At 53.4% G+C, this 70839-nt stretch overlaps 1 protein-coding gene across 8 annotated transcripts; it reads right to left on the minus strand.

Annotated features, from left to right (window-relative positions):
* Positions 1-28246: 28246 nt before the first annotated feature.
* PCBP3 (poly(rC) binding protein 3) lies at positions 28247-55192 on the minus strand. Of its 8 annotated transcripts, none has more exons than XM_082839628.1 (13): positions 55043-55192; positions 52867-52890; positions 51692-51724; positions 51215-51331; positions 50254-50385; positions 49331-49459; positions 46227-46301; positions 43276-43317; positions 33831-33906; positions 33336-33395; positions 30480-30532; positions 29514-29683; positions 28247-28384 (listed from the first exon to the last, which is right to left on the minus strand). In XM_082839628.1, exons 1-13 carry the CDS (start codon positions 55109-55111, stop codon positions 28348-28350), a joined length of 1017 nt encoding a protein of 338 aa, XP_082695754.1. In that variant the 5' UTR covers positions 55112-55192; the 3' UTR covers positions 28247-28347. The 8 variants fall into 8 exon arrangements, with proteins under 8 accessions (XP_082695754.1, XP_082695753.1, XP_082695751.1 ...); XM_082839627.1 differs by having other exon boundaries at positions 33831-33909; XM_082839625.1 differs by having other exon boundaries at positions 33831-33909; positions 46158-46301.
* Between the last annotated feature and the right edge of the window lie 15647 nt (positions 55193-70839).

Below are 70839 nucleotides of genomic sequence, written 5' to 3' on the forward strand. Positions count from 1 at the left end.
CAGCTCACCGTTTCTGATGAGAAGTCAGCTGTCGCTGTGATTGCGGGGCAAGTCATTCTTCTCTCACTGCTTTCAAAGCTTTCTCTTTGTCTTTGGGCTTCCTGCCCACTTCCAGCCTCTGCAGAACGTGACTCCTGCACCTGGACAGCCTCCTCTTTCCTAGAATCTGCTTATATTGTCATCTTGTAACACTCCAGCCCCCCTCTGGGGACTGAGGGCCCTGTCCTGCGGGGTGGCACCAGGGACAGAGCCTCTGCTCGAAGAATCAGGTTTCTGGCTCCTGGACATAGCCCATCCCTCCCTTCCCTCCAGCTAGTTTTACAATTAAAACATTTTTTAAAAAAACTGAAGCCCCAAATACTGGACTTCAGTATTTTGACTGTGGTGTGTCCAGATGTGCGTCTCTGTGTTTCTCCTCTAGGGACCGGGAAGCTTCCTGGATACGGGGATTATTGCTTCTCATCGAATTTGAGAAGTCTTCAGCCATTATTCCTTGGGATATGTTTTCTGCTCTCTCTCCTCTCCTTCTGGATGACGTTCACTGGCTGCCCAGAACCTGGGGACTCAGGCGCTGCCACCAGAGTGGCTTCTCCGCGCCCCAGAGCTGGGCGGCTGTACCCTGACCGCGAAGGCCAGGGCCTCTGCTGTCTCTGAGTTTCCACAGGTTTTGTGGAACAAATGCTTCCTTTAGTGGCCCCTTTGCTAATTCTGACCAATGTGCTGGGTGTTTCTTTGGGGGAGAGGTTCTGCAGGGCTCTTCACATTTGACTTTTAAAACGAACATGTGCTTAAATAACAGAAAATAAACAATAACATCTCACTTGTAAATGTGGGAGCACGTGACGCGGAACCGCCCTGGACCACCCTCCGCGCGTGTAACCTGCTGGCAGAGGGTCCTCCTCCTGACGGCTGCTCCCCTCTGGCCCCGCTGACTGGGAGACGAGGGACCTCTGCTTGTGATTCTTACCCTCCAAGCTCCTGTGTCTCCTGGGGGACCCAGGCATCAGAAGGCGGGTCTCTGGACGCCCTCCTCCTCCCTGCTCGACCTGAGGCCAGGCTGAGCATCTCTGCAGCTCGAGGCCGTGGCTGTACGGGTGTTTTCAGCTGCGTGGCTGGTGTTCGGATGCAGGGCCCCTGCAGGGGGCTCCCCACCTTCCGGACTCCGCCGAGGCGGCGGCAGGGCCCCCCGGCCCCCCTGGGGGGGCTCTCAGACCGGAGCGTCGGCCTCTCTGACCACGTGTGCGGACATGCCTGGCGGGCCCAGATGTTCCCTCTGTAGACGCCTCCTCTCCCTCCAGGAGAACAAAGGGGCCTCCGGGTCCTCGGTTAACAGGCTGCCTGGCTTGGAGCCGCCGGAAATAGGACTCCGCCCCCATGGGAGGAAGCTGCCGGCTCAGGCCCGGTCCCCCACCCTGTGGCCGGTGGGGGTCCCAGCCGTCCGAGGAGAGGCTCTCATCTGTCTTCAGTCCGCCTCTCACTGGGTTATTTGCAAAGCGATGATTTCCTTCCCTGTCCTCCCCACGCGCCCCTCAGACCTTGTTTGTCGGAAGCCCGCGCGGGAGACGGGCTGGGAGCGTCCTTCCTGGTGTCGGCTGACACCCACCCCTGCGAGCTACGCAGCTGAAAGGGGGCGGCGGGGTTTCGCCGCATTTTCCGACAAAGTCAGGCCCAGTTTCACAAGCTGGCTTGATCTCGTTTTGAATGGTCCTTAGGGCATAAATAGAAACTAACAGAGCCGGGAAAGCTGTGAAAAAGGAACATAGGTGATCCTGGAATGAAACAACTTGTAAAATTCTTTGTTCGTGACCTCTGTGAATTAACCAGAAGCACACGGGCAGGAGCTTTACAGCCAGGAGCCTGACAGCACCTTCCGGCGCCGCGACCAAGCTGGAAACCAGAAGCAGGCTGGACCCTGGAGGGGCCCCGCGGTCTGCACGTTCTGCGTCTGGGGAGCTGGCCCTGCCCACGGCCAGGAGCAGATTTCCCGGGGGAGCGGCCACCCTGGGCTGACCCCGAAGCAGAGAACATTCCACTCACGTGAGCAGCAGGAGACCACGCCCACCCACCCACCCAGCTGCCCTCCCTCGTGGGGGGTCCCTGCCCCTGCTGGGTCACCACTGGGGTCCCTGTGTTCCTCCCAGCAGCTGACAGAGGGCGGAACCTTGACGGGACACGGCGTGACACTATGTGGTAGCCGCTGAGTCAGCCTGAGCCCACGGCAGGAGCCGCAGATGCCACGAGGCAGGTCCCCACCCCACCGAATAGCAAAGCCCCCCTGTGCCCGGTGCTCCTGGTGGGCAGCTGGGGGCCCCGGTGGTAAAGTGGGTCAGTGGGCTCTCATCCCCTGGCTTCTCTGGCCTCAATGTATGGCTTGTTTTTGTCTGAAAGGGGGTCGGCGCGAGCTGGGGGGACGCAAGGTCCACTCGGAGGCCCAGCCAGCAGCAGGCCCAGCACACGGCCTGGGGCCGACGGAGCAGAGGCCAGCCAGCGCCCCGCCCCCTCGTGCAGCCGGAGGAGCCCCGCAGGTGACAGAGACCAGGCGCCCGAACCACAGGGGAGCAGGCAGCAGCTGCCCGCCCAGGAGCCGCACTGGGGCCGGCACGGCGGCCGGAGGAGGCAGGACCGCGGCCTCGGCCTGCCTCCGCGGGTTTGCAGAATCCCCGCCCCTCCACCTGCCCCAGATTTCCCATCAGATCCCCCAAGCTGGGCCTCACCCTGAGCAGTTGGGTGGCTTGGCCAGGCTTGGGCACCTGCTGGCGAGGGCCACATCCCTGCGCCTCTGCCCACCTGGGCTGGGCTCCCCTGCCTCGGCGCCAGCCCCCCCCGCCGCTGCTCTCCGGGAGAGCCGGGCCTCCTCGGCGGCCCTGTGTCCTCTCCCCGTCCCTCCCTGGGAGCCCCGGCCGCGCTGCCCGGCTGCTCATTTCTGGTGTCAGGCTTGGGCTGGACCCCGGTTCTTCTCCAGAGGCCCTGCCAGGTGGAGGTGCTCACGGGCACCTCTGGGGGCAAAGCCCCGTCACAGCCACCCTCGGGGACACCGTGGCCTCCAGCCACACGCTGCCCCTTCCCGCCCACCTCACTCACCCCGCCTCCCGGGAGAGCCTGCGGGGACGTGGGCCCGGCCTCACCTCACACGGAGGGGCCACCTCTACGCTTTCAGGTGAGCCCCTGGGGGCCCGGCGCACCTCAGGCTCCTGTCTCGAGTGGGCACGTGGAGCCTTTAGGACAGACGTAGCCCACAGGTGGCCCAGCCTGGTGGTAAAAATATTCAGTTAGGAGCCAGTGTGAGTTTTCACATAAAGTCCAGTCTCCAAGAAGAGGCGCTGCATGGCCTCTGCCCTGTGAAATGCGGGTGTCCCTGACACCCACACCTGAGCCTCCCCTGGGCCAGGATGTCCCAGTCAGCCTCACACCCCCCGCATGGGCTCTCTTCAGTAGCCTTTGTCCCTGAGTGTGTGCAGCCTGAGGGTCCCCCCTACAGGACCCCGGGCCCCTCCGGAGGTACAGGGCCCTCCAGGAAAGCCTCCCGGGGTCTGCCTGCTGGGCACCCTCGCTCCCCGGGGGGGATGAGCTGCTTTCGGGTGGGTCTGTGTGTGGGGTCGATGAAAATAATCCAACAGTCTGCAATAGGAATAGAAAAGAGCTTTATTAGAGCCAAACTGAGGAGTAGCCTGGAAGACAGCCTCTCAGATAACTGAGGAACTTCTCCAGAGAAGCAGGGTTTGCAGCAAAGTTTTATGTCTTCTCAGAACAAAGAACATCGAACAAGTCAGGGATACCTTCCTTCAAGGTGTGCAGAAAACCGGGCCAGCACGTACACAGCGCGTCAGCGCGGCCTTGACACCTGGGAGGGAGGCTTACCGTCAAAGGACCAGCATCGGCGTCCCAGGAAGGGAGGCATTTCAGCTTTATGTGTAACATGGACATTCTTCACTTCTGGACAACGTGCCCTTTTGTTTAATAATTAGAGCAGATGGACAGTCTAGGTTTGATAGGTCATAAACAGGCTGTTTTAAGTTAGCACAGAATTCAAGTTAACTCGTGTATAAGCCAGAGAGACCTCCCCAGACCTCAGTGTGTGAGGTTTCCTTTCCTGAGTGGCCTCAGGCAGAGGCTGAGTGTCCAGGGCCCTGGGGACCAGCCTCTGGCTGAGCCACCTGGCCACGTATGCAGGGATGGGAGGCCAGGGCGCCTGCAGAGGGGCCACTGTGGGGGGCTGGGCAGACAGAGCAGAGACGTCACGGGGCTGGGAAAGGGCCCAAGCCGGCTCCGTGGACCCAGGCCACCCACCTACCGCCCTGCACTGTCCAGCCCAGCAGCTTCAGAACCACGGACGCTGAGTGCGTCCAGGCAGCGTGGCTATGACCAGGCTGCGGCTTCAGATCCGGGGTGTGTGCTCTGGTGACCGTCACTGGGACGCGGATGGTGCCCATCCGACCCAAGCTGGAGCCGGTGACCCCACTGGGGTGCGGGGGACAGGCGATGCCAAGCAAACTGGTCCATGCATGGTGAGTTCCTGCTGAAGACACTGGGGGTGAGACAGAGAGAAGGCCCCTCCCGCGGGACATGGAGTGGCTTGGGAGGCGTGAATTCCACGATAATTCAGCTTGGTTTTCCCAAAGAGGGCCGGCGCCAGGGTGGGGTGCCCAAAAGGGAGGGTGTGCCAGGAGGGGGCAGGGCCCTCCCACGAAGCCTCACGCGGCGGGGGGCCGGCGAAGGCCGGAGGGCAGAGGCAGAGAGTGGAGGGCCTGGGGGTGACACGACCACTGGCGGCCACACCGACAGAGGCTCAGCCCTGGCCTGGGTCCTCAGCCAGGACCCTGCCTGGCTGTGTTAGGGGGGCTCCTGTCACATACCCCGAGGCTCCCAGTTTATTCCATAAAGACTCACTAGCCACACCCTCCCATCGCTGGGCCCCTGAGCCGAGCTGTGAGGACGGGTGTGGTGAAAGGACCCAGGCTGCCCCTCCGGCCACTTGAGCTGGGCTGGCGTGGCCCCTCTCCCTGCTGTGGACACAGGAGGACAGGACAAACTGGAAGGGAAGTAGTGGCTCCTCTGAGCTCACAGGGCGTCCCAGCTGGGCGGCCCTGACTGCTTCCTCAGCGAGGACCCCCAGGCCCACCCGGCCAATGCCTCCTGGGCTGCAGGGCGGGGGTGACCTCCCAGGCCTCCCAGGCCTCCCAGGCTCTGCTAAGGGCCTGTGTCCGAGGGGCTCAGCAAGACACTGGCTGAGAGGGGGCACTCAGGAAGCTTTATCCAGGTGGTCAAGCAGGGATGACGGCCCAGCTCCCACCCGCTGCTCGCCGTCTGCACGTCCTGGGGTCTGAGGACACGCCTGAAGCCTCAGATGCCCTGGTGTAAGGAAGAGGTACCCCGACCCCACCCCCTGTGCTCCATGCCCTGTACCCCCTCCCCTCTTGGGCCTGGGAGGTAGGACAGGACAAGATGGTGAACAAGTTTGAGGCCAAAGGGACGTGTGTGGGTCTTGTCTGCGGGCTGTCCTCGGCAGTTCAAGGGCTGCCTGGAACCTTGGTCCTGGAGGAGTGCCCACCCCACCCCACACTGCCCCGCACTAACATCGAGGGGACAGAACACAGGTCGGACAAAGCCAAGAGAGGACCAACATGCTGAATTTCTCTTGTCCTCTGTGCAGGGACAACAGCCAGGTTTGGGCATTTGTCCACAACCAAGAGCTACTGGCACTGAAACCCTCATGACCAACAGTACGAGATAGAACTTGTGAGGACACCCTGGCTGGGGCATCACTGGGAGAACAAGGCATCCATAGTCCTCCCCGAGCAGGAAGCTGGAGCTGGGAGGGTGGGAGAGCTGGCTCAGCGGATGTCACTGGTCTGCAGCAGGGGGTTGTAGGGACGGGTGGGCACAGGCCTGGGGCTGGTGGGGGCCAGGTGGGAACAGGTGAGGCCAGGTAAGACTAGATGAGGCCAGGTGGGGTCAAGTGGGGTCAGGTGGAAACAGGTGGGGTCAGGTGGGGCCAGGTGGGAACAGGTGGGGCCAGGTAAGAATAGGTGAGGCCAGGTGGGGTCAGGTGGGGTCAGGTGGAGATAGGTGGGGTCAGGTGGGAACAGGTGAGACCAGGTGGGAATAAGTGGGGTCAGGTGGGGGCCAGGTGGGGTCAGGTTAGAATTGGTGGGGCCAGGTGAGGTCCGGTGATGCCAGGTGGGGTCAGGTGGGGTCATGTGGAAATAGGTGGGGCCAGGTCGGGTCAGGTGGGGGCCAGGCCCAGTAGTGACTATAATTCTCATGTGGTTGGGGACCCCCCAGGACTCCTTTCAGACACTGGGGATTGAAAGGATGGGGATTGAGGGTGTCCTGGTCTGATGGGGATTGAGGGTGTCCTGGTCTGGACACTAGGGTGTGCCCAGTCCAGTGGGACTGAGGCCCTGTGGTGAGGTCTGGGTTCTAGATGCCTCATCCATCCCTCCGGGTCCTTCTCAGGCTGTGAGGTCCCCACCTCGCTGGTATCCCTCTTCCTGTTCACCACTCGATAGAGAAAAAAATTCCTCAGGGTGTACGGAGAAGCACGTGCTTCTATAGGAAGCATGGCTCCGAGGAGGTAACAGGTGGAAGTTGGACATGACAGGACAGCACACACAGGAGGAGAGAACAGGTCACAGCAGCCGGGTCCTGTCGAGGAGCCACCTACCTGGTCAGGGAGCAGCCTCGGTGGAAACAGCCCCAGAACAGCAGTGCCCCAGGGAACAGTGTCAAAACGCACGAAACAAGAGCAGAGTGAAGAGGAGACAGAAACACAGAAGCAACAACAGACCCTATCCTCTCCTCTTAGTCCAGAGCAAGTGCAGGTGAAAAACAAGGCACAGTTCTAAGCTGTGACCTGGTGGATCTTTCTGGGTAGTGGTGTCCTTACCAAGAGCAACGGAACCTTGTGCTCCTATGCTAATGGCTCCATCAGACCTTTGTGATTAATGGTTTCATCCGAGAATTCCTCACTCTGAGAAAAAGGGTACATTTTCCGCTGGAGTGTTCGAGGAGACAAAGAAAACCTCCGTAAATTTAGAGAACGTATTCTCTAGTTGAAGTGCAAAATTTCTTAAAAGCATTCATAATGAAAGTAGAGAAACAAATTCTATCAGGAAAAAAATCCCCAAACTCTCCAAGAGTTACTGCTTCTAAAATGAAACAAAGCCTCAAAGATAGGCTATTTAGAAAATAATATATAATAAAAACACTAGAGCCTATGGGATATGGTTAAAATATAAAATTTGGTTAAAAATAAAATATATATTTAAAAAGCACATTTTAAAATATCTACATGACTAAATGTGACAAAAAATGGACATAAACACAACTGGCTTTTAACGTGATATGTAAGAAAACAAATTTTAAAACAGAAAAAAAGAATTAATAAAGGTAAACATGGAGTAATTGAAATAGAAAAGTAATAGAATAATAAATAAATCCACCAGCAGGTCTTTGGGGAAAAAAACAATAAAATAGATAAGAACACTAGATGACTCCATTAAGAAAAATAGAAAGAGGAAGGAAACACAGAATTTTACAAAGAGAAGAGGAAATAAGCCCAGAAGTAGAAGAAATGAAAGGACTTGCTCAATCCAAAACAAATAAACGGGTGAAGTGGATAATCTTCCAGGAAAACACAAATGGCCAAAACTGGCCCAGAGAGTAGCATCTAAATGGCAGCATCCACAGGAGGCCCAGGCCCTGTGCCTCTAACCCCTCCCCACACCCAGCTTCCCTCTGCAGTGGCCAAGGTCCTGAGTCTTCTGTCCGTGGAGGTGCCAGCATTCACCGCAGGGTCAGGGTTGAACGTGGCAACACAAGGACCAGGACATGAACCCTGGTGAGTCTGGCAAGAGATGCTGACCAGGTCTTTAGAATGAAGGAGAGGAGCTGGGAGGGTCAGGGGTCCATGTAGAGGGAAGACTGTCTTTCATTCGATGTCCTTTTGTTTTACCTAAATGTTTAAAAATCTAAGTACATGTATTACTTTATCAAGAAAAGATAGTAGAGGGCAGACACCAGAAGGAAGAAGAACTACATTCTGCAGCCTGTGGAAGGAAAACCACATTCATAGAAAGACAGACAAAATGAAAAGGCAGAGGACTTTGTACCAGATGAAGGAACAAGATAAAACCCCAGAAAAACAACTAAACGAAGTGGAGATAGGCAACCTTCCCGAAAAAGAATTCAGAATAATGATAGTGAAGATGATCCAGGACCTCGGAAAAAGAATGGAGGCAAAGATTGAGAAGTTGCAAGAAATGTTTAACAGAGACCTAGAAGAATTAAAGAACAAAAAACCAGAGATGAACAGTACAATAACTGAAATGAAAAATACACTAGAAGGAATCAATAGAAGAATAACTGAGGCAGAAGAATGGATAAGTGACCTAGAAGACAGAATGGTGGAATTCACTGCTACAGAACAGAATAAAGAAAAAGACTGAAAAGAAACGAAGACAGCCTAAGAGGCCTCTGGGACAACATTAAACGCAACAACATTTGCATTATAGGGGTCCCAGAAGGAGAAGAGAGAGACAAAGGACCCGAGAAAATATTTGAAGAGATTATAGTTGAAAACTTCCCTAACATGGGAAAAGAAATAGCCACCCAAGTCCAGGAAGCACAGAGAGTCCCAGGCAGGATAAAACCAAGGAGAAACATTCCGAGACACACAGTAATCAAACTGACAAAAATTAAAGACAAAGAAAAATTATTGAAAGCAACAAGGGAAAAACGACAAATAACATACAAGGGAGCTCCCATAAGGTAAACAGCTGATTTCCCAGCAGAAACTGTACAAGCCAGGAGGAAGTGGCATGATATATTTAAAGTGATGAAAGGGAAGAACCTACAGTCAAGATTACGCTACCCAGCAAGGATCTCATTCAGATTCGATGGAGAAATCAAAAGCTTTATGGACAAGCAAAAGCTAAGAGAATTCAGCACCACCAAACCAGCTCTACAACAAATGCTAAAGGAACTTCTCTAAGTGGGAAACACAAGAGAAGAAAAGGACCTACAAAAAGAAACCCAAAACAATTAAGAAAATGGTAGTAGGAATATACATATCGATAATTACCTTAAACATGAATGGATTAAATGCTCCAACCAAAAGACACAGGCTTGCTGAATGGATACAAAAACAAGACCCATCTATATGCTGTCTATCAGACGCACTTCAGACCTAGGGACACATACAGACTGAAAGTGAGGGGATGGAAAAAGATATTCCATGCAAATGGAAATCAAAAGAAAGCTGGAGTAGCAACACTTATATCAGATAAAATAGACTTTAAAATAAAGAATATTACAAGAGACAAGGAAGGCCACTACATAATGATCAAGGGATCAATCCAAGAAGAAGATATAACAATTATACATATTTATTCACCCACCATAGGAGCACCTCAATACATAAGGCAACTGCTAACAGATATAAAAGAGGAAATGAACAGTGACCCAATAATAGTGGGGGACTTTAACACCTCACTTACACCAATGGACAGATCATCCAGACAGAAAATTAATAAGGAAACACAAGCTTTAAATGACACATTAGACCAGATAGATTTAACTGATATTTATAGGACATTCCAGCCAAAAACAGCAGATTACACCTTCTTCTCAAGTGCACATGGAACATTCTCCAGGATAGATCACATCTTGGGTCACTAATCAGGCTTGGTAAATTTAAGAAAATTGAAATCATATCAAGCATCTTTTCCGACCACAACACTATGAGATTAGAAATCAATTACAGGAGAAAAAATGTAAAAAAACACAAACACATGGAGGCTATACAATACGTTACTAAATAACCAAGAGATCATTGAAGAAATCAAAGAGGAAATCAAAAAGTACCTAGAGACAAATGACAATGAAAACATGACAATCCAAAACCTATGGGATGCAGTAAAAGCAGTTCTAAGAGGGAATTTTATAGCAATACAAGCCTACCTCAAGAAACAAGAAAAATCTCAAATAAACAATGTAACCTTACACCTAAAAGAACTAGAGAAAGAAGAACAAACAAAACCCAAATTTAGTAGAAGGAAAGAAATCATAAAGATCAGAGCAAAGACCAATAAAACTAAAAGCTGGTTCTTTGAGAAGATAAACAAAATTGATAAAACTTTAGCCAGACTCATAAAGAAAAAGAGGGAGAGGACTGAAATCAATAAAATTAGAAATGAAAAAGGAGAAGTTACAATGGACACCACAGAAATACAAAGCATCCTAAGAGACTACTACAAGAAACTCTATGCCAATAAAATGGACAACCTGGAAGAAATGGACAAATTCTTAGAAAGGTATAACCTTCCAAGACTGAACCAGGAAGAAATAGAAAATATGAACAGACCAATCACAAGTAATGAAATTGAAACTGTGATTAAACATCTTCCAACAAACAAAAGTCCGGGACCAGATGGCTTCACAGGTGAATTCTATCAAACATTTAGAGAAGAGCTAATACCCATCCTTCTCAAACTCTTCCAAAAAATTGCAGAGGAAGAAACACTCCCAAACTCACTCTATGAGGCCACCATCACCCTGATACCAAAGCCACGTAAAGATACTACAAAAAAAGAAAATTACAGACCAATATCACTGATGAATATAGATGCAAAAATCTATATTCAAACTCATTCTATGAGGCCATGATCACCCTGATACCAAAGCCAGACAAAGATACTACAATAAAAGAAAATTCAGACCAATATCACTGATGAATAGAGATGCAAAAATTTATATTCCAACTCATTCTATGAGGCCACCATCACCCTGATACCAAAGCCAGACAAAGATACTACAAAAAAAGAAAATTACAGACCAATATCACTGATGAATATAGATGCAAAAATCTATATTCAGACTCATTCTATGAGGCCATGATCACCCTGATACCAAAGCCAGACAAAGATACTACAATAAAAGAAAATTCAGACCAATATCACTGATGAATATAGATGCAAAAATTTATATTCCAACTCATTCTATGAGGCCACCATCACCCTGATAACAAAGCCAGACAAAGATACTACAAAAAAAAGAAAATTACAGACCAATATCACTGATGAATATAGATACAAAAATCCTCAACAAATTACTAGCAAACAGAATCCAACAACACATTAAAAGGATCATACACCATGATCAAGTGGGATTTATCCCAGGGATGCAAGAATTCTTCAACATACGCAAATCAATCAATGCAATACACCATATTAACAAATTGAAGGAGAAAAACCACATGATCATCTCAATAGATGCAGAAAAAGCTTTTGACAAAATTCAACACCCATTTATATAAAAACTCTCCAGAAAGTGGGCATAGAGGGAACCTACCTCAACATAATAAAGGCCGTATACAACAAACCCACAGCAAACATCATTCTCAATGGTGAAAAACTGAAAACGTTTCCTCTAAGATCAGGAATAAGACAAGGATGTCCACTCTTGCCACTCTTATTCAACATATTTTGGAAGTCCTAGCCACAGCAATCAGAGAAGAAAAAGAAATAAAAGGAATACAAATCGGAAAAGAAGAAGTAAAGTTGTCACTGTTTGCAGATGACATGGTAGTATACCTAGAGAATCCTAGAGATGCCACCAGAAAACTACTAGAGCTAATCAATGAATTTCGTAGAGTTGCAGGATACAAAATCAATGCACAGAAATCTCTTGCACTTCTATGCACTAACAATGAAAGATTAGAAAGAGAAGTTAAGGAAACAATCCCATTCACCACTGCAACAACAACAAAAAAATACCTAGGAATAAACCTACCTAAGGACCTAAAAGACCTGTACTCAGAAAACTATAAGACACTGATAAAGAAATCAAGGATGACACAAACAGATGGAGAGATATACCATGTTCTTAGATTGGAAGAGTCAATATTGTGAAAATGACTATACTACCAAAAGCAATCTACAGATTGAATGCAATCCTTATCAAATTACCAATGGCATTTTTTACAGAACTAGAACAAAATATCTTAAAATTTGTGTGGAGACACAAAAGACCCCGAATAGCTAAAGCAGTCTTGAGAGAAAAAAGCGGAACTGGAGGAATCAGATCCCCTGACTTCAGACTATACTACAAAGCTACAGTAATCAAGACAGTATGGTACTGGCACAAAAACAGAAATATAGATTAATGGAACAGGATAGAAAGCCCAGAGATAAACCCACGCACCTATGGTCAACTAATCTATGACAAAGGAGGCAAGGAAATACAATGGAGAAAAGACAGTCTCTTCAATAAGTGGTGCTGGGAAAACTAGACAGCTACATGTAAAAGAATGAAATTAGAAGACTCCCTAACACCATACACGAAAATAAATTCAAAGTGGATTTGAGACCTAAATGTAAGACCGGACACTATAAAACTCTTAGAGGAAAACATACAAAGAACACACTTTGACATAAATCACAGCAAGATCTTTTTTTGATCCACCCCCTAGAGTAATGGAAATGAAACCAAAAATAAACAAATGGGACCTAATGAAACTTAAGAGCTTTTGCAAAGCAAAGGAAACTACAAACAAGACAAAAAGACAACCCTCAGAATGGGAGAAAATATTTGCAAACAAATCAACGGACAAAGAATTAATCTCCAAAATATATAAACAGCTCATGCAGCTCAATATTAAAAAACAAACAATCCAATCAAAAAATGGGCAGAAGCCCTAAATAGACATTTCTCCAAAGAAGATATACAGACGGCCAAGAAGCACATGAAAAGCTGCTCAACATCACTAATTATGAGAGAAATGCAAATCAAAACTACAATGAGGTATCACCTCACATCACTTAGAATGGGCATCATCAGAAAATCTACAAACAACAAATGCTGGAAAGGTGGTGGAGAAAGGGGAAGCCTCTTGCACTGTTGGTGGGAATGTAAACTGATACAGCCACTATGGAGAACAGTATGGAGGTTCCTTAAAAAACTAAAAATAGAACTACCATACGACCCAGCAATCCCACTACTGGGCATATACCCAGAGAAAACCATAATTCAAAAAGACACACGCACCCCAATGTTCATTGCAGCACTATTTACAATAGCCAGGACATGGAAGCAACCGAAATGCCCATCGACAGACGAATGGATAAAGAAGATGTGGTACATATATACAATGGGATATTACTCAGCCATAAAAAGCAACAAAATTGGGTCATTTGTAGAGATGTGGATGGATCTAGAGACTCTCATACAGAGTGAAGTAGGTCAGAAAGAGAAAAACAAATATCGTATATTAAGGCATGTATGTGGAACCCAGAAAAATGGTACAGATGAACCAGTTTGCAGGGCAGAAATTGAGACACAGATGTAGAGAACAAACGTATGGACACCAAGGGGGGAAAGTGGGGAGTGGTGGTGGTGGTGGGATGAACTGGGAGATTGGGATTGACATGTATACACAAATATGTATAAAATAGATGACTAATAAGAACCTGCTGTATAAAAAATAAATAAAATAAGAAAAAAAGAAAAGATAGTATAACGTTAATTGACAGGTGTTCATTGATGGGCGATGGATAAACAAAACATGGTCCACCCACACAGTGGAACATTATTTAGCCTCAACAAGGAAGGGCATTCTGACAGGTGCTACCACATGGATGAATCTTGAGGACATTATGCTCAGTGACATACGCCAGTCACCAAAGGACACACACTGTGTGATTCCATTTACACGAGGTCCCTGGAGGGGTCAGATTCATAGAGACAGAAAGCAGGCTGGTGGGGGCTAGGGGCTGGGGGGATGGGAGTGAGTGTTCCATGGGGGCGGAGTTTCAGTTCCAGAGATGAAAAGGGTCTGGAAGTGGTGGTGACGTCTGCACAGCAGTGTGAATGTGCTCACGCCACTGAGCTGTGCTCTCAAAATTGGTTACGATGGTCCATTTTATGCTATACTACGCGTATTTACCATAAAAAGATCACTTATAAGCTTTTGTAATGAAAAATAAACTGAATGCCAGTGCAGCTGGGACAGTGACTCTCCCAGGAGCAGTGCTGGGGCCCTCTGGTGGCCACGGCACTGTGGTCTGGCCACCTCTCCTGGCGTGACTGGACCCCCATGGCGAGGGTCCGCATGGCCTGGGGGACATTCACACCGGTGGTACACTGGTCACTGCTTGGAAACCGGCTCTCTGGGGGACAAGCCCCGATGCGGAGTATTTCCCAGTTTCTGGGATGTAAATGCCCCCTGGGAGGGTGTCAAGCTAATCACGCGAGTTCGCCGGGCATGGGGCTGGGGGAGAGTCGCTGAGCTGGACTCACCAGCCCGGCTGCCCAGTGCTCACATGCGACTGGCTGCGTCCTTCACCCTTTGCCCAGCAAGCAGTGATGGAGACGCCACCATCCACACCGGAAGCAGCTCCCCACCCAGCTTGCCACCATCCCCAGGGAGCGAAGCCACTCTTTCCACTGCGTTAGGGACCAAAACACACAAATACAACATTTTTGAATATGAATTCTTTTATCATCTTTTTGGCTTCAATGTCTGCATTTTAACAGTATGGAGACAATCAGATAGTGAAAGGAAAAGAAAAATGGAGTCAGTGATGCTCAGAGGGTCTCTCAAATGGAGCCAGGAGGCCACTGAAGATGGGACTTTTGCTTGTCCCAGCCTGGACGGACTCTGACCCTGTGACCTGATGAGGTCAGTCTACTTACCAGACCCCTGCCCTAAAGCAACTCGTGGTCCCTTAAGAACGAGTGTTTTCCAGCTCCCGTCGGGACCAATCAGTTCTCACCAGGCAACTTTTAACAAAACGGCCTCTTGGCTTTTTGTCTTCAGAAGCCCCTGACTCTTTCTCTTCCTTGAACACTCTTTCAGGGTTACCCGAGTCTGGGTCTCCTGAATTGCAGTTTTTACTTGCAGTCCGCAAGTAAACTCTTTTCTTATGTGCAGCCACTTGCGTTATTGTTTTGGTTGATAAGACCTGGGATATGGGATATTCCACAAGATACTTGTCCTGGAGTCAAAGTTACAGAATTCCACACGAACCACCAAAAAGAACAGAATTCTGCATGAACCACTACCCCAGCCCGAGACCAACCCTGGAGCTGCACCTTTGCTGGGGAAACTCAAACAGCAGAGCAAAGTCTTTGAAAACTGGGCCGACGTTGGATCGACCACACACAGCAGATAAGACGGAACTTCATCAGGTCACAGGGTCAGAGTCCGTCCAGGCTGGGAGGAACCTAAAACCCGTCCTTGGTGGCCGCCCAGCTCCATCTGAGAGACTCTCTGAACCGACTCCATTTTTCTTCTCCTTTCCATCAGGTAAAAGTGAACACTTGAAATGAATGGAAAGACAGAAGTTCTCAGCAGAGAAAAATAAATTATAAAAAGAACCTAATGGAAATTTTAGAATTCAAAAATACGATGTTTGAAAAAGATTTGCAAATCACCTATCTGACAAAGGACTTGTACCCAGAATGTATAAAGAACTCTTCACACTCAACAATAAGAAAACCACTCAATGAAAAATGGGCAAATTAATTCTAACAATCCCCAAAGAAGATGCATGCATGGCAAATGCGCACGTGAAGAGCTGCTCACCAGCAGTCATGACGGATTTGCAAATTAAAGTTTAAGCTACGCTAGGAATCCTCTAGAATGACTACACACAAGGGCTGTAGCTGCCGACTGGGGTGCTGGGTGCCCCCCTGCAGTGTCGTGGGAACAGGCACAGCCACTCTGGAAATCTGCCTGTAATTTCTTTAAAAATTGAAACTATACCTACCATAAACCTGAAAGTTATGCCCTGGGCATTTACCCTAAAGAACTGAAAACTTACCTACACACAAAACCTGCACATGGGTGTTCGTAACACCTTTACCTGTACCACCAAAGGCTAGAAACAACCCAGTGTCCAGTGTATGTTTGAACAGACGGGTCCACACAGGCCCAGAATGGAAAGAACAAACTGTGAACAGGCGCAGTGGCTCAGCTGGGTCTCGGTGGTTTCACGCCAAGGAGCCCTTCTGCGGCCACGTGTTGTCTGGTTCCACACCTCCCCTAACTGCCCTTGGCTTCACTGAGCTTCCCAGATACTGCGTATTTTACAGATTGAAGGTTTACGGCAGCCCCGCGCCGTCAGACGACGGTTAGCTTTTTTAGCAATAAAGTATTTGTTAGTTAAGGTATGTAGGTTGTTTTTTAGACATCATGTTACTGAACCAAACTCAGGTCTCCTGGCCCGACCTGCAGCAGACCCATCTACTGACCCGGGTTGAGGTGAAGGAAAGGGCGGTGTTTACTGCAAGGGGCCCAGCGTGGGGCTGAGCAAGGAGGACGGGAACTCATGCTCTAAAGACCCAAACTCCCCGATGGCTTTCGGGGAAAAGTTTTTAAAGGCAGTGTGAGGAGAGGGTCGCAGGGCGTGGTCAGCTCCTGGGAGTTCTTATGATTGGCTGGTGGTGATGTAATTGGGAGTCAACATCATCAACCTTCGGGCTCCAACCGGTCTGGGGTCTCCCGTGCTTGAGGGCAGCATACAGTTAACTTCTCCACCTGGTGGGAGTTTCCGTATCTGCAAAAGAGCTCAAAGGACATGACTCAGAATATCATCTACAGTCCGTGAGGGGGAACTGAAGGCCCTTGGCTTAGTTTTATGGCTAAACTAGTATTTTTATGTCTTGCTTGGCTGTTTTCCTTTGTTTCTGCATTTGCTCTCTTCTCTGATTAAACGCGCTCTTTGGAAGTCAGGAGGCTAAGGCTTTTCCACAAACAAGAGGTGGGGAAACGCGGGGGCGGTGGGGGGTCCCCGGGAAGGCCCCGTAGAGTCCTGCTGGGTTTCAGTAAAGCCCCTGCACCATTCATAGACTACAGTATGGTATAAACATGGCTTTACATGCACCGGGAAACCGAAAAGTTCCTGCCTCACTTTACTGTGATTTTTGCTTCATTGCTCTGGTATGGAACCAAACCCACAGTATCTCCTAGGTCTGCCTATAGGTGACTTTCTGGCAAAGACAGGACCATAAAGATGGATCACAGATTCGTGGTTTCCGTGCACTGAGAGCAGGGGACGGGCTGGACTGAAGGGGCAGTGGGAGGGAGTTTGTGAGGGTGATGATCTGGTTTGAATCTTGCGTGACGGTGAATTTGTCCAAACTCACAGAACTGAACATCACAAAGGGTGGATTTTAGAGTATTAAACTAAATATAAAAATCTAGAGAGTCACTGTTCTTGAGGAACCGTCGGGAGAGCTGCTGCAGACTGAAGGAGACCAGGGAACATGAGACCATGTGGTGGGTGGACCCAGAAACACAGCTACATGTGACACCCTCGGGGTGACCCGGGAAGGGGAACGTGGACTAGGGGCGCTGTGGGCTACACGCTTCTGGGCCATGATGACCGTCCTGTGGTTTTGTATGAGGTCACCCTTGTTATTAGGAGAAAAGGAGATTCAGGCTGACACAGTTGGGGAGCAAATCCTCTCAGATACTGGGAGAGAGAGAGATTCAGAGACAGAGACAGAGGCTGGCAGGATGGTACATGGGTTTTCACTGCATATTTTTTCAAATTTTCTGTGCATTTTAAATTTTATAATAGAAAGTGTATATTTTTAATGCCATGGGGAAAATAACTCTAGACACGCCTTATCATCTGGGACTAAAGTTAAATTCTGAATTCTTAGGCCAAAATAGTTCAACAGCATTTTCCAATCACGCGCTCCAAGCTGGAGGGACATGTTTCTTGTTAATAGGCTCAGCATCGGTTTGGAAAGTTCTAGAAACCAAACCCAGAATGCATTTTGCTCACAGACTTGCTTTTGTCCTTTGTTAGGAAGGCTGCAAGGCTTCAAGGCTGCAAGGCTCTGAGCAGGAAGCTTCTGCAGGTGCAGATGTGATCTGGGCGGCTCCTGGTCCCAGGGGGAGGGCTGGGGGGCAGTCCCAGAGGCAGGGCCTACCGAGGTCAGTGCCCCCAACCACAAGGCAGGCATGTCACCCTCTCCCCTGCAGAGGGGAACCCGGGGGCTCACGGGAAGTAAGCAAGTAGGAGCTGTTGGTTTCCCCCACTGAGTTGACCTCCAGACACCAGCCTCCCACTTGGCTTCACCTTCACTTCTTTTTTTTTCTTTTTTTTTTTGCTGTACGCGGGCCTCTCACTCTTGTGGCCTCTTCCGTTGCGGAGCACAGGCTCCGGACGCGCAGGCTCAGCGACCATGGCTCACGGGCCCAGCCACTCTGCGGCATGTGGGATCTTCCCGGACTGGGGCACGAACCCGTGTCCCCTGCATCGGCAGGCGGACTCTCAACCACTGCGCCACCAGGGAAGCCCCACCTTCACTTTTGAATGCCCTGGAAAGATCAATGATTTTACTGTTTGATTTAAATTTCACCAGTGATTCCAAAACCATGAACATTTAAACTCCTATGGTCATCTCAAGTGTGCAATTTGGAAGATTTCTTTTTCTTGCAAATCACAATTATCCATAAGAAAATACGGTGCCTTTTCTTTAAATGACCTCCTTTAAATCTCCCATGCACACAGGACTCTTGGAGGCATGTTTATCAATAAACGGACACTAGCCATCTGAGCATCACGGTTTGTATAATTGGAGCTGCACACTTATGGTCCTGGAGGCTCTGCCCAGATGGCCGAGAACTTGCTTTCTGGGCTGACTAGACTCTCGAAGCCCAGACACATCTTAACTTGGCTCCCAGAGTAAACTCCATGGGGTGAAATAAGGTCACTTTCACTGACTCTCTTCTTTGGATTCTATGTCGCTCTTTTTGTTTCTGGTTCTTGGCCAAGTTTGGCTGGTGAGGGTGCCAGCTGGGCTCAGCTGAAACATGGTGCAGCACCTAGGACCCTTAGGTGGCCGGGGGGAGGCGGTGGGGTGCCCACGGGAAAAGGGTGAGAGAAAATTTTAAGCAAATGAGTGAGGAATGGAACGCAGCAGGCACCATGCTGACCCGAGAGGTCCTGTCCCTCTGACCAGCCCAGGCCTTTCCAGCGCTTGGCTGGCGGCCCGTGGCCCCTTCTCAGGTTGTGCTCTGGGAGAGAAACTGATGGAGGACCCCTCCCTGCTGCTGCTGCACAAGGGGGTGGCCAGGGCGTGACCTCCCTCCTCCAGGGTGGCCCCACAAATCCCTTGGGAGTAGCAGTTCCCGCCAAGGCTGTTGTGCATTGTCTGCCCAGGTCGCTGTCCCTGGAGCACTGTGGGCGGGTCACCAGCAAGACCAGAACATCGGACACCCTCCCTTCCTCCACTGGCTCAGCCCCACGGTGCACCCAGCAGTGCTGCCAGGCCATTCTATCCAGCTGTGAGGACATGAGGTCATTTGTCCAGCTGTGAGGACGTGAGGCCATTCCATCCAGCTGTGAGGACATGAGGTCATTTGTCCAGCTGCGAGGACGTGAGGCCATTCCGTCCAGCTGCGAGGACGTGAGGTCATTTGTCCAGCTGCGAGGACGTGTGGTCATTTGTCCAGCTGTGAGGACGTGAGGTCATTTGTCCAGCTGTGAGGACGTGTGCTCATTTGTCCAGCTGTGAGGACGTGAGGCCATTCCATCCAGCTGTGAGGACATGAGGTCATTTGTCCAGCTGTGAGGACGTGAGGTCATTTGTCCAGCTGTGAGGACGTGAGGTCATTTGTCCAGCTGTGAGGCCTCATGGTCATTTGTCCGGCTGTGAGGATGTGTGGTCATTTGTCCAGCTGTGAGGACGTGAGGCCATTCCATCCAGCTGCGTGGACACGTCCCTCCCGGGGCCTCACCTAGCACCAGGTGCCACCCTCTCCCCTGGGGAACCTGCCCACCCCCTCGGAGAGTCTCCTGCTCCGCTAACTTGTCCCGTGAGGGGCGCGAGGTTCCTCAGCCTGGGGGCAGGCGAGACACTGGTCGCATTCAGCATAAATCTGGGCAATTCTGGAAATTCACAAGGAACAGGGCTGCTCTACAGCAAAGTGTAATTGGAGTGATAAGCGCATTAACACGTTTTTCAGTTTGATATGGAATTATTTTCTCTGATAAGTAACGATTAAAAGGCCGACTGGAGCAGGACCCCGTTGGTCGCAGACCTGGTTCTGTTTTTTTTTTTTTTTTACATCTTTATTGGAGTATAATTGCTTTACAATGGTGTGTTAGTTTCTGCTTTATAACAAAGTGAATCAGTTATACATATACATTATGTTCCCATTTCTCTTCCCTCTTGTGTCTCCCTCCCTCCCACCCTCCCTATCCCACCCCTCCAGGCGGTCACAAAGCACCAAGCTGATCTCCCTGTGCTATGCGGCTGCTTCCCACTAGCTATCTACCTTACGTTTGGTAGTGTATATATGTCCATGCCACTCTCTCACTTTGTCACAGCTCACCCTTCCCCCTCCCCATGTCCTCAAGTCCATTCTCTAGTAGGTCTGTGTCTTTATTCCCTTCTTACCCCTAGGTTCTTCATGACCTTTTTTTTTCTTAAATTCCATATATATGTGTCAGCATACGGTATTTGTCTTTCTCTTTCTGACTTACTTCACTCTGTATGACAGACTCTAGGTCCATCCACCTCACTAGAAATAACTCAGTTTCGTCTACTGGGCACATACCCTGAGAAAACCATAATTCAAAAAGAGACATGTACCAAAGTGTTCATTGCAGCTGTATTTACAATAGCCCGGAGATGGAAGCAACCTAAGCGTCCATCATCGGATGAATGGATAAAGAAGATGTGGCACATGTATACAGTGGAATATTACTCAGCCATAAACAGACCTGGTTCTTACACCGCTTACAAAGACGCTTGCTTTCCTTTAACTTTCCACAGCGCCTCCTGTGTCCAAATTCATTTACTTTCGCAGGAAACCGAGCAGGCGCTGTGTCACGAGCAATACATTTTTGGGGAGTGCCTCATGATTTGTTCTCATGTAGTTCAAAACACAGCTAGATTCACTCCACAAAGTTCTAGAAAGCCCCAGAAACTGATGCAGCGTGAAGATCGGGGCAGGCCTGTAATTACAAGCATATTCACGGGAAGATTCATTCATCCCTTACACAATTGACGCAGCAGCCCGTGATCTCCTAGCTGGGCTTCTTCTGCTTTCTCAATTCTTCTGATGCAACAGAAAGTCTGGACCGGGGCTCTGCTCTGGCCAGGAATGGATCTCGCCCTGTGAGAGGGACGGGCTGCGGCCATGGGGGACACACAGCCTCACACAGGTTGACACGCTGTGTCCTGAAGCTCTGACCCTGCAGACACACCTGCACCTCCTGACAAGCATTTGCTGGGTGTCCGCCAGGATGGGGGCGGGGTGGGGGGGCGCGTGGGCGGCGGCTGCCAAGGCCCCCATGCCGTTGGCAGTGCCCCCCGGAGTTGCTGCTCCTGGGGTCACAGCCCTTCAGAGCCTCCAGCTTTCCTGCAAACATTCTTCCTGCCCACTCTTTCCTTAGCAGTAACAGAACAAAGTGAATCCCCTCGTGATGCGGGGAACGGAGCCCCGGGCTAGGGCCAAGTCACCCACCGGGGTTCTTCTGGAAGGGCTGGCCCGGGGCCCAGCCCTGCGACACTAATGCCCCTTTCCTCTTCTGCCCGCCCGTCTTCGGGGGACACCCAGTAGAGGAGTTTGCCCCCCACACTGACCATGATGCTGGAAGAGGTCAGGGCGGCTGAAGCTGAGTCATCCTGGCAGGGGCCTGCTTTTGCTCCCGGACTTATTTCCTGATCTATGATGGGCGGGACTGGACCCTTCTGGGATCTCGAGGTCCTATAAGTGTGAGAAAAGAAATACACCTAAAACTTAAGGGGGTTCCTTAACGACGTGAAATAAGGGCAAGAAACCATGACAAGCGGCTGCATATTAGCCATCCCGAGTGTGATAGCTGAAGAGCGGACAGACAGGACCCAGAATAGGGCGGTGCAGGCTGAAGAACTGACCAGAGCGCCGGAGGGTCGGATGCAGGCCCTGGAGACAGAACGCTGGGGAAGAGGTAGAAGGAGAAGAAAAAGCCACTGAGAGGGGTGCCGAGTGGAGGTGACAACCAATTCCAGAAGACAGAAGTTACAGCATGAGAGAAACACACAGACAGAGGAATTATCTAATGAAACAGTGAAAATACATCTTCTAGGGCTACAGAAAGGTGAACGCCCCGCCCTGAACAGGGCACGTAGAGGTGCCAGTGGCATGTAGAATGGAGGAGTGGCATGTGGGGCGCTTGGGCCTGGATATTTTAGGGTGAAGTATGGACATTCCAGGTGGAGAGCGCAGATCCTCCAAAGAAACAAGAACCAGGTTCACACAACTGACACACAGCACAGTCAGGTTCAGGGGGTGCAGCACAGTGATCTGACGTCCACGCACCACGAAATGATCACCAAGGTAAGTTTAGTGAACAGCATCACGTCATATAGACACGACATTAAAGAAAGAGAATGTTCCTTGTGATGAGAACTCTTAACAACTCTCACAGCAGCACACAGCAGTGTTAATTATGCTTATCATGTACATTACAACCCTAGGACTTATTTATCTTATAACTGGAAGTTTGTACCTTTCGACCACCTTCATCCAATCCCTCCTCCTCCCACCCCCACCTTTGGTAACCACGAACTTCATCTCTTTTTCTATGAGTTTGTTTCTGAGGTATAGTTGACCTAAAACACTATGTTAGTTCCTGTTACACAGCAGTGATTCACGATTTCTATACATTTCAAAATGATCACCACACTGCGTCTAATTCTGATCTGTCCCCACACAAAGGTGTTCCGTAGGAATTGACTGTATTCCCCACACTGCGCATCTCACACCTGTGACTCCTTTGTTTTGCAACTGGAAGTCTGTACCTCTTAATCTCCCTCACTATTTCTCTCCTCTGCCCACCTCCCTCCCCTCTGACAACCATCTGTTTGTTCTCTGTGTCTGTAACTCTGTTTCTGTTTTGTTATGTTTGTTCATTTGTTTTGTTTTTTAGATTCCACATATAAGCAAAATTATACAGTATTTGTCTTTGTCTGACTTATTTCACTTAGCAAAATATCCTTTTGGCAAATGGCAAGATTTCATTCTTTTTTATGGCTGAGTAATATTCCATTATATATATACACACACCCCCTCACCCACACACCACATCTTATTTATCCATTCATCTATTGATGACCACGTGGGTTTCTTCCATAACTTGACTATTGTAAATAATGCTGCGATAAACATAGGGGTGCATATATCTTCTCTAATTAGTGTTCTTTTTCTTTAGATAAATACCCAGGAGTTGAATTCCTGGATCACGTGGATATTTAATTTTTAAAGGAATCTCCATACTGTTTTCCATCGTGGCTGTACCAATTTACATCCCTACCAACAGTGCAGGAGGGTTCCCTTTTCTTCACATTCTCACCCACACTTGATAGTTGTTGTATTTTTGATAACAGCCATTCTGACAGGTGTGAGGTGACATCTCATTGTGGCTTTTTAGAAAAAATCTCATTCTGGTTTTGATTTGCATTTCTCTGATGATTAGTGACGTTGAGCATCTTTTCACGTGTCTCCTGACCATCTACATGTCTTCTTTGGGAAAGTGTCTATTCAGATCCCCTGCCCGTTTTTCAATTGGGTTGTTTGTTTTTTTGCTATTGAGTTGTATAAGTTCTTTGTATATTTTGGATATCAACCCCTTATTGGATATTTTGTTTGCTAATATCTTCTCCCCGTCAGTAGGCAGTCTTTTCCTTTTGTTGACAGTTTTCTTTGTTGTGCACAAGCTTTTTAGTTTGCTGTGGCCCCAATCCGTCTCTTTTTGCTTTCATTTCTCTTGCCTGAGCAGACATATCCAAAAAAAAATTACTAAGACCGATATCAAGGCGCATACTGCCTATGTTTTCTCTTAGAATTTTTATGTTTTTAAGTCTTACACTTAAATCTTTAATCCATTTTGAGTTTATTTTTGTATATGGTGTAAGAAAGTGCTCCAATTTGATTCTTTTCCATGTGCTGAATAGCTGTCCAGTTTTCCCAAGACCATTTATTGAAGAGGTTATCTTTTCTCCATTGTATATTCTTGCCTCCTTGTCAAAGACTGATTGCCCATATAGGGTTTATTTCTGGGCTCTGTACTCTGTTCCATTGATCTATGTCTCTTTTTGTGCCAGTACCATGCTGTTTTGATTACTGTAGCTTTGTCGTATAGTTTGAAATCAGGGCGTGTGATACCTCCAGCTTTGTTCTTCTTTCTCAAGATTGTTTTGGCTATTTGGGGTATTTCATGTTTCCATAGAGATTTTAGAATTATTTGTTCTAGTTCTGTGAAAAATGTCATTGGTATTTTCATAGGGATTGCACTGAATCTGTAGATATCCTTGGGTAGAATGGACATTTTAATAATGTTAATTCTTCCAATCCATGAACACAGTGTACCTTTCCATCTGTTTGTGTTGTCTTCTGAAATTCTTTTATTAGTGTCTTCTAGTTTTCCAAGTACACGTGTTGTTATCTCCTTAGTTAGATTTATTCCTAGGTATTTTATTCTTTTTGATGTAATTGGAAATAGGATCGTTTCCTTAATTTCTCTTTCTGATAGTCTGTTGTTAGAATATAGAAATGCAACAGATTTCTGTATATGAATTTTGTGTTCTGCAACATCACTGAATTTATTGATGAGCTCTGCTAGTCTTTTGGTGGCGTCTTTAGGATTTTCTATGTATAGTATCATGTCATCTGCAAGCAGTGATAGTTTTACTTCTTCCTTTCCAATCTGGATGGCTCTTCTTTCTTTTTCTCATCTGATTGCTCTGGCTAGGACTTCCAATACCATGTTGAATGAAAGTGGTGAGATTGGGCATCCTTGAATTGTTCCTGATATTAGAGGAAATGCTTCCATTTGAGTATGATGGTAGCTGTGGGTTTGTCATATACGGCTTTTATTATGTTGAGATATGTCCCCTCTATACCCACTTTGGTGAGGGTAATGAGGTTTCACGTTGCACTGGTCAGAATGGTCATTATCAAAAAATTTAGAAACAATAAATGCTGGAAAGGGTGTGGTGAAAAGGGAACCCTCTTGCACTGTTGGTAGGAATGAAAATTGATACAGCCACTACAGAGAACAGTATGGAGGTTCCTTAAAAAACTAAAAATAGAGCTACCATATGACCTAGCAATCCCACTACTGGGCATATACCCTGAGAAAACCATAATTCAAAAAGAGTCATGTACCACAATGTACCACTGCAGCACTATTTACAATAGCCAGGACATGGAAGCAACCTAAGTGTCCATAGACAGATGAATGGATAAAGAAGATGTGGCACATATATACAATGGAATATTACTCAGCCATAAAAAGAAAAGAAATTGAGTTATTTGTAGTGAGGTGGGTGGACCTAGAGTCTGTCATGCAGAGTGAAGCAAGTCAGAAAGAGAAAAACAAATACCATATGCTGACACATATATATGGAGTCTTAAAAAAAAAAATGGTACTGATGAACCTAGTTGCAGGGCAGGAATAAAGAGGTAGATGTAGAGAATGGACTTGAGGACATGGGGAGGGGGAAGGGTAAGCTGGGATGAAGTGAGAGAGTGGCATTGACATATATACACTACCAAATGTAAAATAGACAGCTAGTGGGAAGCAGCTGCATAGCACAGGGAGATCGGCTCGGTGCTTTGTGACCACCTAGAGGGGTGGGATAGGGAGGGTGGGATAGGGAGGGTGGGAGGGAGGCTCAAGAGGGAGGGGATATGGGGATATATGTATATGTATGGCTGATTCACTTTGTTGTACAACAGAAACTAACACAGCATTGTGAAGCAATTATACTCCAATAAAGATGTGTTAAAACAAATGCCCATGGACTCTCAAAAAATGAATAAATAAAACTCAATAATAAGAGAACCAAATTAAGAGACGGGCAAAAGGTTTGAATAAATACCTCAGCAGAGAAGGACAGAGGGCAAATGAGCACATGAAAAGATGCTCAACATCATGTTATAAGGGAAATGATAATCAAAACCACAGTGAGTTGCCACTGCATACCCACTTGAACGGCTAATGTTAAAAAGACTGAGCACACCACATGCCGCTGCGGATGTGGAGCGACTGGAACTCCGCTGCAATGTGGAGAGAACATAAAATGGCATAGCCACTGTAGAAACCAGGTTAGCAGATTCTTAAAAGTTAAAGATACACCGTCATGTGCCCCAGTCACTTCCCTCCTAGGTATTCACCTCCAACAGAGACTTGTACATGCAGCTCACAGCAGTTGTATCTGTGGACACGGAAGGGCGGGCAGCTCCGTAGGGGCCCCGCTCCTCCGGGTGCCGGGCATCAGCCAGGGCTGGGGATGTGCCTGGCACACGATCATCTCCTCTGGGCCCTACGCCGGGCCCCACGCCAGGTGGCACGAGTGAGGCCCCTCTTCCTGACTCTGGGGGCATCCCCCGTGGCGCCCTCGGGGCTCCTCCAGTGGCACCTGGCCTGCTGTTTCCCGGCCTCTCCCGCCCGGACCGTGGGGCTGGCATATCTCCACTGACACGTCCAGAACCGAGCGCCTGTCTCCCCAGCCCTCGTCCGCAGCCTCCCCGTTCACAGAGGGCAAACCGCCTTTCCAGGGCTCAGAGCGAGAGCCTTCGTTCGCGTGGCCTGGACCCTCTTTCTTCCACAGCACACTTCGGTTCCCAAGGGAATCCTGCTCATTCTTCCTTTGGATGCCTCCAGAACCAGTGCACCTGGCTGAGCCGCACGCTCTGTTAGCCCCGCAGCCTCCAGGGCTCCCCTGGCCCCCGGCACTCCTGTGCCCCCCCCCGCCCCCCGCTGCAGCTGCTCCGCCCCGGCCGCCCCTCCGCCTGCTCTTCTCCTGCGGACGCGTGCGCCGCAGGCCACACCTCCCGGGCCCCACGCTAACGCTGCACTTCCCACGTCTTCCTCACGCCTGGCTCTGCCCACGGCCACTCTGGCTCTCTGAGGCACTTCCTCACCCTGCCTACCGGCCACCCGCCGCCCCAAAGCTGACCGAGGGGCCCAGAGGGAGGCCCGTGTCCACCTCGGCCCCGCCACCTCCCAGGCCCTGAGCGAGGCCGGCACGTGGCTGGTGGGTGCGTGAGTGAACCGCAGCCCCGAGCCCTGGGCTTGTGGTGTGGCGGGGACCGCTATGCTGCGCACCCAACCTCGACCAGGGGACTCCTGGGAGGGCGGCGGAGTGTGCATGGGCGGCCCGAGCACCGGAGGCCTGGCCGGAGCCCGGGGAGCGGGGCAGACAAGGAGGGGCTCCTGCCAAGGGGCGGGCACCAGGGCAGGCCCCTCAGGCCACGCGGACTCCCAGCGATGCGGGGAGGGCAGTGCCCCCGCGGGGCTGGCCCTGCCTCACCTCCCGGCCGCCCACCTGCTCGGGGCCGTGAGCCCACCTCTGACGCGAGCAGGCAGAGCTGTCTGCCCCGGGCCTGGGCCCTCCAGGGCCTCAGCGCCGAGAGGGGCGCAGCGGGCTCCTCAGGTGAGCACAGGCGAGCTCAGCCGGGAGGAGGGTGCGTGCGGGCTCCCGCTGGGAAGCGCAGGGGCCACCGTGCCCGGGGTGCGGCGGGGCAGCAGCCTTACTTCCTGACACTGGGCTGGGGTTTGCCCCCCATGCAGTTTTGCAAAAGTAAAACCAGAAGACTCGTGGAGTCAGACAATGACTTGTTTAAAGGTGGGAGAGGGTGGGAGGGCGATTTCGGTGAGGACCTGCTCCTTGGGCGGCAGGCGGCCGCACGAGCGTGGGGGGGGGGGGCGTCTGAGCGCGGGGGGCACAGAGAGGGGCCAGAACCGAGGGGCAGCGCACACGTTTATTGAGCCGGGACGCGGTGCGGAGACGCCTCCGGCCGGTCCCCACTCTCAGCCCCGAAGACGCCCGGGGCCCAGCATCCCCGCTTCGCCCCGCACCCCGGGTCAGGACCCCGAGCCTTCCTTTCTCCCGCCCTCGGACAAAGGGAGACGTGCACCCTGCCCGGCGCTGACCCGTGTGGCCACGGGAGCCGAGGCCGAGGGACCGGGGAGGGGCATTTCCCTGCGGCCACAGCTCCTGGGGCTTGGAGGGGACGGCTGCTGGAAGCACCGTCCAAATGTCAAACCAAGTCTTAAAACAACAGTTACACGGACACTAAGGAACAACGTTTCTAAAACGTCACAGATGGGAGTGGCCCCAAAGCATTTAAAATAATGAACACGGCATGCCAACGCGTGAGGAGACGGGCGTAAGTGAAGTTGGAGCAGCGTCGGGGCGGAGCCGGGGGCTCACAGACACAGATGGAGCGCTGTGGGTGCATCTCTAGGGCACAGACACCTTCCATAGTAAAGAAACCTCTATATCTGCAAGGGGGTGGGCGGTCTGCACAGGCGAGTGGTGGGGACGCCGGCGGGGTTAGAGCGCGCCCATCCCGGTGACCTCGGACGTCAGCCTGGAAGAGACAAGGGCACAGGGCACAGGTCACCACGTCCTCACAGACGGAGGAGCCCTTAGAGGCGTGCGCCTCCCTCTTCATTGCCACGGACGGTCCTGGCTCACAGCGCAGTGGCCACTAGCTGAGGACCGGGGACCAGAGCCACGGGGCCTTCCTTCCCCGCCACAGGGCCCATGTACCTGTCACCACATGGGGCGTGACGACAGCCACCAGGACAGGCCCAGGCTGCCACAACTGTTTCTACAGCCACTGCCGGGAGGGGCGTGGGAGTGACCCTGCCAGGGAGAGGGACGCAGGGCCCTTGTGCCGCGGCTCTGGAGGCTTCCTGGGTGTGGTCGCCCTCAGCAGGGAGGCCGAGGGAGGTGTCCGCTATGCCCAGGAGCTCCGCCCTGGCTCTCCGGCCACAGGACCTCCCTGTGCCCCAGCGTGTGGCCTCAGACCCTTGCACGGTTCCCTGGCAGCCGCCCACCAAGTGTCTGGGTCGGGGGGTCTTTCCAACTACAGATGTGAGAGAGCAGAGAAACCCAGTGACCTGTTCCCTGAAACTACAGAGCCTTTCATGCTGACCTTCGATGACCCCAGACCCAGGCCTCTGCCGAGCAGAGACCGTGGGGTGGGCACAGGGCAGGTGCTGGCCAGGCCACCCCCAGCTTGTCCCCGTGGGCAGAAGGCCGGAGGTCCCAGGAAAGGCCAGTGAAGCAGCCCCCCTGCAGCTCCAAACCCCAGGGACCTCCCGGGTGTGCAGAGCTGGCAGCACAGCTACGAGGCTGGCGGTGCCGTCACAGGGCCCAGACCCTCCCACTGCACAGGGACAGGCAGGGCGCAGGCTGGCCCTCACAGCTCCCCGTGGCTGTGAAGAGTGAGGCCCAGAGGCTTGGCTTCAGACGCCCCGAGTCCGTGTGGACGCTGGGCTCCCCACAGTTTGCCGCCTAAGGCGCCAACGCCTGGCGACTTGTCTGGGGCCGTGCGGGCACCACCGGAGGTGAAAGGTCAGGTGTGAGAGTGCAGAGGAGCGTGTGGGCCCGCGTCCACCTGGAGACTCTCCCCGTCACGCTCCACACCCCCCCCGCCCAGCCGGGAGAGAGAAGCCCCGGGAGGCAGCCCCGTGCAGGCTGGCCGGCCTCACCTGGCGTTGATGAGGTACTGGGCAAGGCTGATGTTGGCCGGGGTCCCCGTGATGGTGATCTGGCGCTCTGACGACCCCTCCGTGGCATTGGCGATTTTGATCTGCGCTCCAGACATCTGTCGAATTTCATTGATTTTGGTCCCCTGGCGTCCAATTATGCAGCCTATTAGCTGGAAGAAAGGACGGAGGAGCTTCTTAGAGGAGAATCCACCGCAGCCCGTGTGCGTTGCCGAGCCGCTGGGGAAGCTGCCGGAAGCACTGCCTTGGCCCGCCCACCCCCAGCACGTCACAGGCTCCAGAGGGAAGAGGCACGCCCACCCCCCTCGTGCTGGAGGACGGGAGCCCGGGTGCCTGGCCTCTGCTTGGCCTCGACCGCAAGAAGTCCCGACAAATCAAGACACAGCGGCTATGCGGCCGCATCACCCGGCCCAGCGTCCTCCGTGGGCCCGAGGCCATGTTGGCCCCTCTAGGCCACGCCCCCGGGCTGGAGGGATGTATGTTTGAGTGGACACGGGAGCTGGAGAGGCCGTGTCCCCAGCCATCACCATGCCGCCCTCAGGCAGCTACCCCTCTAGGACACGTGCCCCACACCCACCCTGTTGTCTTGGTTTGGGGATCGGAGTCAACATTCTTAGGATAAACCAGGGATCCAGAGGGTGGTTGGGAGATAACTGAGTGTGTGAGGCGAGTGTGTGAGGCCCTCCGAGGGCCCATGGAGCACTTCTGGGCCACCTACTCTGAGGGCTGACCCTGAACCAGGCAGGGCCTTCAAATGGGGGCAGCCGGGGTCCCCAGGCAGCCCCGGCATCTGAATTCCGAGTCACCCCTGAAGCGCCACCAGCTGCTTCCTTGGCTGGTATCTTGGGGGTGATATCACCCACCCCCATGGGCATTAAGCTGCTTAACCAGGGCAGGGAGGGGAGGGGCACACACGGGCTCAGGACGGGCGGGGCCCGGCATACTCACATCATTGGGAATGGTGAGCTCGTGAGTGCTGGCGGGGGGGCTGGCGTCCAGACCTGGGCACAGTGAGGGGAGACGGTTAGGCGGGCAGAAGGCTGCTCGCGCTGCACCCGGCGCTCGGCCCCGCTGGGCCGATAGGCAGGCAGGGCCGGGGGCTGCCCAGGGGAGGGTCTGCACAGCCGGGGTCCGCGGCCTGTGAGCGCTCGGTCCCAGGCTGCCACCACCCTCCTGACCCCAGCGTCTCTCAAACAAGGAAGAGGAACCCAGCAGGATGCAGGTTCACTTCTTCGTTCTGGGCACGACATGATGTCACTTGTCTGCTGTGTTGTGTAGTCTCTCGAGACGCCCTTCACAGACACCCTGGTGGCTCTGCCTGGCGCCCCGAGAACGGGCCGCACTGGTCACGCCAGTCCTGGGTGCCCACCCTCCCACCCCCAGACCCGACAGCAGGCCTCCTCCGCTGCCCCTGTTCCCTCCCACGCTCTGCGGACCCCGCCCCCGGGCAGCGCTTCCGGTGGGGGCAGGGAGGCCCGAGAGCCGGGCAGCGGAGGCCGTGCCTTTCCACAGGGCGTCCTGGGCTGAGACCCAGGCCCAGCTCATCACACGCCCAGCTTCTGTCTTTACCAATGTCAGCTCAGCACCCACCAAGTCAGAGCCAGCCTCTCAGGGTTCAAGGACGAGATCCACACTCACTTTGGAAACAGTGATCACAAAACGCAGGTGGGATGTGAGGGGCCCAGAGGGGACGCAGGGTCTGCCCTCGCGGGTGAACACTGTGGCAGACACACTCCTGTGTACGAGGCGCTTCCATCCCGTCGGGAGGCGTCTCAAACTCAAAGCCCACAGCCGAGACCCTGCTCTTCCTTCCCCAGACCCGTGTGTCCCAGTGTCGTGGGTCCCGCAGCTCAGCCCAGACCCGGAGCCCCCAGCTCCACCCACCTTCCCCGTGGCACATTATCGCAGACCCGGCTCACGCACCTTCGGAATATTCCGGAACCTGCGCCCTCTTCCCACCCCACGCTCCTCCCTCCCTGGCCCCTGCCCCTCAGGCTAATCCCCACAAGGCCCCGAGGGGTCCCAACAAAGGCGACTGCCCGGCCCCCGGCCCCACAGGCATCCTCCTCCATGGCACGTGTGTCCCCGGAACCAGATGTGCCGTGGCCATCGGTGTCGAGGACACAGGGACCCGGTGAGACTGGGCCTGTTCTGGGGCCCGCGGAGCACGGGGCTCAGCTATGCTGAACGCACTAACTCACCCCAGACCATCCATCATTTTTCTGTTTCACAGCTAAACCTGGAGTTTCTGTTCTTTATCTCTTTTCATAAAGGTATTTTCAATACAGTTACTTAGTTGTTCAACCAACTATAAACATTCAATCCTTAGTGACATTTAAAATGTCACTTAAGAGATCTCCTTGGTCCCAAGTCCTGTGCGGTGCCTCCTGGTTTGGGTGACACAGCTGGGGGGGTCACACCTGTTCACCTATAGCTTATGATGTTTGATCAGGGGGCTTCTTTTAAAAGGGGCCGAAGTCACACCCACTGGTGAGCTTCCCATGAGCCACGAACGCTGCTTCCCCAACACGAAGGCCAGCTGCCTGGGAAGCGGCGTGGCGTGGCCTTCAGCGTGAGGACGCAACCACCGCCCGGCCTCCCTGACCCGCGGCCGTGGCGGGAGTGTGCGCGTGCAAGTGTGGTGTGTGAGCGCTCTGGGTCCCATGGGGCCTTGGAGAGGGAGGTCGTCACGGGGGCATGTGAACACGGGTCCCACGTCCCCGAGGCCGTGCTGGGAGGGCCGCGTCGGGGTGGGGTGGGGGCCGTGTGTCCCAGGTAAGCCCGGTGCTTGGAGTCCCCAGGTCGTCTCCTGGAGACGATGGCTGGGCAATTATCTGCAGTCACGTTATAAACTGTACAGACACCCAAACATGTGTTATCACCAGACACATAACTTTGTAAAGGTTGGTATCCAGTTCCCAAATCAGAAACATTCTATAAATGCTCTTCTCTAGTTTTCACTCATTCAATTCTGCATTAACTTAAAGGCTGCGCCGAGAAGCCCACAGTGAGCGCATGAAGCATCAGAGCTGGGGTCCCAGCTGCAGAGACGCCTCCTGAGCCCCGTGGTCTCAGCTGGGCCCACGTGGTCCTGAGGGATGGGTGAGGGGCGGAGGCACCCTGAGGCCCGGAACACACCAGTGGGGGTGACAGCTACGACCGCTGCACACAGGCCTCTCCCGCATTTCCCCTTTAGCCGGCACTCGCTCTTCTGCTCTGATCCAGGCTTTCACGAGGCCCGTGTGGGTGGGGATGGGAGCGTGGGGGCCGCCTCCCTCCCAGGGAACCTGGCAGGTCCGGGCCACATGCCTCCAGGGGCTTTGCTCCCCAGTGGCCTGTCAGCGGGCCGCGCCCACTGCTCCAAGCCTGGGTGACAGGACCTGTGGATCCATGCCCTGCCCTGCCCTGCCCTGTCCGAGGAGTGTTTTAGTGCAAATCCAGGCCACAGTGATCTCATCTCCCATGAAACACACTTCTGGAAGGCACACAGCGTGGTCAGCCCTTCACTCCAGACCCCCACACGCTGTGCCACTGGGAGAATAAATGACACACAGGTGGGGCCTCTGGATGACAGGGCAGCTGTGCCCCGAGCCCAGTCAGAGCCGACCCACCACGCTCCCAGCAGGAACGGGGCGGAAGCTGGGAGCCGCGTGTGCAGACCTGGGGCCAGCCACTTGGGCCCCGGCCCTGGGTGGCGCCGGCGTCCCTTGCCCGAGGCGCTTGGCCAGCAGCCCCCTCGCCCCCTCCTCCCGCCAGGTCCCCTCCTGGCCTGCTTGCTCTCCCTTCAGCGTGGTTTCCTTTTACCTGACGACTGGCCCATCAGATTTTGAGCTTCTTCGGAGGAGTGTAAAGGCAGCTTTTCTCCTGGAGAGCAAAGAAGAAACAGATTTAATGTTTTGCCCTCAAGGAGAGAAGCAAGGTCACTTCAACTAGGGAAGCTCAAAGTCTGACTGGTGCGCCACTCTGAGCTACGGGGACGCCATCCCAGGCGAGCCGCCCTGCGGGTGCACCACCTCCTGCAGGAGGGCCTCCCCGACGGCTGGTGGGCAGCAGAGAGCAGGGTGGACCCTCGAGGGGGGGGTGTCTCCTTCAGGAAGGCCAGCTGTAGGGTGACTGACCCGTCATGGAGACGCACAGAGATACCCCCACCCACCCGCGGCAGCGTGCAGAGCGCCGTGTCCCTGGCCCTCACTCCAGAGCTGTACTTGTTCCGTTCACTGCCCTGAACACAGACCGCTCGGAAAGAGAAAGGCCCCAGGTGAGAAGAGAGGAGGTCAGAAAGGGCGGCTGGGTACGTACCGGGGAAAGCGGGGTTGGTCTGTCCGAGGGGAGGAAAGGGGGTTTGCTGCATGGCCAGCTGGTGGAGCTTGGTCAACTGCTGGGGTAGGAGGGACACGAGAGCTAAGAAGGTTATTGTCATCGAGTACAAGTCACACCAAATTAAAAACGCGTAACGGAAGTCTGCACAGATAGATAGAAAGGGGGCCATGCGACACATGGCAGACGCAGCAGCACGCAAGGACTTGGCCTGGGATAACCAAAGGGCCGTGTCGGTTGGCAGGCACACCGAGTCCTTCCCTCCCTCGGCCCCCGGCCAGGCGGGCCCCCGGGCTCCACGGGGAGGGTCTAGAGCCACAGAGCAGGACCCGCTGGGCCCCAGGTGCCTCAACGTCACGCTGTCACTCGCGGGACCCGCTCACATCGGTGGGTCGGCCCCGGGCCTGGCCCACCCCACGGCCGGCATCCTCCCCCACAGGCCCTCGCTCTACCCATGGGGCGACTTGGAGGGGCCACCTGCGGGGCCCACCGCCCGCCCCCTGCGGCCTCCAGGATTACAGGAAGCAGTGCTGGAAGGCTCCACCGAGGGAGCTGCAAGGGCCGCCAAGAGGGTGCAGGGCTCCTGTGCGGGGTCCGTGCCTATGCCCCTTCCCCCCACCCCCCGTGCCCCATCCCTTGTCACCTGCCCCTTGGCCCCCATCCCCCAGCCACTAGACATTGGTGGGGGCTTTGAAATGCAGTTTCTTTAGTTATTTTATCTGAGCTTCACTTCTTAAATAAACACTACAAATAACAGAAGATAGGGGCTGTCTGAATGCTGGGACCCCCGGCCTTGGAGACTTCCGGGCATGTCCTCAGCCCTGGCTCACCCACTGGCCCGGCCCACATCTCCAGCCGAGCGGAGAGCGGGCCAGGACATTCCAGGACGTGCACTCAACTCCCAACCTTCACAAAGGAAGCCCAGCCCGAATGCTTCCAGAGCCTGGAGGCCGGCATGGGGCCTCCAGAGAGCCCCTGCGGCTGGCAGGTGTGGGCACCCAGGGAGCATGGAGGGCGCCCCCAGGTGAGACGAGCGTCTGACCAGTCACCACGTGGGTCCCATTCTGCAGAACGTGTCGGGGTGGGGGCAGGTACGAGCGCCGGGATCTCCACGTCCATGGCCTTCACGGGCGAGCCCTCGGGCGACAGAGGAGTGGGTATGCTGCTGGCCTCCCAGGGGCCAGGCGCACTCTCCTAACAAATGCCGAACACCCCTTCCCAGTACGTGGGGGATCACGGCTGCCCCACGGGGGCTCCTCCCGAGAGCCTGCCACCCTGTCACGTGTCCGGCAGGTGCGGCCGTGGGGACAGGGCTGGTGGCGCGCTGGCCGGCCAGTTCGGCCTCCTCCTGCCTCCACAGGTCAGGGTCCAGGGGCCGAGCCGTGCCCAGCCTGTGGCCTCCGGGCACACCTTCCCGGTAGAACCTCCGCTGTGCTGCCGCTGGGATGTGGGTGGGCTGTCGCTGCAGCCAAGCTTTGGTGTCTCCTGGCCGCTCCTGTGGCATCTGCCAGTGTGGGGCTGTCTCTTCCCTCCCTCCCTCCCCGGAAACGGTAGGCCCACCGTAAAAGCAGCCCTCCCCCACCCCAGGCCTCTCCCCACTCTGGGGGTGGGCCTGCTCGGGGAGAACCGGCCTCATCCCAGATTCAGGTGTCATGCCTGGCAGCTCTGGGGCGGGGACGTGGTGACCTGAGGTCAGATTCAGCTCTGAGAGTCCCCAGTGAGGGGGCGTCGGGGGCCGACAGCACACCTGCTGCCCGGCAGGTCTGCCCTGTGACTGACACCACTGAGCTAAGCGTGGCCTGAGCAGACATGCACAGAAGCCCCCTGAGAAGAGCGCACCCGGGAAACACCGCTATGGGGACACCAACCCAAGTCTTGGGGACAAGAGGTGTGACGGGACCCGTACCTGCCATGCCACGGGCGAGGTGACCCCGCAGGGAAGGCGCTGAAGGGTGGGAGACCCCGCTGCGCGGCTCGGGCACCCTAGCAACGGCTCCTCTTTCCAGGGGCCCATAAGAAATGTGGCAAGGACCCATGGGCGTTGGGGCATGAGGGTGTGTGTGGGGGGCACCGACTGGGTCCTGCAACCCCGCCTCCCCTGAGCACATCGTCACCTCGAATCACGGGGACACCGGGCGGCGTCTGCGCCCCGAGCCCACCTACACGGAGCGCTGGAACCGGGTCTAAGGTCTCCTCACAAGGAGGTAACACAAGTTCCTAGGATGGAGGAGGAAACCCCGTCCCTGGAGACAACAAACATCCAGTTGGCTGTCCAGAGCCCAGCCCAGGGCAGGCAGGCCACCTGCTCTGACCGTCACTGGGATTTCGTGCAGACACCGCACTGGTGCAAGAAGAGCCTCCTGGCGCGGGACTGGCGTCCTGGGGGTTCCAGCCCTTCACCCGGGGCCGGGGGTCAGCGGGGAGCCCGAGGGGCGGCCCTGTGGCACCTGAAGGGCTTAAGGGGCCTTGGCCAGGCTGCTCTCTGCTCCTGGTCTGCGATGTTACCCCCGTCACATGCTTATGTGTCCGACAGCCGGGCTGGCATGGTCCCCATGAGGGCAGGGCCCTCTCCTATGTGTCCCTGAGTCTCCAAGAGTGCACTGCTGTGCGTTGGTCGAGATGGCAGGGGAGAGCGGGGCTCTGGGGGCGGGAGAACTGGTCGGAGTCGCCTCCAACACTGATCAGCTTTGTAGAGATGGGCACCTCTGGTCTCCGTGGGCCTCGTGCCCCTGTCCGCGAGGCCCGGTGCCACGTGAGGGATGGGCAGGCTGAAGTGCTGCCCACGTGAGTTGGGGGTGAATGAACATCGCAAACCAGCGGGGCGTCCCCACCTGGCCACCCACAGCCCCTGCACCCGCGGGCGCTCCTCTGGTCTCTCCATCACCTGCTCTCAGTTAAATGGGTGAGCCCGCCGGCCCCGCATGTTATAGGCACAGCCAGATAACCCGCGAGGTGGGCTCCGCTGCACCTGCAGAGTCTGGCACGCAGAAGCTCAGGGATTCAGGCCCTGACCTGTCCCACTGCAATGGATTTGCTGCTTTGTATGAAACAGTGGCCGCACCAGCAAATAGATCCCCCCTCAGGCACCCACGAATACAAAGTGACATCTTGGGAAGGACTGACCGGACGGTGGTGCCTGGAGGAGCACCCGTCCCTCGAGTGGGTGGGTGGATGGGTGTCAGCTGGCATCTCTCTGTCTGTTAAGGCTCTGGCCTTAACTTTGCCTCCATTTCTACATTTGTAAAGGAGGGTGCAGCACTAAGTGCTAAGGGGACTTCCCACTTTTCGAGATATTTATGCCGTAAAACAAAACAAAACGAGAATCAGACTTTCTAATCTGGCCAGTGCCTACAAACCACTGCGAGGGAAGATAGGAGGGGAGGGTGGAGGGCGGAGCCAGCGGGCAGGCGTCAGTCACAGACATTTCTCCATAACTGCCTTTTCCACCAAACTCTGTGTCAGAACATAAAACATAGACAAACACTCGACAAGTCAGAAGGATTCATAAGCGCACGGCTCCACGAGTCATCAGCAGACGGACATGCCACGCGCCAGCGCTCGCATCTAGGGACGGGCCGCCTCGTGGTTTAGTCTGCGAGTCCCGTTTCCCCTTCTGTGAAATGCCTGTGTCTTTCGCCCATTTTTCTCTTGGGTTGTTTTTCGCTGATTCACGTAAACGTATGTATTTCAGATACTAATCCTATTCCAGTTATATGTGCTGAAAAGATCTTTCTCCACTCTCCTTATGGAGCCTTGAGAGAAACAGAATTTAAAGATTTTAATGTAGTTGAATTCATCACTATTTTCTTCATGGTTTGTGCTTCTGCTTTAGGAAATCCTTCCCTGATCTGTGAACTGAAAGATACTGTTTTCTTCTAAAAGTGCTACATTTTTCTCTCTCGTGTGGAAGTTCTTGGTACACAAGGAGTGGGTGTTTTGTTTACGTTGTAAAGACTATCCTATCAGATGTCGTCTGCATGACTAGCTTGGTGATTCTTGGCTTTTCCTCTTTCACGTAAAATTCCAAACAGCCTGCGGGGATTTTGTGTGCGATTGTACTGCATCTGTACCTCGACCTGGAAAGATCTTTGGTGTCGTTTCCAGGAGGATCGTGTGTCTCTCCATTCACTGTGGTCTTCTGGTCTTCTTTAACTTTCAATAACGACAAGATTTTTTTTTTAATTCACCTTTTAATTATTGATTTCAATTTAATTGCTCTATGGGGAGAGAGTCATCTATCTGATTCCCATTTTTGAAAGATGCTGAGTCTTCTTTACGGTCTAGGGTGTGATCAAGCTGTGCAAACGTTCTCATGAATTCAGTGGCTGTGCTGGGGGAGTGTTCGGTGCACGTCGGTTAACTCGGGCTCACGTTGCACTGTCAGAATCTCTGTACTTGTCTACTTGGCCTTCATTGAAAGAGGTCTGTTAAGGTTCCACTGCAACATCTGTTAAATTCTCTTAATGGTTTGTTAATTTTTTCCTTTATATATGTTTGAAGCTATGTTTTAGGTGCAAACTTAAATGTTTTATCTTCTAGTGAAGTATTTATCAATAAGTAATGACTAAGTAATTTCCTGTAAAGTTTTTTCCCCCCACTAATAATAATAATGGTGTATTGTTTCGTTGGGTTAGTATTTTCCTAGAATAGATTTTCTGTTCTTTTAATTTTTCTAGGTCCTTATTCTTTTGGTGCGTCTCTTGAAAAAAAAAAACTGATATATTTTTTTGTTTTTGTTTGCTTGTCTTTTTGTTTAGCTTTTCTTAAAAAACCCTCCGACAGCCTTTTTTAACTGGAAAGTTTCTCCCGCTTTGATCACAGTTACCCACAGATGTAGATGAATTTCTGTCATCTTATTTTAATTGTCCTGATCTTCAAGGGTTTCTTTTCTTTTTTTCATTCCCTTCCTTTTGTGCTGATTAATCTTTTCCTGCCACCCGCTTTCCCCTCCGTACCTTTATGGAAGTTATGAAAGTGAACGTGTTTCTGATAGTCACCACTTTGAAATTTTAACACGTACATTTAGTCTTTTTTTTTTTTTTTTTTGCGGTACGCGGGCCTCTCACTGTTGTGGCCTCTCCCGCTGCGGAGCACAGGCTCCGGACGTGCAGGCTCAGCAGCCATGGCTCACGGGCCCAGCCGCTCCACGGCATGTGGGATCTTCCCGGACCAGGGCACGAACCCGTGTCCCCTGCATCGGCAGGCGGACCCTCAACCACTGCGCCACCAGGAAAGCCCCATTTAGTCTTAATTCAATATCTTTGCCTTCCTCCTGAACGATACAATGACCTACAGGATGTTTTAATCCCCTCAGCCACATCCTAATCTTATGTATGCTGTCGGTGCCCATTTAGCTCTGTTATGTTAATCCCAGCAATTAAATAGCATTGATTTTGATTTTAAAAAGTTTGTTTTCATTGACCCAAATGTTTAAATTTTAATGTAGTCAAAAATATCAATGTTTTCTTTATGATTTGTGCTTATGTTAAGGAAAGAAATGGTAATTTTTTTTGCTCACCGTTCTGTCTTGCATTTATAGCCTTCCTTCTGGGATCATTCTCCTTCTACTGACCGGCGTCCCTTAGAAGGTCACAGCTGTTTGTCTGCAAACGTCTGTAACTTGGGAGACCCTCTGGAGGTTGCTTTTTAGGTTGACAGTTGTCTTCTTTTCTTTTGCCACCACAATCGCTCCTTTATAACACTCCTTCTCTCTCTCCTCTCGGAAGATTCACTCTGGTCTTTGGTGTCACGCGGCTTTACTTGGACGGCGTCTAAAATGGATTTTGTTTGATCGAGTTGGGGATTTCTTGGGATTCCTGAATGTGAGGTTTTTTTGTTTATTGATTCTGAGAAATCCTCTGTGCTCATCTCTTAGAAGCTTCCCTCCCTCCATCCTATCCACTAACCCTGGGGCTTCAGCTGGATCTGTGTTCTCCCTTCTCAGTCCTCCTTATCGGTGTTTCTCAGACTTTCCGTGCAAACAAGTTACCCAGGGTCTTGTGAAAATGCAGATTCTGATTCTGGGAGGGGCGGGCTGAGGGCCGTGCCACTGAAGAGCTCAGCTCCGAGGAGAGGGTGTGCAACCCCGGGGAGGGGGCGGGGGCAAGAGTTAACCTGCCCCTGTTTCCTGCTCTGCGGCAGGTGAGGCCGGGGCGCCTCCCCGCCACTCCGAGCTGCGAAAGGAGAGGATTGAAGATCGTTGGATCTTGGAAGAACAAAGAGCCAGAGGTGCAGGTGTCGGCGGGGTGGCCGTGCAGGGCTCTCACCAGAAGATGCTAGGAGCAGCCTCAATGGCGCCTCCCTGTGGGCTCCCGGAGGGGGACACCAAGGAGGTGGGCGGGGAAGGCACTCCATCCCTGGCTGTGTCCACTGTGAGCAGAGCCCCAGGGACCACCGTCTGCACGGGATCTAGCTGTGCGCTCCCACTGGTTTCTTCTACTTACTATGACTCACTCGTCCCAGTGTCCCCACTGCTAACTCTCTAAGTGACGAGCTTCCCGGCTAACACGGCGCCCATCTACCCCCAGATACTCAACACCCTCTGCTGGGACCCAGCGTCGCGGGGACCGACAGCTCTGCTGCTCCTGGCCCCCAGCCCTGGCGAGGGCCCCTCGAAAGCCCATGTCCAGGCTCCAAGGGAGGCCGCCGGCCCAGCTGGCTTCTGGTCTCGATTCTGCTCGCTTCCAGCACTCCTTTAATGAGGGGATGCTAAGTAAGGGAGTGACTTGGAAACTTTGAAGAGTAGAAATAAGATTCACACGTGAGGGCGTGCCTGACGTTGACTGATTTCTCCCAGAAGAAACCAATTTCTTCCTGGTGTAATCAGTACAGGGACAGAAAGAGCGGAGGTGGGAGACAGCGGTGGTGGCCATGCTGTGTCTGTCCAGGCTTCGCATCTGCTCCTGCGTCCTGAGTTGTGGCCACCATGGTCCTTCCTCGTGTCTGAAACTACACCCGACCCCTCGGGCAGGACCCGTGGGCGGCCGTCCTGGAGCATTCTGGCCACAAGCCGTGACCAAGGCCTGCAGCTGCGACAGGCCCAGTCATTCAACAGTCCTTGGCTTCTCCGAATGCCCAAGAGCTATGAGCTTCCAGAAGGATTCTGGTAAAACAAGGGCCGAGGCAGGCGAGAACCTGGAGGGAGACTGGTGAGGGTGGGGCCCTGATTCCTACGTGGGTTCAACCAGAAAGCAGGAAAAACTGCACACATTTTAGCTCTAGATGAAGAAATGCTCAGCTCTAAGAAATGTATTTTCTCAAAGTCTGTGCCTGACTTAGGAAGGAATTAACGGCTGAGATGACAGTGGGGTGTGTGTCAGCCACTGGGGTTGAAATATTCAAATGGTGTATTCAGTTACCTTATAAAATAAATTAGTACTTCCTGTAATTATTATATTTGCATTCTAAGAAATGAAGCTTTTAAAAAATTCCTACTGAATATTAAGCTCGGATAAAAGTGCCTTCCTGGCCGTGGTCACTCGTCACCACTTTATTTTGTTTTGAACGAGTCTTAGTGATGGTCCAAGCCTTCACCTTTGCATTCCTGCAAGGACAGCATTTATCAAAGTCCTGCTCTTCTGTCCTTCCTAACAGTTGCTCCGTCACACGTGCGGCCTGGGGAATGCAGGCTCCTTCACAAAAGCCCTTTCGCCATAAAAAACCAAGTGTTTCACATCCCTATCAAACTCAATGAGGCAACCATGTAATAGCTAGCTATAAATTAGTTTAAAATCCGAAAAAAAATTGAAACTACCCATTTTTCAGAGATACTGAGACAATCACACGGAAAGAGCAAAACAACCAATTGATTTGAAAACCAACCAACCAAACCAGTCAAAGTCCCCCGGCCTCGCTCGGTGCGTGTGCCCTGGCCTAGGGAATCCAGACCAGGAATTCAGGCCTGCAGCGCAGAGGCCTCGGGCAGCAGGGAAGCACAGGTCTGCCATGGGCTGCGGGTCGGAGCCTCATCTCAGACCTGCTCTGGGTAAACCGCCCCTCATGGCCCAGACCACCAAGTGTGCTGAGTTCTGAGTCTGCTTTTGCACAGATGCTTTTCCAAAGGCACAAGGCCACCAGCCACGGGGAGTGAAGGCTGTGCCACCCTGTAAACCGGCTTCTCCTCCGATCTCCGTCACGCCACGCGGGCGCTCTACTGGGGTCCACGGAACCCACACGCCACGGTGCCCGTCCCGACCCCACCAGTGCTACGCTTTGCTCACTCCACATGGGTGACGGGCTCCCTCCCCGGGTTCCAGCACCTGCCGTGCCCTGGGTCACAGCCAACTGTCATGTGGGATGGTCAGGATGGCCCCCAGCCCCGTCTCCACCAGCTTCCTCTGACTTTTGATTCATGTGTGTTGCGTAATGAGGATTTTTTTAAAAAGGAAAAGCCGTTGGTTTTTCTTTTCTATTCAATAGAAATGTCCTGCAATGATAGTGAATTGAATCTCACATGTACGCAGTGTCGGTGAATTCTTATAACTCTCCTTGCCCTGACTTTACGTCTTAAGGCGGCCGGCTCTTCACCTGCCAGTTCAAAAGTGCGAGCGTCTGCACAAGATGGGCGGGCATCGCTGTCACCTGCGGTCCCTCTGCCTGGACAGTGCCCGCCCCCCACTGGCTCTCCGAGAGCAGCGCACGTGGACCCACCTTCCCAGGACAGAGGACACTTCTTGGGTCGGACCTCAGCTTGCCGTGCCTGCGGCCGTGGCACACAAACCCACCCACCTCTTCCGTCTCTTCCCCGCACCCCGCTGCCCGGGCCAGCAGCGCAGGCCTCACGGCCCAGCCTATCTACAGCCCCGTGGCCTGCGGCTCCCCTGCAGTGTGCTCGGGGCGTCCAGTCCTCCAGCAGCAACACTGCGCTCAGACTGGAACCCAGTCCGGAGCGGCCCTGGGCGTGGAGCGCGTCCTAATGCTAGAACAGAGCCTCGTCTGCCGCACGGGCTCCCAACAGCCTGGATCTCGTGCATGCACGGACCCTGCTCCGACTGGGGCCTGAAAGGGAGCATGTAGCTTCAGCAGTTGTTCAAAGCCCATCCAAGGTATCCCGGCAGCCCTGCTCATGACACATCACCTGCCTGCTCAGGTGCCCACGGGGCCCAAGCTGTCCCCGCCCACGAGGGCAGGCGCCGGGGACAGAGCAGGCCCGTGGCCCCCGCCCGAGGCCCCACGTGCGCAGGAATAGCCGGGACTGCAGCCACAATCAAGACAATTGGACGTCAGGCCAAGTCCTCCACAGGAGCAGAATCAGTGCTAAGAGACTAAAGGTCACTCAGGGCCGTATGGATAGGACACAGGTCAGGAACACTGAGAACAGTATTAATATTATGGTGTAATATTAATATTAGTAGCGATGGACAGCGGCATGCAGGTAGGAGGGAAGTGGAGACGAGAAGAGAGGTGAAGGGACAGAGTAAAAACTCACATCTGGGTGGGGGATGGCGTACTGTCCCTGGATCGTGTAGGCCTGGAGAGAGAGAGACACCGTCAGCTCGAGAAGCGGCAGCCATGTGTCCCCCACCGCGGCCTCCCCTGCGGGATGAGGGCCCTCCTTGGGAAGGGCTTTCCTGCAAGCAGGCCCCGGGCCCTCTGGTTAAGGCCTTCCCCCTTCACGTAGGAGAGGCGACCCTCCCAGGGCCCGGGGTGCAGAGATTGGGGGCAGGGTCCTGGCATCGAGCCTCCCCCCCGGGTCCCTCGGTGGCTGGAGCTACAACCAGACACATGGTGGGGCGAGGGGGGGGAGGGGAAGGGCCAGGCAGCCGGCTTCCGACTCTCACTCCCTTGCCCCTCAGCTGACAGTATCTAAGAACGAGCTGGTGACCCTCGCTATGAGTCACTGATTATTAACCCTTTGAGAATTTAAGCGGCTATCAGAGTAAACACTTTCAAGACATATTTACTCCAAGAAACCCAAACAACAAAACAGAAAACTTTAAAAGTTGACTCAAAACCAATTTTGGGAACGCCAGATTAAGTAAGAAATGCACCCAAATCAGCCACAGGTTGGCCGATCGCCCTCCAGCCTCGGAGGACGGGCGGCCGTTGTGACTCGGGGGCAGCACGCTCTTGGCGCAGCTCCCAGAGGGGCTTGTTTTGCCTTCACCGTGTCACTTGCCTTCAAGACAGTGACTCGGAGTAGCCGCAGCGTGTGTGTGGGCCCCGAAGCCTCTCCCACCGCCCGCCCCGCCTGCCTCAACATTCCCTCAGCCAAGATGCTTCCAGAAACTCACAGCCAAAAAACAAACAAACCACACAGAGTCGAGGGAGAGTAAAGACAAAGACTTGCCACTGGGACTCGGTGACGTGGAACGTGCGGCACCAGCCACGCTAGGCCTGCAGGTGGGGCAGGTGCAGAGCCCCCGTCTGGGGGAGGCCCGGGCACCTCGTGGGGAAGGAAAGGAACCTGACCAGAAACAGCACGCATCGGGGAGGCTGTGCGTGCTCGGGGCCGTGGGACGCCACCAGGCACTGTGCCAACGTGTCCCCGAGCGTGACAGGCCCTGGGACAGTGCTGCCATGTGCTCCCCGACTGGCCGTTCTTTATCCCAGACACTTTCAGTTTCTGACTTATCTTTTCATCACTCGGGTGTTATGGTTTCTAGTTCTACTGGAAGTGCACGGACCGCCTACCATCGTCTCAGGGCAGAGGTACAGACAGACGACAGGTCACAGGTTCCGTCTGGATGAAATCTTTATGGACTGAAACTGCTGGGATGGCAAGAAGTGCCTCTCGGCAGCAGGGGCGTGCGGGCATCTTCCCCGGGACAGGGGGAGGCGGGAGGCTCTGAAGCCTGGGTGCGCAGCGCGTTCTGCACGCGGGCAGGGAGGGCCCGGGGCCTGGTACAGTGACCCCGCTGCCCGCTACCTGCAGCGCTGCGGTGACCCTCCTGTGACTCTGTCCCCCACCGACGACCAACACTAGTCAGTCGCTGGCCACACTACCTGTCCCTGGGGCGCAGGCGCTGGGTTAAGGTGCTGAGCCCCTGTGAAGCCCACGGCGGCGGGGCCCTCGCTGTCCTGACTGGGGGATGGGTGATGCCCTGCTTTGCCGGCCGGGGCGGGGCTGGGATGGGCCCGGGAGGCTGCCAGGCTCTGCCTCATGTTAACATGCCTCCCCTCTGAATAAAGCCAGCGCTTCTCCATGTGGAATCATCGCGGGCTTGCTTGCTGGGGCTGAGGCCACGCAGGTAACTCACCTGCCGCTGATCACGGATGCACGGCAGGAAAGGAGCTCTGAACGTGGCGGGCCGTCTGCGGCTGGCCTGAACCACGGGGGCCGCTGCCCCCTCCCCCCGGGGATTCGCCACAAACGCTGCCGCAGGAGATCAGACCCTGCCCTCACCTCACGGGGCTCAGTGGGAGAGAAACCGGACAAGGTTCTTTTACAGAGCAGAGAAAAACGTGGCGAGTTTGCATTTGCCTCTTTTCCTTCTCGGCCCGCCCGTCCTGGGTCATCTGGGAAGTCTCTGTCTTAACTCTCCCTTGAACAAGGCACACAGCACTGCCACCTGGACGCAGAGCTTCTCCTGGCACACTGGCCTGGCCTTTGCAAAGTCCCTCAACCGCGGCTGCCGTGACCCTGCTGTGAAGGGACAAAGCGAGCTCCTGGCGGACGCCTCTGAGCCCGGTGCCCAAGGGCAGAAGACAGGGCACGGCCCCCCTGTCGGCCCCTCCAGGTCCCGCTAAGCCAATCACTGGCCTCAGACAGAAATCTCCATGACCCCTGGTTTCCAGGCCCTCCCTGGCAGGAGAGAAAGCTCAGGGGCTCCCACCAAAACAGCAGGTGTGTGAAGTGGCCACGGCCGGCCTGCTGGGCCTGCGGCCAGCGTGGGGCAGGGTGGAGAGAGAGGGTCGTCCCTGTAACGGGATGCCCAGCTGGCCTCCCCTTCATCCTTGTCTCTCCCTCACGTGCTCCTGGGGGGAGCTCGTGTGTGGAAAGTTGGGAACGTGTATTTCAGGGGAGATGGGGCCAGTTCTCACAGTCGTAGTTGCCTCAACCAGGAGTCATAAAACCCCTGGTAACGCTCGCAGCCCTTGCTGCCTCCGAGCTTCCTAAAAACACCAGGAAGCTAGACTCGGGCGGTGCTGCCCGGCTGAGCAGGCCTGAGCCCGGACCAGGGTCCTCCTGGGCCCGGACGCCACAGGGCATCCGCCTCGGCCCTTTCTGTCCGCGGACGCTGCCCGGTGGGTCTCTCTCGCGGTGGCCCGCATCCACCCCAGGGCTGGCTGCGTGCCGGGAGAGCTCTGCGTCCAGCGTGCGCGGGGGACACGTGCACGTGAGGAGGGAGAAAACCTGAGTGCACTAACGGGCAGCGGCGGGGGCTGCAGTAAGAGGCTGAGGTTGGCAGTGGAGGCCGAGAGCGGCTCGGCTCTTACCTGACCACCTGCAAAAATGACAGGGGTGGAGGCGGGCTTTGGGCGGTAGGGAATGGTGGCACCTTTCGGTGGGGACTAGGAAAAGGGACAGGAGAGGGAGAGAGAGCGTCAGAGCAGCTTCGCAGCGGGCAGTCGTGAGGCCTCCTTCCGACCCCCCCGCGCCCCCGCCCTCCCCAGCCCCCAGGTCCGCCCGGGACCACCGCCCTACACACAGCCGCAGCAGGAGGCGGCGGGTGGCGGGTGAGGCGGGTGGACGCGCCCCCGCCCGCGCCCGCGCCCGCGACCCTCCCCAGGCGCCAGCACAGGCGCCGCGTTCTGAGAGGGGCGGCCCCCTCCTTCAGTCCTCGGGAAAGAGCCCCCGGGGATTCGGTGCCAGTGCCGGGGCTTCGCGTGGCCCGGGCTGACGTTCAGTCGGCATAATCACAGGAAAGTGAGAAACATCCAACTTCACTGTTTAAGAAAAGAGCCATCATTTGATGCACCTTAGAGTCCAAATGAAATAGTCCACAGCTGTGATGCAATTCGCTACAATTTCCTTTCATTATTCTGTGTCCAAAAGTATAGGATTCATATCTTGGGGTGAACGATATTCTCAAGCACCAGAAGTCGGCCAGATTCTGATGATGTCAACCAGACCCCTTGGTCAGAAGCCATCAGGCCCTCCCCTGTCCCCTTGCCTGGGTGACCGTCTTCCCTGGGAGCAAAGTCCACAGGGCTGGGCCTGGGCTGTTGTCGGGAGTCCTGAGTCAGCAGCACCACCAGCCAGAGACAGAACTTAGGGACCAGGGTGGCCTGTCTTTGCTGGGACTTCCTGCGGCCATTGCCCACCCAGGCCCAGCCACCAGGCAGTGTGACCTCAGAGTGACCCAACCCAAGACACACACAGGGAGGTGGGGACAGCAGAGGGGTTGGCAGCTTCAACTCTCAGCCCAGGCCATATCATGCGACCTTGTCCATGCTGCGTGCCCTTGAACACACTGTGTGACCTTGGATGTGTGCTGGGTGACCTTGAACACAGTGTGACCTTGGCCTGCTGTGTGACCTTGTGGAGAGCAAGAGGGGCTGCTTCGAGGGCCCGTGTGCTGACCGCATGTGGGTGACGCTGGGCTCCTGTCCTCCCGTCTCCGGCTCGTCTGAGGTCGTGTCCAGGCGCCTCTGCAGCGGGGTTCTCTGTGGTCTCAGGGCGATTAGGGGTCACTGGGCAGGAAGCGTGACTACCCTGAGTGATCGTTTCCGCTGCGAAAGGAGGACTCGGTCCGCTGCGAAAGGAGGACTCTGCTGCTGACCCCACTCCATCCCTGAGCTGGGGGGTGGGCTCCCCACTTCTCAGCCTCAACTGTCACCTTGCTCCATGGTGCACTCCGACCCCGCCGACGGCAGCGCCCGCCCTCCGCTGGCCCTGATGGCCATGACGCCCGGTTCCCTTCGAGCTGACCTCTGGTGGAGGGAGGCCTTCTGAGCATACGCCCCCCCACCCAGGGCTGCGGGCCCGACCCTCACGTTCTCCACCGATCCGCCACTCTTCGAGCAGCCCCTCCCTCCTTCGGTAGTGATTTCATGGGCGGAGCCCCCCACCCCAGAGGCCGAAACTCCAGTCACTCTTCATTTAACATCGGACCAGGGGCTCCTAGCTGCGGTGACGCTTCCTCCCCCATAAGTGGCTGCTCCGGCCTCCGGGGGCTTCGTGACACCAACGGCAGGAGGCTTCATCCCCGTCCCTCGAGGACCGCTCACGCCTGCCCATGTGCTTCAGCGTTCACCGTTTCACAGCCCTGGGGGCACCAGCGCCCCACAGCCGACGGGGTCAAGCTCTCCTGTGGGGTCACGTCTGACCACAAACGTGGCACAAGCAAGGCCACGTGGGAGGGGGCCTGAGGAGCCCACATGTCCTGTTCTGACCTCGTCGGGGACACCAGAGGCGGCGTCCCTCCTGGAGCGGTTCACGTCACCCCGCCTCGCCCGGGCACCGCCGCCCACCAGGCCGCTTGGGCATCTGCCACACTAGGGGTGCCGGGCCCTGCTTGCTACCCACCCTCACGGCCCCTCGCGGTCCCAGCGCCGGGACTGAAGAGAACACAGATCCTCACCGTGACCAGCGTGTGGGGAGAGCTTCAGAACAAAATATCTAGAAAAACATTTTTGATTTCCCAGCATCATACTTCAGGAAAATAAAAGCGCTACAAATTTTTTTCTAAGGAGTTGGACATGGTGCTTTAACACCAAGTCAAGTACAAAAGAGGGAGAGCCCACCGCTGCCCCCGCCCCGAGGCTAATTCCTGCAGGAGACTGCTGTCACCTCAGGCAGACCCTCCGGCAAGGGCTCCGGGCACGGGCACGGGTGGGGGGGGGGGAGGGCCCAGGGGGCCGGGCCACCAGCACAGGTATTGAAACCTTTCGTTTGAGGCACGATGACTTCATTTTAGCTTAAGAAAGACCAGCAAGTATTATTGATAGCTTCAACTAATCTTGCAGCGGTTTGGGTATTGACTGAAACTTCAATCTTGGGTTTTTCTTCCCTCAGATTTTCGAGAGAGGCTTTTCCTGCTCAGCTGTGCCTCCCTTGCTTCTCCTCTGGTTAATCCTTATGTTTACTTCTTTCCGTCTTCAAAGTTGGGGCGTTTTCGTGTGCTTTCCCTAAGTCCTGCTCATTGTACCTCGGCGGCGTCTCTGATGCCCGCAGGCTGGGCCCACGCAGTGGGGTCCTGTCCATGGAGTGGGCCTCTTCACTCCATCTGCATCTCCAGCCCGGACCTGGCCCCAGGGCACACCTGCACCACTTTTAAGGACTGACCCTTTGCTGAACGACCCTCACACCACGGACTGCTAACCCTTTATCCAACTCCAGAAATGAGGGGAGGGGCTCACGCTCCCCACGTTCTCCGTTCGCCCCCCAGGTCCCCAGTGAAGACGACCGACCCACCCGAGTTGGCAGGAGCCTGCACCCCAGCACAGCTCTCACTCAGGCCATCCCTGAGGCCCGCCCTCACGCGGCCCTGACCACATGAAGCCTCAGGGCCCCGAGGCCTCCGGCGCTCAGAAGCCCCGGCCGGCACGGAGTGAGGGGCAGGCTGGCGAGGAGCCCTGGACTTGTGGACAGACTGTACCTCCAGCATGACCACACAGATCTGCTTGACACACTGGATGATGGCGTCGGGGGTCCCCGAGATGGTCACTGCCCGCTCCGTGGAGTTGGGCAGCATGTCCCCGGCCACCTGGACCTGGGCACCTGTGGACTGGAGAGACCAGGCGTCGGAAGGGACCCCACCGAGCGGGGCAGTGTGCACTGCAGCGGCACTTCCTGGGTGCCCCCGGGGGCGTCCAGGGCACAGCACGCCTTGGGACACCCCCCGACACTGCCCCAGGTCACCCCCCCCACGCCCTCTGCACGCTCCGTCTGGAGCCCCCGGGGCAGCCCCATCCAGCTCAGCCCGCCGCTGCCAGGGCGCCGCGGACCTGGGGCAGGGCGGGCGACACTGGGTGCGGAGCGGCATCTCAGGAGGCAGGGTTTTTTTCAAATGTGTGGAATTCTCTCTCTCTGTGGAGTCTGAGGTCAGAGAAAGACGGATCCCAGTCACAGGGCCTAAAGCGAGTGGCCATCTTTCCTGGAAGGAATCAAGCCTGGGGGCTGCCATCCTTTGGGGAAGGGAAGGCCTCGGGCTTTCCTTGGGAGAGGAACTTGTGAAGGTAAGGTGGGCCCCTCAGGCAAGCCCCACCCCAGCTGGGACGGCTCAGCGACTCTCAGGAAACGGGGCCTGGCAGTGGGAGCAGGGGCCTCCTGGGGAGCAGAGCCCGTGCCCTGGAGCCCAGGACTGGGTGGAGGGGTGCCACGGCCACGTCCCGGGAGTCAGGCCTGGGCTCCTCTGCGTGACGCCCGCAGCGGGGGCTCCCACGGCCACTCTGCCTCGTGGCTCGTCCCTCCCCTGCCGCAAGCTCTGTGCTGCAGGGTCTGCAGGGACCCGGCTAGTGCTCTGCCCTAGGGACCTCCTGACTGCCCACGCTCGGCTCCCGGGTGGGGAGGGCTCGTTACCTCCCTGATCTCCTTGATCTTGGAGCCGCCTTTGCCGATCAGGGACCCGCACTGGCTGGCGGGGACCACCAACCTCAGCGTCACCGGGGGCTTGCTGGTGGCCGGGCTGTTGGTCATGCAGTTAATGATGTCCTGGGGAGGGAGAGGCACGTGCGTCGGCCGCAAGAGCCTAGCAGGCTCCCTGTCAGGGGTGGGGGAGACGAGGACGAGGGGGAGGCAGAAGCACGATGGCAAACAGCTGAGGGTGAACAGCAGGAGGACACGGTGGCCGGGCTGGGCTGCTCACAGGGGCTGCGAGGCCGGGCCAGCCTCAGGGGACGAGGTGGGGGGCGGCTGGAGAACACAAGGGGACCCCCAGGCGTGCACGTCTGTGCAGTCGCGCTGCTGCCGCAGGGTGGGGCGCAGACGCCCAGGGTGCCTGGACTCAGGGTCCGCCCTCTGTCCCTAAGGCCTGGCGGGCAGAGAGGGGCTTGGACAGAGGGGGATCCATTTGACAGAAGGACCTACTCCCCGGCTTGATCACCCTTCCAGTAAAGACACGAAATGCATCTCCGATAACTTCCAGCAATTTCAGAAATCTCGGAAACACATAAAAAGCTTAAGGTTGGTCTCTGACAGACGCACACAAAGGCGCACAGACACACAAATGCGCGCAGGTGTCCCGGGCCTGGCTCTCCCTGTGTCCGTCCACATCCGAGCCAAGCTAAACACGCTGGGGGTCAGCTGCTGTGGACAGGGCTGAGGCCTGGACGTGGCCGCCTCACTGCCGGTGCCAGGCCTTCTCTGAGGACTCGTGGTCTGGGGGCAGGCCCCGAGGGACCGCTCAGTGAGGGAGGGGGGCCTTGGGGGAGGAGGGACCCTGGTCGGTCACCAGGTGGACTGGAGGGGGCAGTCCCCGGGGAGGCAGAGGGGCTGAGAGGTCCCCTCTTCCGGGATAGGGCTCCCCAGGGGCGCCCCTTACCTCCTCAAACTTGTAGGCGATCATGGCAAAGGCCTTGAAGATGGCGTCTGTCGGGCCCGTGATGGTCACGATTCTTTCTGGGCAGTTTCCTTCCGAGATGTTGATCCTTGCCCCGCTCTGGGAGGGAGATACGCAGACCCCAGAAACTGGATTAAAGCCTTGGGGCCGGCAGTAGGCTGGATCCTAGGGCCTACTGACCACCGGGGACTCGTGCAGGCTGGTGGTGCCCGAGCCTCAGCACCGATGGCCGGTCCTGTCCTACTGTGCTGGCTGTGACCCGGTCATGACTGGGAGGGCACCTGAACTGCTGGTGTGTGCTTCGGGGCTCCGAATGGCCATCCCTCGCTCACATCCCTGCCATGCGGGGCTCCCGGCGGGTCCCGGCCGCGTGGGGCTGGGCGCAGAGCTGCTAGGAGGCCCTGGCCTCCTCCCTCCTGCCCTCCCAGAAACAGCACGCGGCTCAGGGCGCCAACTCACCTCTTCACGCATCTTCTTCACGGTCTCTCCTTTCTGGAACAGAAGTTCAGACAAGGGAGGGGGTCACTCGGGCTTCCACCACAAGCACGGGAGGCTGGGCGCCCCAGCCCTCGAAGGTGGGCTTCAGGCCCAACATGCATGACTCCCCAGTTGGCCCGCTACCTCGCCCAGGGCACAGGCTGTGGGCTGGGCAGACCTGGCCCCAGGGACCCGATGCGGCTCCACGTTTGGCCTGGGCACCTGCTCCACGGGGCGGGTTTGCACCCGTCCCCTAGCCTCACCGCCAGCAAAGCGGGGACCAGGTCCTCGGGCGATCCCATGAAGAACTTGTGAAAAGAAGCCTGACTCTGAGCTCTGGGGGCTCCCCCACCATTCAGGGACCACGAGGGACCAGCGAAGCCAGAGACGGTCACAAGGAATGGGGGTGCGGGGTCCTGGCCCACCTCTCTCCTACACACACCCAGCTTCCAAACCAGCGCTCACTTTCCCCAGGGGAACGTTTCTTTGAGAATGGACTCACCACCACTCAGGCCGGAGGTGGGAGACTGCTCCCAGGAATGCACGTGGGAATTGGTCCTGAGCTTTCAAACCCGGGAGGAATGACTGGCCACCAGGGCAGGTGGACAGTGGGGCTGTCTCGGGGGGTGACTCCCCTGCTCCCACAGGGCTGGAGAACGGGAAGCTCTGCGACCAGCCTCATGGGGGTGCAGCCTGAAGGCGACGGGGCAGGATTCCAGCGGGATCCCCACTGCTCGCCTGGCACGCACCGTGCACGGCTCACCCCCTGCACAGGGCTGGTCCACACCTCACTGTGCCTCTGAGATATCCCGGTAGAGGCAGAGTTCACACAATAGTTACCTTCCTGGGACTTCCCTGGTGGTGCAGTGGTTAAGAATCCGCCTGCCAATGCAGGGGACACGGGTTCGAGCCCTGGTCTGGGAAGATCCCACATGCCACGGAGCAACTAAGCCCGTGCACCACAACTACTGAGCCTGTGCTCTAGAGCCCGCGAGCCACAACTACTGAGCCCACGTGCCACAACTACTGAAGCCTGCGCGCCTAGAGCCCGTGCCCTGCAACAAGAGAAGCCACCGCTCACCGCAACTAGAGACAGCCCACGCGTAGCTACGAAGACCCGAGGCAGCCAAAAAAATAAAAATAAAAAAAATAATTACCTTCCCGATGATGCTGCCAACTTCCTGTAGGAAAAGAATCACAGAAAGATGATGTCATAGAGCAGAAGGAGCATAAATCCTGTGACAGGCGCCGAGGCCGTCCAGCTTCCGAGTCGTGAGTGAGGAAGGGAGACTGGATGGTCAGGAGGGAGCGGGCAGGCAGGCTGCCCTGCCTCTGACCGACAGACAGACAAAGAGAAAGAGAATGGCCAGCTGCTTTGCAGATAAACATGTCAACAGGTACCACCTGCGCACTTAAGGCCTCAAGGAAACCCTGCGAGAAATGGATGAGAGAGAAAATCTCCCCCAGTGATTCTGTGATGCATAAAAATGTAGCGCTGCTATTGCTGTTTGACTGTTTTTAAAAAGGTAGAACGCTGAAAGACTCTTGAGCACACCGCCATGGTTCTAAAGCCTGGGGCCCGCAATGGCTCAGACGCGCTCCCGGCCAGGACTGCCCGTCGCAGCACCTCCCTGCCTGGGACAGACCCACAAGGCTCGGCCACGGCACCTCAGGGAGGCGTGGCCAGCCTGCTTCCAGCTGCAGAGAGCAGCTTCCACAATCAGACTCATCTTCCTTATTACCGTGAAGCCCTCAGCGATCACAGTGTCCTGGGGAAACGCCTCAGTTCTGCGAGGCCAGGAGGGCGCGTGTGCGGCAGGGGCTGTGGCAGCAAAGGGCAGCTGGGCACGGGGTGGTGGCTCCTCCGGCAGTCAGGGCGCCTCACCTCCCAGGGGCAGGGTTTGGTACTTGCTGTGGCAGCAGCTGCTGGAGGTGGGGCCGTGCATCTGACCTCAGACTGTCCTCCACGGTACACACCCAGCTCCGGACAGCCTTGACCGAATGCCACCCACCCTGGGAGCAGGAAAGGCGGTCAGCATCCCTCCATCACGGAAGGGGAGGCTCTAGGTGTGAGCACCAGCTTCCGGAAATCTAGGGAGAGCAGTGCCCCAGGTACTATGCCAGCCCCTACCGTCCCCTGGGTTTCTCATGGTACAAACACCAGACAGAGGAGCCAGGATGAACCCTGTGCTATTGGACTGGAATAGGGGGTGTGAACTCAGGGAGCCCAGTTTAGAGATAAATATGCAAATGTGCGCAGACATAGGTGTGTATAATTCTACACACACCCACACACACAAGCGCACGCGTGCGCGCACACACACAAACACATATTCCCTAGCTCTGTCTGGGGCCCACAGTAGCCCAAAAGCCGTGAGTACCCCATGTGCCCACCTCTGGGCTCTAACACCATCCCACCATCCTCCACTCAAGAGAGTTGGGTTCTCTACAGAAACGGCTGATTCCAGGACCAGCAGGAAAGTAAGGATGAGCAACAGCGGTACGCAGAGAGGATGTGCAGTCAGAACGGTGGGGCCCCCCAGGAGGACACACGCCAGCTTGGTGGGGCGACACACGCCAGCTTGGTGGGGCAACCACGCCAAGTCGGGGACCATGTGAGCATCAAAACTAATAATGACAGTGCGGGGACAGCGTGGGGACAGCGTGGGGGGTGATGTGAACAAAACAGCAAACCCTGCGTCCAGGAAGCCATGATTGAAGCAAGGGTGGCACACAGGACGTTCACGCAGCACCTAAGTACCCGCCAGCAAAGACGCCCTGATGACTGTGGAAGAGGAGTTGGGGAGATGCCCAGCAGGTGCCCCCCACCAAGTGACACCCTGAAATCTGGACTACCTGATAGGAAAGCTTCTGTGACACTCCTGCCAATGGTGAGGAAACGTCAGAAAAAGCCAAAGTGAGGGACATTCTTTCTACAAAAGAGCTGGGTGGGAACTTTGCTTTCAAAGCAAAAGGCAAAGGAAGCGTGGGGAGCGCCTGTCTGAAGGGCAGCCCTGGGATGACCGGTGCACTTGAGTGGGGCCCTAGCCCCCTGGCCGGCACGTGTGCATCAGTGTTAGTGTCCTGGAGGAGAATGCCCTCGCATGTAGAAAACACACTAGGGCACAGGGGATGGGGCAGCAGGCGGGCAGCTCAGTCGCGAAAGGTTCTGGGAGAAACGTCATTTGGAGTCGGAGGTTGCTTAGAATTTAAAAGCCTCATATGAAACGAAGACCCCCGTGGTGGGCGTGCCTCCCCGCCCCTCTCCCGCCCCCGTACCTCCCCTCTCCGGTGGGCGTGCCTCCCCTCCCCTCCCCTGTCCCGCCCCTGTACCTTTCCGTGCATGAGCAGGCGGATGGTCAGCGTCACGTTCAGGCCACCTTCTGAGACCTTGGACTCCATCTTTCTTCCAAAATGTAGCTGGGGGTGGTGGCTCAAGGTGCCGAGGGTGCCGTGAGGAAGGACAGATGGGGCCCAGATGGTGTCACCTGGCAAGGGAAGGCACACGTCAGGTGACCGGGCCTGTACGACCGGGCCTGGGCGGGTGCGTGGGTCGGTGGGCTGCCGCCTTCAGCATCGCTGCTGGGGAAAGGCAGAGGCTTCTTGGGCACCCCAGTCAGCGCGAGGAAGGGCTGGTCCCGGCACTCAAGGTGTGGCACCTGTGGGGGCCTGGGGTACATGGCAGGGGGGTGGGCCTCGGGGAAAGCCCGCCAGCGAGTGACCTGGCATCAGTGCTGACTAATGCATGGTCCTGGGCCTCAGTGTCACCTCTGTGATGAGGGACCCCGGACCAGCTCCCTCAGCCGCTGGAGGGGAAAAGGGGTGACCAGCAAGCCTGGGGACCCCTGTGTGTCTGGGGAGTGTCTGCTCTGCTGTCACCTTGGGTCTGCCCAGTTCCCACCACGCTGGTGCCAGAATCCTCCCCTTCACCCTTAAAAAGCCAGGAGATTACAGATCTGTGTTCCCTTTATGTCTAGTCGAGATTCCCTAGTTATCCTCATTCTAAAGTGGATTCAGTCTCTATTAACTAAACGGCCAAACAACTGAGAGTCCCCCTTTAGAAAGTTTTCAGAAGATGCTTTACATCCCATAGCACAGGTCCGCTTATTGTATCATTTCTGCAGTGTATCGGTTCAGCACTTCACCCTCCAGGCAACATTTAGGCTCCGTTTTAAGATTTACAGGCAAGGAATGGTCACAGTAGCGGACCTGAGGACGGCTGGAGAGCGAGGCGCGTGTGCCGGTGACTCAGCCTGACTGTGCGGAGGACAAAGACGAGAGGCCCCCGCCCAAGGTCCGCACAGGGTCCAGGCCCGAGTTCAAACGATCGGAGTGGCACCAAATAGACATGGCTCCCTGCCACGCAGACACCCTGCAGCAGCCCTGCAAAGCCCTTCCTGAGCTCAGGGTGCGTGCCAAGGCTCAGGTACCTGCACCGATGAACCGGACGGCGGGGGGGCCAGGCGGGGACGCCGCACCTCCTTTTTAATTAGAAACATCTCCTCCAGGGTCTGGGGCCATCTGTTATGTAAATGTTTCCAGCCCACGGTGGAGAAAGTGGGTCAGCGAGCGCCAGGGGCGCTCCAGGCTGCAGGCTGTCAGCCACCATCAGTCACACGGGCCAGTGAGCGCCGGCCTGCTTCACGTGGCCACGAGTGGGCATCCCAGGCCTCCGTGGACCCTGGCCACAGAAGCATCCCCAGGGGCTGTTCAGGTCAGCCGGACTCAGTACCCCCGACCCTGAAGAACCCACCCTGAGATGGCAGGCGAGGGGCGCCGGGAAGGTGGGGGCATCCTCTGGCCATCCCGCCAGGACCCGGGACACCTCCCATCAGAGGCCACCCCAAGTGTGCTGGGCCTGCTTCCCACCTCTGTGGCTGCCAGGGAAGCTCTGCAGGAGGCAGCAGCTGCACTCCTGTGGGTACAGCCGTCCACACCCAGCCAGGCGGCCAGTTCATCAGAAAAAGCCCTCCTGAGACTCACTCCTCCCCACACTTGGTGTCCAGAAACTGGCGGATCCCTCTCGCCAGCGAGGACCCCTCCTTCTGTCCTCCTCACGCTGGGGATTTAATGTACTTTACTCCACTTGATGAGAGGAAGAGGAGAAGCAGACACGGTCCCCCGACCCACCCCATTTGTTACCAAGTCCTGACACGGGGGCAGGGTCCGCGATTTATTCCTCTTTTCTAGTGTCTTGAGGAAGAAGCTGGTGGCATGGTTGTAAAATCTTACTTTTGGCCTAATACAGTGTTAAGTTCTATAAATTTCTCTCTACATGTGGCTTTCATTGCATCCCACAAAGTTTTATATTTGTGCTTTCTGTCCACTCATTTCAAAAGACTTAATTTCTCTTTTGATTTCTTTTTTGATTCATGGGATATTTTGACGTGTGTTATCAAGTTTTCAAATATTTGGAGATTTTCTAGATGGCTTTCTTCTGTTGATTTCAAATTTAATTCCATTAAAGTTAGACAGCATATCTTGTAATACTTGAGATATTTTAATTGACTGAGAATTGCTTATGGACCAGACGTGGTCTATCTTGTGTGACTGGGTGGGATGCTCTACAGATGTCAGTAGAGCTAGACGGCTGGGCCTGCTTTTCTGTCCGCTTATCCCAGTATTGAGTAGGGATGCTGACGTCTCTGACTGTGATTGTGGATTTGTCTGTTTCTCCTGCAGTTCTATCTTTTTTTGCTTCATGTATTTTAAGCTCCATCGTTAGCATCGTAACATCTAGCATTGTTATGTTCTGTGGATGAATTGACCCCTTTACCATTATGAAAGATCCTTCTTTATCTCTGGTAATATTCTTGTCTCTGAAATCTACTTTGACATTAATACAGACACCCGACCTTACTACTGATTAGTGTTAGCATGGTGTCTCTTCTTCCACCTCTTATTTTTAATTTATTTGTGTCTTTATATTCAAAGAGAGTTTCTTGTAGGCAACATATAGTTGCCTCCAAGAAACTTTTTAATCTTTCTCGACAATCTGCCTTTTAATTGGGGGTGTTAGGACTATTCACAGTGATTGTTAATATGGTTGAGTTTAGGTCTATCATTCCACTATTTGTTTTCTGCTTTCACCGTCTGTTCTTCGTTGCCCCGCGTCTATGTTTCCTCTGCCACGTTTTGGATTAACTGCATACACTTTGTGATTCCACCTCGTCTCCTTCGTTCACTTACTAGTCTCCACTCTGGGTGTTGTGGCTTCAGGCACAGACCTCTAACCGGACTCAGCCCGTGAGCTGTGGCGTCGCCGCCTGACGGGGGCAGGACAACCCGACAGCAGCGTGTTCTCCTTTCTCCTCTCGGCCTTTGCCCTGTTACTGCCACACATTTTAGTTCCGCCTATGTTATAGATCCTACAGTACTTTATTTTTGAAATTTAAACAGTCAATTAGGGATTGATCCCAATAAAGGGATCAATTAGGGATTGATCCCAATAAAGGGATTTGGATGATAACAAAAGTGTCTTTCATGCTCAACCATGTAGCTCTGCTATCATTTTTCTTCTACTGTGAGAATTTCCCTTGATATTTGTGTGGGGCAGGTCTGCTGGTGATGAGTTCTCTCAGCTTTGGGTGTGTCTGGACAGTCACCTTCTTTTGAAGCCTGTCTCACCTGGTGCAGGATTCCAGGTGGGCCGTGCTGCCCTTCCCTCCTCACCGCACTGTGTCCGGAGGGGTCTACGGCAGTCTCCCCTTTGTCCTCTGAACGTAACCTCCTTTTCTCTAGCATATTTAAAGGTGTTTCTCTTAATCACTGCTCTGAGCAATTATGCTATTACGCTGTGCCTTGTGTTTTTGTTCTTGGGGCTTCACTGAACTTCTTGGATCTGCAGTCTTAGAATTTTCATCAAATTCGGAAAATTGCAGCCATTGTTTGCTCGAGCATATATTCTGCTCCCCGCGCAGGGAGGGCCTCCATCTGCAGGCATGTCAGGCTCTGCCCTCTGCCCCTGAGTCTCACTCCGTGACGTGCCATTTCTCCTCTGACTCACTGGATGGGCCGCTCTGCTGTTGACCATCCAGTGCACTTGGCATCTCGGATCCTGCAGTGTCACCCTCAGAAGCCTGGCACGGGTCCTTTTCTGTGTCATCACGTCTCCTCTGAACACACTCGACCTTCCTCTTGCTTCCTGAACACAGGCTGTACAGTCATAACGATGACATCAGTGTCCATGTCCCCTGGTTGTATAACTGTCATCGTTTCTGGGTCGAGGGCCAGGCAGTGGAATGCAGCCCTGACACCGCGTGACAGTGACGAGAGCGCTTCTCGTGTGGGTCACAGAGTGAGTGCCGGCGGCACCTGGTCACTTCCGGGGGCAGCACAGCCAACACCCACCAGCCAAGGGTGGAGGAGATCTAGGCGCTGCCTCAGACCAACCTGAAGGCCCGGCCCGTCTCTGAGCCGCACGGCTCTTCCCGATTTCACGGGCGGGATCCTGCACGTGGCCAGGGTGCCCTCCTCGGTTCAGTCCCATCTATAAGGAAATCATCCAAATCTGACCACCCGCTGCCAGTGCACGGGAGACACAAATCCATTTCGACTGCTTTGCTCGGCTCCTTGGCTGGAGGACACGAGTCACCTCGTCCCGCTGACGCAAAGCCTGAGGCTAGAGTTAAGGGAAGGGTGGCCGCAGGGACAAGGCCCGGGATGGGAACCCGCAGCTCTCCCCCCGCAGCCCAGGCCTCACATTTGCTTTGACCTCTCCTGTGCAGAAAGCCTGCAGGCGCCCTGCCACAGATCCCAGTGTCCTCAGCCGATGTCACCCAGCACCGGGAAGGGACACTCAGTCCACATCTGTGGCGTCCCGAGGAAGGACTCCGGCTGCCCTGGTGTGGGTCCTGCACTGGGGTCACCAGGGGAACCAGGGCCAGGAGCTGGCCTCAACGCCCAGGCAGGGCAGAAGCAGCCACGTGCTACATCCACGTGTAAGAGAGCCCCCTGGTTTTCAAGGGCATCTGCCCCAGGATGCCAGGCTGGGGAGATCTGGGGGGATGGAGGCAGGTTTTGTGACACTGCAATCCCCTGTGTCTACATAAAACCTCGTGTCCTTCCCTCAAGGACGTTGAGGCCACAGATGGGTGTACACTCAGAGCCAAGGGGCACGTCCAGCAACACGTGTCTGCGGCCATTTCCAAGTCCTGCCGCTTGCACTTTGGTGGGGAGACTAAGGTCCAGGCGAGCGGCGGGGAGAGCGGGTCTCCCGGGGGCGCTGCGATTCCCTTGGGAGGGAAAACGGGCCGACGTGACACTAGGGGAGCAGACGGAGCCTCACATTCGCTGCGCGGCTGGTCCAGGCTGCGGAGCCCGCCTGCAGAAAAGGCCAGCCTGAGTGTGGAGGAGCCCCGCTGAGCCCGGCCGACAGTCCCCCCACTCAGATCTGGGCAGGATGGGGTGGACGGCAGAATCCTGACGATTTCGAAACATACCCAGGCTTGTGTGAGTGGACTCTTCTCCGGTCAAAGGAAACACACACAGAGGGCGTGGCGTCTGTGCTGCCGTCGCTGGCAGTCGCGGGGCGTGCCTGCATCTGAGTATGCCCCTCTCCCGCTCCGCTGGCCCCGCAGCACCTCTGAGCTTTCTGGCCTGCACTCTGCTGCCTCCTACCAGCCACCACCTCTCGGTGTCCATTCGGGAAGCAAACATAAGGGCTATTCGACATGCTAACTTTATAATCATCACATGTACAGATTCTGTTCACGTGTGTAAAATTCGCTCATTTACTTTTCGCTTAAACCTCCTGGTGGATTTAGGAAGTCAGCATCAATGGGTGGCTCTGGGTAAACTGCTGAAGCTGCGTTTAGGAAGCTGGCAGGAGGTGAAGTCACCTGTGATGTCAAGTGCCTGGTCCCTGCAGAGGGCTATCCTGCCGCTCAGCAGCCCAACAGGAAGACTCCTGAGAACGCCTCTGATGGCCCCTCCAGGGACGCTTGCCTGGTGAAGCCACACGCCCCCCCCCCCCCAGCTGTGGCACAGCCCTGCTGGATAGGGCACAGGAGACAGGGCATCAAAGACCAGTACCAGAGCCAGTGCTGGCTGCTCCCTGCCCCTGTCCTTTCCTACAAGAACACATAAATGCAAGATGCAGGTTGAAATTTGCCTCGTAGGTAACTGGTAATAAATAACTTTGTTAATTCAACAAATATTTCCTGGGCAATTACTAAGCTCCAGGCACTGTGCTGTCCTACAAAGAGAAGTAAACAGGGCACCTTCTTGAGGGAGGGACGGGCCTGTCAAGAAATCCTTATGGTGAGACAGGAGCCAGAGGAACGGGAGGAGACACCCCCACCCAATGTGGAGCCCTCTGGGTGTCAGTCACAGGCCAGGCTGAGTCCTCAGGCAGCAGCACTTGGGGGCTGTGTGTGCTCCTGGGGGGAGCTCTGAGAAGGACTGTTGCCCCAACTCCCAGAACTGCTCAGAGGGCAGTGGCTACACAGTTCATCCCATCCCAGGAGGGTGGTGTACCTGCAAGATTCAGGTCTGGGAAAGGAGACACTGATGCACCTGGTATCCCAGGGCTCAGCTGGTGGCCTAGGGCTCACCTGGCCATCTTACAATGACAGAGCATGGAGGCCTTGGCACTGAAGTCGAGGTGTGTGTGTGTCATCCCTCAGAGCCCGATTCAGGAGACCCAGGTGGTCCTAGAAGCTGCATTTAAGGTTCTCCAGACTCCTTTTGAGCAAGGCCATGTTTGGGAGCCACCGGTCATAATCCCACTCCAACTCTTCCCCCACTCGATCTGTTAGGAATTCTGGGAGGCTGCCAGTAATAGGAACGAACCAACCACATAACCCCGGGCCTGCTTTTCTCCTTTTGTGAAAGAAATCGGGAGGAGGCAGTGAGTTGGGGGCAGGGCAGACGTGGGAGGTAACGGTGAGGAAGTGGAGGCAATGCCTCCTTTCAAGAGCACAACGCCTACGTTATATGTATATAATGTAATATCTGGGCAACACTGAAAAGTTGCACAAAGGGGATACTGAAAAACACTGTCAATAAGTCAAAATGGAATTATTAAAAAAATGTTGAGTAACCCACAGGAAGGCAGGAAATAAGGAAACAGAAACAAAACATAGGGAGAAAAAACAGAAAACAAAAAATGAAATGGCTAACTGAAGCCCTAACATCTCAATAATTACATGAAATGTAAATAGTCTAAATTTACCAATTAAAAAAACCGAATGGCAGAGTGGATTAAGATAAATGACTCAACCATATGCTGTCGATAAGAAACTCATTCACTTCAAATAGAAAGATGTAAGCAGACTGAAAATAAACTGATCGGAAAAGATGTGTCACACAACCACTAACCAAAAGAAAGCAGGAGTGGCTATAGTAATACCAGATAATGTTGACTTCAGAGCAATGAAAATCATCAAAGATGGAGAGAGGCATTATATAAAGACGAGTCAACCCATGAAGAAGCAATAGCAAGCAATCCTAAAAGTGTATGAATCCAACACTAGGACAGTGACATATGTGAAGACTGACAGAACTGAAAGGAAAAATACAGAAATCCACAATTACAGCTGGAGATTTCCACACCATCTCAGCAACTGAAAGAACAGCTAGGCAGAGAATCAGCAGGGATACAGAACTCACACCACCATCGACCAACTAACTGGACCTAGTCAACATTTACAGCACGTCTGGCACCAGCAGAACACACACAGAATATATACCAAGGCAGAACATATCCTTGGCCATAAGACAAACCTCAACAAATTTAAAAGACTCAAAATCATATGGTGTGGGGCTTCCCTGGTGGCGCAGTGGTTGGGAGTCCACCTGCCGATGCAGGGGACACAGGTTCGTGCCCCGGTCCGGGAAGATCCCACATGCCGCGGAGCGGCTGGGCCCGTGAGCCATGGCCGCTGAGCCTGCGCGTCCGGAGCCTGTGCTCCACAACGGGAGAGGCCACAGCAGTGAGAGGCCCGCGTACCGCAAAAAAAAAAAAAAAAAATCATATGGTGTGTTCTGAGATCACAAAAGAATCAAACTAGAAATCAATAATAGAAATAACAGAAAAATCTCCAAGCACATGGAAACTAAAACAACACCCATTTAAATAATCCTTGGGTCAAAGAGGCAATCTCAAGGGTTATAAAAATATGTTGACCTGAATGTATAATGTATACCTGAATAAAAATACATACCCGAAAAAAAATACAACATATCAAAAATTGTAAATCACAACTAAAGCACTGCCTAGAGGGAAATTTATAACACAAAATACATACATCAGAAAAGAGAAAAAGTCTCAGACTAATAATCTAAGCTCTCATTTGAGGAATCTGGAAAAAGAACAAAATAAATTCAAGCAAACAGAAGGAAGGAAATAAGACAGAAATAATTAACGTTGGAAACAGAAAAACCAGAGAAAATCAATAAAATAAAGAGCTGATTCTTTGAAAAGGTCAATAAAATTGACAGACTTCTAGGACGACTGACAAAGAAAGAAGACAAAACATCATTATAAGGAATGAATCAGGAGCTATTGCTAAGAACCTTGCATACATCAAAGGGATAACAAAGGAACACTAAGAACAGCTCTACACAAATAAATTGACTTAGATAAACTGACCTACTCTTTGAAAAAGACAAACTACCACAACTCATCCAATATGAAACTGATAATTTGAATAGCCCTACATAACTGTTAAGGAAATTGGGTTCATAATCTTAAAACTCCCCTGCAAAAATTCTCCAGATCCAGATGGTTTCACTAGAGGATTCTACCAACAGTTTTAAGAAGAATTAATACCAGTTCTACATAATCTCTTTCAGAAAACAGAAGAGAAGAGAAATAGTTTCTAATTCATCTGATGAAGCTAGTATTAGCCTGATACAAAAATCAGTACAAAAGATGGTACAAAAGACAGTACAAAAGGAGGAAACGGCCCTCAAGAATATTGGTGCAAAAATCCTTTAAAAACATTAGCAAATAGAGTTCATCAGTATACAATAAGAATTATACACTATGCCCATTCTTCCAGCGATGCAAGGCTGGTGCAGTATTTAAAAGTCAACTCGTGTAATCAATCATATTGACAGACCTAAAGAAGATATCACTGGATTATATTGTGCAGAAAGGCACTTGACAAAATTCAACACCCACTCGTGATAAAAACTCTCAGGAAAAAACACAGGAATAGAAGGGAACTTCCTCAACTCGATAAAGAGCATGTACAAAAAGACCTTTGTCCAACATCACACTTAGGGTTAAATCCTTTCCCCTTAGAGCAAGTCACAACATCTCTCCTTTCACGGCCATTACTCACACAGTTGGGGGAGTTCAGTCAGTTCAAAAAGGCAGGAAAGGTAATGAGAGGAAAAGATAAAATTGTCCCTATTTGCAGATGACATGAACTACTTAGGTGTAAATCTAACAAAGCGTGTAGGACTTATATGCTGAGAACTACAAAATGTTGAAAGAAATTTAAGATCTAAATAAATGGAGAGACAGAACACAGATTGCAAGACTCATCATAGTAAAGATATCAGTTCTCTCCAAGTTGACATACAGCTTTAACATAATTCCTATTAAAATTCCAGCAAGAATTTCAGAGATACAGACAAGATCATTGTAAAATCTATACAGAAAGGCAAAGGAACTAGAATAGCTAAAACAATTCTGACAAAGGAAAATTAAGTAGAAGGAACTGGTCTCCCCGATTTCAAGACTTATTATACAGCTGCTGTAATCAAGCCTGTGGTGTTGGTGGAGAAAACCAATGGAGCAGATACAGAACCCAGAAACAGACCCACACAAATATGCCCAACTGATTTTTGACAAAGATCTAAAAGCAGTTCAACAGAGGAAAGACAGCTTTTTTCAACACATGGTGCTGGAGCAACTGGACATCCGTAAGCAAAAATGGACTTTTTGAACTAAACTTTATACCTTATATAAAAATTAATTCAAAAAGGATCACAGACTTAAATGTAAAACGTAAAGCAACGAAACTTTCAGAAAAGAAAAGGAAAAATCCTAAGGGTCCATGGTAAGGCAGAATTCTTAGACTTGACACTAAAAGCGTGATATACAAAAGGGAAAACTGATAAATTAGATGTGTCAAAACTAGAGACCTGTGCTTTGCCAAAAAAAAAATTAAGAGGATGAAAAGACAAGCCAAGACTGGGAGAGAATATTTGCAAACTACACACCCAACACAGAACTAGTTTAAAGCATATATAATGATCAAACTCAACAGTAAACACGAAACAATCCAATTAGAAAACGGGCACAAGACATGGACATTTCACCAAAGAGGATAGACAGGTGGCGAACAAGCACATGAGAAGATAGATGCTCAGTATCATTAGCCATGAGGGAAATGCAAATTAACACCACGGGAGGGGCCAACGCTCACGTGTCACAAGGCCACAGTAAACAGCAGTGGCCACGCCAAGCCCGGAGAGCAGGCGGAGCGGCAGGCAGGCCACTCGGATGCTGCGGGGATGTGGCCTCGGCACTTGGAAGACGGTTTGGCAGTGTCTTAGAAAACTAAACACACAAGTACCATTCGACCTGGTGGTGGCACCCCTGGGCATTTACTATAGAGCAATAACAATTTATGCCCTCACAAAAGGCTGTGATTTTATCTGTAATTGCCAAAAACAGGAAGCAGCACCTTCATCCAGTGGCTGGTTAGCCAGTCACGGTGCATCCCCGCCAGGGGCAGCGCGACAGGGACCGCACAGGCGGAACCTACTCCGCCACAAAGCGGAAAAGCTGCTGACGCTCTCAGCAACGGGAGGGACCTCGGAGAGTTCGGCTGAGTGAAAAAAGCCAGTCCCCAAAGGTCACACACTCTATGATTCCACTTACACAACATTCTTGAAATGACAAAATTACAGAAATGAACAGATCACTGCCTGCCTCGGTCTCCACTCTGCTGTCCTCCACCCAGCCTCGGTGGCCTCCCTTCCTGTGACAGACTGAGCTCCAGCCAGCCTGGGGTCTGGGCCCTCCTGCCAAGGGCACTCCCTGCCAGGCGTCCACCTGCACCCCCAACCGCTAGCGCCCCCTCTCTCCTGTGCCCCGTACCACCACAGCCCCGGCCTGCGGGCAGAGGACACGTTCATCTCCTTCATTCAACACGGAACCAGCAGTTCCCAGTGCCATTCCCGGGCCACCGTGAGCAGAAGCCCATTCAGTACCTACTTAAAGACGGGGTGAGCACGTGCAGTGGACACCAAGCCCAGCTCCATTTCTAGGGCCTCACAGGGTATTCTGGAATCAGAATTTAGCGATTTCTAAACTCAAGTACTCATGGAACGTCCAAGATGATATTTCCATTTCTCCCCATCCACTCTCGTTCATTCACCTGGTCACCAGTGAGGGTCTGCTGTGTGTTGGGATGGGAGGGGCTCCCTGGGGACACACACAGCCCAGGGCAGGACGAGGCCCAGCTTCCAGGCAGAGCCGGGACACAGGGGCCTCCTCCCTCACGGCCAGCTGGGGACCCGTCCAGGCTGCATGACCTTACCCTCCTCCCTCCCAGGCTCAGGCTGGTTCACAAACCCACCAGTTCCCAGGAGAGGGCAGAGGAAACACTCACGAAGGAACATGTCTTGTGAGGCCAACAAAAGGATGCAGAAAAGTGCCAGGAAGCAGAGCGAACCACGGCCAACCAAGCTGCCCCTCTCTTCCACATTCTCTCTTCATCTGAGTTGGTCCAATTTGAAAAGTGAGTTTGTTTTCAATTTCATTGGTTTCTGGTCTTGCTTTACTATTTCCTCCCTTCTGCTTGCCTTTTCTTTTCTTTTGGTTCCTTAAGGTAAAACTTGGATAGTTGTTTGCAGACGTTTGCTCATGTTAGCATTTCGTGCCATAGGTTTCTCTAGAGGCACTGACTTCCTTGATTCCTACCAATTTAGAGATGTGCGTTTATTATATTATTTCCCTATATTCCAAAATATTTCCTAAATTCCTTTGATAGAGCACATTGACCACATTATTTAGAGGTGCGTGTTTTGATTTTCAAGTACTTTGAAAATTTTAAGATACCTTTGGTTACTGATTTCTAGTTCAGTTTCACTCTGGTCAGAATATATACTTTTTGTGATTTCAACTGTTTTAAGTTCGGTAGGCTTTTGGTTTTTTTACAGAGAGCACGGTCCACCTTGGGAACACCCTGTGTGCCACGAACATGTCCCTTCTGCGGCCAGGTGTGGCGTCCTGCAAGGCCACTTGTCCCGTCAGTCACTGAAAGCGCAGTTGGAACTCCAACTACAATCGTGAATTTATCCTCCTCTCTGTTCTATCAGGTTCTGTTTCGTGTGTTTTGAGGCTCTGTTAGGTGACGTGTGTACATCTGGGGTGGATGTGTCTTCCTGGAGAATCGACCGTTTTACATTCACACGATGTCCTTCCTACCCCAGTCACCGTCTCGTCCAGAAGCCTCCTTCCTCTGACATTAGTGAAGTCACTGCAGCCTGGTTTCAATCAGTGTTAACGTGACGTATCTTTTTCTGTCAACCTGCCAAGAGCATTAGATTTCATGTTGGTGTCTTGCTGGCTGCACAGACTGATCTTGCTTTTTCTTCCACTCTGACCGTCTCTTACTTTTAACATCTGTTTACACAATTTACTTCTTATATTTCAGATTTAATAACTGTCAACTCTAATGTCTGTGTATTATACGTGTGTGTTGTATAATTATGAAATAATTTTAGATTCATGAGTAGCTACAAAAATAATACAGAGTTTCTGTGTACCCTTCAGCCAGCTTCCATTTGACATAACTGCAGTACATTAGCAAAACCAGTAAGGGACGCTGGTCAAACACTATTACCTAAGTGGCCCCAGTCTGTACACGCCCTTCTTTTGGTGTATGGGTCTATGAAATTTTATCACGTGTGTAGATTTCCCTAACCACGCACACAAGTGGGACCACCATGCAGAGCTCTGTAGGTGGTCCCTTCATAGCCTCTCACTCTCCTAGGCAAGCCCTGATCTGTTCTATGTCGCTACAATTGTATCATTTCAAGAACTTCATATAAATCCAATCAGACAAATGCACTCAGCATAATACTGCTCTTGAGGTCTAGAGCCCAAGTTGCTGCACCTAACAGAAGTCTGCTCATCTTGGTGGCTGGGGGCATGGCGGCACCACGACTTGTGCATGCAGTTACCCCATGAAGGACATCTGGGTTGGTTTCGGCTCTGGTGGATTACAAACAAAGCAGCTGGCAACAACAGGGTGCATGTTTTTGTGTGAACACAAGGTTGCATTTTTCTGTGATAAATACCCAGGACTGTGATTTTTTTTAACTTTTTATCTTATATTGGAGTATAGCTGATTAACAATGTTGTGATAGTTTCAGGTGCACAGCAAAGCACGACTGATTATTGAATCATATGTTAAGTATACCTTTAACTTCTTAAGAAACTGGCAAATTATTTGCGGGAGCAGCTGTGCCGTTTTCCACCCCTCCAACCGCCCCCCCCCACCACGCCCCTGCCCAGGGCAAGACAGACCCAGCACTCTGTTCCCGTCAGCACTTGGGGGTGTCAGTGTTTTACTTCAGCCATTTTTATAGACGGTGGTGATGTCTCCTTGCGACTGAACCTGCTTTCTCCTGACAGCAAATGGTGCTGAACACCCAGCCAGGTGCGTATTTCCCATCTCCTCACCCTGTTTGGAGAAGCGTGTGCTCAGGTCTTTTGTCCATCTTCTAACTGGACTGTCTTGTTTTCTTTGCATGGAGGTTAAAGGGCTTGGCCTTTATGCTGTGGACACAGCCTTTTGCTGGATATGTGATTTACAACGATTGTCTCTGAGGCTCTGGTTTGTCTTTTCATATCTTAAGAGGATCTTTCATGAAGCAAATGCTTCTAATTGTGAGGAAATACAACTTCTCAATTTTATCTTCTATGACTTTTGTTTAAATTTTTTATCTTTTATGAGCGAGCCTTCTTTTCCTATATTTTCTCTTAAATAGGTTATAATTTTAGATTTTACGTTTGGATATTTGATCCATTTTGAGTTAATTTTATGTAAGGTGTGAAGTTCAAGGGTTTTTGTTTGTTTTGTTTTGTTTTATGCATTAGCCAATTGTTTCAACACCACGTTTTGAAAAGACTGTCCTTTCTGTATTAAATTGCTTTATTACCTTTGTCAAAAATCAGTTGTCCATATGTGTGTGGGTGTATTCTTGACTCTATCCTGTTTGATTACGTAAGTGCCTATCCATCCACCAATACCACAATGTCTGGATTACTGCAGCATTATGGTGACATAAAATTACTCCAACTTCAATCTTTTAAAACATTCTCTTGGTTTAACTAGTTCCTCTGTGTTTTCATATAAATTTAAAAATCATCTTGTTTGCATCTACAAACAGTCCTGCCGGGACTCTGACAGGAGCTGCCTTAAACCTGCAGACCCACTTGGAAGCATTGGCGCCGTATGTTGAGTGTCCCGGCTGTGAACACGGAGGTCTCTTATTTAGATCTTTGATGTCTCTCATCAGTATTTTCTAGTTTTCAGCACACAAATGCTGTGCATATTTTGTTACACGTATAGCAAGTATATAACTCTTTGGAGTTCCTGTAAATGGTGTGTTTTGAATTCTGGTTTCTGATTGTTCATTGATGGTATATAGAACAATATTGACTTTTTATGTAGACCTTGCTTTCTTAACAACTTGTTAATTATTACTAGTTCCAGGAGTTTTTTTGGTAGCCTTAATGGGATTTTCGAGGTAGACAATCGTGTTTTTTACAAATAGAAGCAGTTCATTTCTTCCTTTCCAATCTGTATGCCTGTTCCTTTACTTACTTGTCATACTGAACTAGCTAGAGCTGTGTCCTCTGTTCAGCGGGAGTGATGAGGGCAGACACCCTTGTCTTGTTGATGATTTTAGGGGCAAAGCAGTAGTTTTTCACCAGTAACTATGATGTGAGTTGGTAGGTGTCGCTTACGCCATTGCTCCAGAACCAAAACCTCATTTGATCTTTTATATTGATTCAATTGGCAAAATCTATTTATAACCAGTACCACTTAGTGAAATTCTGATAAAGCAAATTTTCCAATCATTCTTTTTTAAAGGAATATTCAAACCAAAGGAGTTCTAGTACAATAACTACTGTCCTAAGAAGACGTGTAGCTATAACATGCAGCCAACCGCACACAGTACACAGGCTTGCACTTACGCAAATGCACTCTGTCCTAACACAGGAGGGCCAGTCCCAGCCCTGTTTTACATATGAGTCCCACAAAACTGAGTGACCACAAGTTGGCTCCAGAGCTCATGCGCCTGACCGCAGACTGTGAACTTGTCAAACATATGCCATTGACAGCATTTATTTCAGATGTGAAGAAGGGAGACCCGCGTTTGGACGTGGCATGTGATGCCCGAGCCCTGAGGCACTCTCCTCGGGGGAGGGCCAGTAGACTTGGACAGTAAAGCAGAAGCCCTTTTACAGCAGTCACACTGCCTACAGGTGCAGCACGCGTCAGCGCGAGATTTCTCGCCCAGAGACGGGAGCTGGAGAAGTCCCGCCAGCCAAGTGCCATCTGAGGCCCGCACGGCTGCGGCGAGCGCACGGCGGCTCTGCCCCGTTAGCTGTGCTTTGTCCAGAGCTACACCCAGGGCCTCAGCTGTGCTGGGGAGAGACCGTGGAGGGGTCCTGCGGGGGGAGGGCCCACACACTTGATTTATCCTGTTTAACAGCTCGCTGCCCCATCAGGCTGCAGGAGGCCAGGACTGCACAAACCCGCGGAGCTTCTTGGCTGCTTTTGGCTCCTGGAGGACGCACAGTGTGGAGCATGTCCTTGAGGCTGGGGAGGAGGGGAGACTTCTGCAGGAAAATGCTCTTGCCGGTCTCAGGTAACGTTAGAAAGACACTCGGGCCGACACAACCTGACTTCAGTGAGCGCTGCACACAGCCTGCCGGCTCCTCACTCAGGTGTCCGGACAGAAAAACGTGCCAGGCTGGGAGGCTGGCTGCCTGCTCACCTCCTTCCCTGCTCCAGAGGCCGTGGAGCGCGGGTCTTTCCTCTTGCTGGGAAGGTGTGGGCTTCACCCAGGGATACTCCTGTCCTGCCTCTGGGGAAGTGCCCAGGGTCTAGGGTGTCACTACATCAGAGCGTACGGCTTGCAAACATTCC

This window comes from Leucopleurus acutus (assembly GCF_964270905.1).
Source record: "Leucopleurus acutus genome assembly, chromosome: 5".
Lineage (NCBI taxonomy): Eukaryota > Metazoa > Chordata > Mammalia > Artiodactyla > Delphinidae > Leucopleurus > Leucopleurus acutus.

What these genes read in the sequence shown, in the direction of transcription:
- PCBP3 (XM_082839625.1), bottom strand. Translation starts at nt 55,111, where the DNA reads ATGGAGTCCAAGGTCTCAGAAGGTGGCCTGAACGTGACGCTGACCATC. An exon ending in TCTGTGTGGTCATGCTGGAG is followed by an intron (nt 46,302 to 49,330) that starts GTACAGTCTGTC and finishes CCCTTTTCCTAG; the next exon opens with TCCCCACCGAAAGGTGCCAC. An exon ending in TGCAGCCCCCGCCGCTGCCC is followed by an intron (nt 43,318 to 46,157) that starts GTTAGTGCACTC and finishes CTCTCTCTCCAG; the next exon opens with GCCTACACGATCCAGGGACA.